Raw genomic sequence first — 60,948 nt, 5'->3', positions numbered from 1 at the left:
CGGATCATTGGCTAGCTTGTCGGCCTCACAGTGGGGAACCTGGGTTGAAATCCAGGTCGGTCCACCTGTGTGGTGTTTGCATGTTCTCCCCAGGCCTGCGTGGGTTTTCTCCCACATTCCAAAGACATGCATGATTGGACACTCTAAATTGCCTCTGGGTATAAGTGTGAGCGTGAATGGTTGTTTGTCTCCTTGTGTCCTGCGATTGGCTGGCCACCAACTCAGGGTGTCCCTCTGGCCTGAAGTCAGCTGGGATGGGCTTCAGCACCCCCTGCAACCCGAGTGAGGATGAAGTGGTTCAGAAAATGAGATGAGATGAGATAAATTATTCGAGTAACTCACACATTTTATGTAATGTTTTTTGTTTTAATTAGAAATCAATCACATTCATTATGTGCTGTGAAAAACATACAGTTACGGAAGGGAAAAACATTAAAAAACAAGTCATGACAAGAGATTACAAGTCTGTTGAGGTATGAATCGGACTGAGAGTAATACAAAGGAACTGATAAAATTGAAATCAGAATTGGCAGGTAACAATTATTGACAAGGTTGTCATAAACACTTACAGAAGACATGAGGTTCCGTTACTCTTCGCGACACAGTGGAGAGTAATAAAATATCCTGAAGCACATTGTTAGAGATGTTCATTCACTCTATACACCGTTTGCTTTTATAGAAGTACAATTATCTACCTGTCACAGACGCCTCCAAATATGGAGTCTTAGGCTAACAAATCTCTAGTCAATAAATTCCTTGAATTACTAATACCGATTTGTTATACAATATTCTGGTAAAGCCTCTATATGCTCAGTAAATATGAAGATAATGGTATAAAAGATTTGAATCATCAGTAAGAAAAACTTCTTAAATCCTAGTAGAGTATCAGTCCTGCTTGAGCATCAAGCACCCATCATATTGCACCATTTCACACTGATGGTTAAAAAACACAAATGTGTTGAAGGCTTAACGCCCTGAGACTGCGCTGTCACAACAGTGCCAGGAGCCTCAGCTTTGTCCAAAGTGTCCTGCAAAGCTGAGAAACAAATGGGTGATGATGAAAGAAAGGTCTTCCCAACTTTCAGATCCACATTTTTTCTTCAAACGCACACCCAGCATTTCCCACAATGTACTGCTCCGTGTTAAGAGTCTGTGTTGCGGTGCTGGCGGTTTGGTATCGAGGCAAAATGTGGATAAAATCCACGGACACTCTTCGACCTCCATCACCACTCAGTAGGTTTGTCCCAATGCAGAGAATACTGGATTACAACACATTACAGATGTGTTCCACTTTTCCTCCAACTCATGTTGTAGGTCACAGGAAAACAAAGGAAACAGAACAAAATCTCTTGACGTTTATCGCAGGAGATAAATAAAAGAGTAAAATTGAGAACAAAAGTAATGATATCCAAATAAATACAAAATTCTTAGCCTAAATTCATTTAAAAAAAATTCCAGGTGTGAGAATCATGAGAAAGGATTAAAATATAACCAAAGAAAATCTGTGCCTAGCAAACACCAAGTATAAACCATTTTGCTTTTGCTCTCTTTTGTTTTGGGTAGGGAATTTGGCCGGGATAGGAACAGCCAGGAGTTCTTAATATTATTCCTCCCAAAAGGCAGGAACGATAAACTACATAATATTGTTTTGTTTGTCTCTAAAGTTCAACTGAAGGACAAAAGAAACATCATTAACAACATCATCGGAACTCCAGGTTTCAAGAACCCCGCAGCGAACAATAATAGAACCACAGCGAGTTCTAGCCCATTTCAACCGCAGAACTTTCCACCAGCTCATTGACAATAACGAACTACCCCACCCAATCTTCCACCCTTAGGTGAGGATTTTTGAAGACATAGATTCTCGGACGTACTTTCTGACTTCCTAACTTTTTGGGTTTCCCCTCTTTACCAATACAGGATCAAAAGCCCAACAGGTAACCGAGGTAAAATAAAGCGGCCTTGCTTGCTAGCTCTTTGTCCTCAGACCTCTGTCTGCAGGTCAATGATGTCCTGACCCACCATGGGGATGGGGGTGCTGGTCTTCTCCCATTCCACAGAATGCAACTCCAGTGGTGAGGCAGCAAGAGGCTCCAAGTCTTTGCGAACCCATGCAGGGGGAGACTGCTGCGGTAAGCCTCGAACTCCTTCCCAAGGCCTCTCCAAAGGAGCCTGCTGTTTGTCCTGATCAGAACAAAGGAGCGACACTTAGCGGTGGGGTGGTGTCACTCATCATCAGTGAGCATTGTCTGGCCTAATCAAATTGAAATGAGCTTCATTTCATCAGAGGCGATTGGCAAATAATGAGGAAATTATTCCTCCTAGAGGCAAGTGTAATACTGTGTGTCCTGACTATACGTGGTTAATTTGGAAATGGTGAGGTTATATTAAAAACACTCACGCTGTGGTTCGTTTTGTCACTTCCTGCTGATGATACGCTCCATCTCACAGACTGTAGGGAGCAAGGAAGAAAATGCATCCTTAATTCAAATGACCTCTTTTAACCAGGACTTAGTACATATTTTTGCTGATTTAGGGTCATTTTAATTTTGATTTTTTTTGTACCAAATGAACTTTTTAAGGATAATATTCATCTTGCCTCTGATATAATACTTTTGATCGCTGTTCTCATATTATATGAACTTTGAAATCATTTTCGTGTGATGATGTGTATGGGAATATTGCATTTTTTTCTGGACTATAAGTCACACTTTAAAAAAATGTTTTGCTGGGACTGGGACTTATGCTTGAGTGAGACTTTTGTGTTTTATGGAAGATGAAGAATTGAATGGGTAGTATTGAATGATAGTTTTTTTGAAGTAAATTCGAGTTATGTGGTTTAGATATAGTTATCTGAAGAACTGTTAACATGCAAGAAATGGCTTTTTTTGCTAGTTTTTCTGTGCTGTTGCGACTTATATGTACTCTGGTGTGACTTATAGTCTGAAAAATATGGTAGAGTAGTTAAGACGTTACCTTGCCGTCAGAGGCGGGCGACTCTCTGTCTTTATCAGCATGATGTAACTTCCTGTTCAGGTCCTGGAACATGTTCTGGTGACGCTTTTTTGTGTGCATTATTTTCTACAAGATAAATGTATAAAAAAAAAAAAAAGATGAATACTGGATCATAATCCTCAAGATGATATCTGAGTACATTCAATCTGATTGATAGTTACCTCAAAATCTAGCTCAGCATACCGGGACTTTTGTCTCTGCAAGGGAAGATAAAAAAAGAAGAAGGTAAGTTTGGTTAAATGTCATAAACATTTGATAAGACTCCAAACATATTATTATGATTCAATTTCTACCTCCAAGGAACTCATGGACAAGGTGGAGATGGTCTCGCTTTTGGACATCATAGAGTTCATTGACTCAAAGGTGTTCTCCAGGCTGCTGTGAGTAATGTGAGACTCGCTGGACATATTGTGGATGTTTTGGATGGGCGAGTCCCTCTCGGAATAGGATACGCTGACTTGATCGCAGGGAATCGACTTGATGGCGAAGGCTGCTTGAGGCTCGGCGAAGGGGCCACTCAGGTGCATGAGTCTGGCCTGTGGCAGCTGTTCCACATTGATATTGTATTTCGCCGGGTCATCTTTGGGCTTGGATCTGAGAGTGGATGTAGTGTTGGGCATGAGCACGTAACCACTGCCGTCAGAGACTCCGCCTTCCGCCTGAACGCGAGCAAGATCGACATCCAACTGCTGGAAGAGTTCTCCCTCACACACGTAGACGGGTTTTCCGCATGAGGGGTCAACTCCCCCCGTCAGGCGGCTCTTCTCCCTCTTGAGGGTGAGAGTGTGGCTGGAATATTCAGGAACTGCCTGCATGTGGGTTTTGTTGGTTGGCAGCGTGTGGAAGTTGGGACCCATGGGAAGAGGCATTTGAGGGGGGGACATCTTCTCTTCTGATGAGCCGCTCAAACCTTTTAAGAAAAATGAGAATAATAATGAACCAGAGCAAGTGAAAGGAATGCATAATGAACTGCAAATGGAACCTTGTTAGGGCGTAAAATTGGATGTAAATGTTTATGCTCACCCTGTCTGCTTGTATCTCCATCCTTTTCATTATCTGACTGCTGAAAACCGAAAACACATTACATCAACACATACTCATTTAAGAAGAAAACTCTGTGCACTCAAAATATTAATAAAACAAAGGAATATACCGTGAGCTGATTGTGACCGCTGTGATGTGAGTTTCCAGAATCTCCATTGCCGTCATCTTTGCGGTCCACTACTCTGCACTTAACAGCTTCTTGAACCTAGAGATGAAAAATTCAGGAAATTGAATTAAAATCACAGCTCAGAAAAAAGCACATAAGCCAAACTAATTGGAGCTATTCTATCAAGTGTCCCTTACCTCTCTACGAAGGATGCAGTGGACCATAACAATGATGAAACCTTCCAGGGAGTCAAAAACGGCAAAGAGAATTTGGAAGAGGGCGGAGCGACGATCTGTGATAGCCAATACGGCAGACATCCATGTGAGGGCCAAGAGCGGTAAAACCACGCAGGAGCTCCATAGTGATGCCCTGTAAGGGTGGACAGTGAGAGGCATTTTGGTTAGTCAGTTCAGGAAACTCTGTCGACAAATACTCATGTCTGTTTAAAATCAGAGGTCACAAGCAAGATATTTGTTGGGGTTGAAGTCACGTTTAACTAAAGCCGACACTTGATTGATTACTAAGGTCTGTCCTTTAAGTTTTGTCCTAATTTATGTCCTTCACGGACTTAGGGCCTTGACATTATCAATATAGCTATAATGGCACTGATGTGGGGAATAAGCACAAACCGTAATGTAAGATCAATAGAACTTACCCAGCTCTCTCCTTGAGCTTCACATCGGTAATTCCATCCTTAGATACCAGCTTGTTAAAGACCAGAATACCAATGACCATGTTCACCTGTTAGGGAAGAATGAAAGGGTCAGTGATATAAGGAGGAATATGTGAAATAAAATGCATATTTGGATGGGATAGGACTTAAAAAACTGGATTAAATGCATACCAGAACAACAGCAGCAGCCGGGCCAACAAAGGAGTAGAGGAGACCACCCTCAAGAGAGAGCCAACAGCTACAGAAAAAGAGTTAAAAATTGAAATTAACCAAATGTTCAAAAGTACATGTAAGTAGAAAGTCTTACATGTCTTTTAGTTAGCAAGATAAGGCTTGTCAAAAGTAGTAAGGGTCATTCCAGAATTGGAGGACATTTTGGGTTCGAAATATTAATTTTCGTGAATAATAGGTAACATACAATGAAAGGATTGATAGTTTTTTTTGGCATTACCATGGTAACAAGGTTGCAAATATGTATTGCTAGCATTTTGTCAGGGTATATGTACTTTTACTGCTGGAAGGAGGTCAATTTCATGTACCAGTTATTGGTGGGTGGAACAAAAGGAAAATACATTTAAAGGGGTATTTCTGACTTATTTACTAACCTAAAAATGTGATTTTTTTCTTCTCTTAATCTAAAAAAAATGGTCCCATGACATGTAAATGTACTCAACGACTGCAAATTTGGGAATTTTATTATGTGGTCTATTTAAAATTTAAAACGTGTAATGGAAAATCTAGATCCAATTCTAGAATGACCCTATAAACAAGAAGAAAGAAACTTACTAGTTGACGGTACCATATCCTTTGGCTTTTGTGAAGCCCACAGACACGGCCACCACCAATGCAGGTAATCCTATCAAGACAAACAATATCCCAAAAAGGGTTAGAATCTAAAATGCAAACAAGCAACTAAAAATCACCCAGCAAGGAGAAAAAAAAGAGCAGAAGGAAAAAACAGAAAGATAGGTGTGCTTACCCCAACCCAAGCACAAGAAGCGCTTGCGAATTATGCGGTTGCGCAGACGACCAGTGACAGCCATATAGGACTGCCAAGCTTCCGTCAGCACCCAGCAGAAAGAAGAGAGGAAAAAGAAGTGCAGGAAAGCGGCTACCAGTGTGCAAACCACCTTAAGAAGGCCAAAGAGGAAGAGGGAGATACTTGTTACTAAAGCAGCGAAGGTTTAACTAGCCTTAAATCAAGAATAGAGCAGAACCCCCACCTTATTGCGAGCTTGAGTTTGTCCTATGAGAATAAGGGCGTTGGAGCAAATAATGGACAGGCAGAAGTTGATGAGGATAACAGAGCGCTCAGAGCGGATATATCTGAGGTTAGTTGGCAAACGAGAGAGGAGAATAACGTGAGTTTGGTTGCAAAGAAAAGAGCCCATTGCCTTTTTAAATTCACTCATAAGGGTGACTTACTTCCAGACTGAGACATAGATGATAATGAGTAGGAGAAGGGTGAGCGAGGACACCCCACAGCCAACTATGAGAGTCACGGATGGGAGAAGTGCCTTGTCCATGATCTGTAGAGAGGAGACACACAAAAAAACAGACCCTCAAAGAGCTGCGAAACCAGCAATACGAACATCACATGCACACAAGTAAAGCATGCGGATGTGCGTTATCCGGAGCAGCAGATGACTCCCTGGGGGGAAACGCTCAATGGTACAGTCGGGCAAGGTGACGTCAAGGTGAACATGTTATAAAGATGAATTAAACAAATGGATAGACTCAATTAATTTCTGGAGAGTCAAAAATAGGGTACTCGGACGTTTCGTCGAAAGATGTTTGGTCCCCGGACGTTTGGTAGAACGGACGTCTGGTAGAACGGACGTTTGGTAGAACGGACGTTTGGTAGAACGGACGTTTGGTCGCCGGGTTCGCGAGTCCCGAGGTTTGAGTCATGAGACTTTCATTTGTTTAACCCTATTCACTCAATGTTAAATAATAGTCATTAAATCCCTATTCACCCAATGTTAAAATCTATCAATTGCATGCGAACCCGTTCTACCAAACGTCCGTTCTACCAAATGTCCGTTCTACCAAACGTCCGTTCCACCAAACGTCCGTTCTACCAAACGTCCGTTCCACCAAACGTCCGGTCGACCAATCATCTGGGGACCAAACGTCCGGTCGACCAATCGTCCGGGGACCAAACGTCCGGGGACCAAACGTCTTTCGACGAAACGTCCGGTCACGCATTTATCTCCCCGCCACTGCAAAGAGGAGATCCTTCAGATAGAAGAATCCGTTTTTTTTAAACTGACAGACAACTCAAGCTTCGACATCCTTTTTCTGCAATGGTTTTATGCCAAGCTTCAACCCGGCGGGTGTGAACAGGTGGACCATTAACACCAGTGCATTAATCTGTCACCACCTGCCCTTTTCTGTTCTGTGACAGCAGCTTATCCCCGTCACTGCCAGCGGCGTTAACAGTTCAATGGGTAAAACTGCTCCCCAATTGTTTCCTTTGCCACGTTGATGCTGCATACACAAATTTTCTTTCAGAAGGATGCCAGAACGTTTGTAAAGTATTACACTTTGCAGCTTTTTGGACTGTGTTCCCAATTTATACGCATCATTGAACTAAACTATCTGGGAGAATTCTCAACTGTGACACATGCAAGATGGGAGACAGAAATGTGCTCAAGTGTAAAAGAGGAAATGAAACAGGGGAAGAAGTATACATTGCTTTGGCCTTCATTGGATTTGTATAGGGCATAAATTTCAAGCGCTGTTCTTTTCTAATACACTGGTCACTTGTGTCTATGAATTTGAATGGATGGTACATAGCAGCATTGTAGGATCTCAAGTTCTATTATGTGGTCTTCATAATTCTTTTCACTCGAATGAAGAATGTTCTAAGAAAACAGATGGAATCTTGAGTCAGGTAATACAAAAAAAAACCTGAATGCGATTCAATCTGATCTGTCCTCTTGCTCCCCAACCTCTCTAACTAGGTTGCACTATATGAGTCTGACTCTGACCTAAATATGAAGCATGTCTTATGTCTGCCCTTGCTTGCATCACATGTCCCTCTTGGAAGAGAAACAAGAGACATTGGACTTTTTGACCACAGGCTTGTCAAGGGCGTTCCTTGTCAGACCAACATTGCTATCATATCGTATTAAAGCTTCTCAAATGAGAGCACATCAAAAGAGTGAGCTAACGCATTGCAATTTCTTTCTGTATCCCCTCATCTTTACTCTTTCTCTCGCTGCCCCCTGCTGATAATCTCAAAAGGCAAAATTATTGAAAATGTCCATAGTGCACATTAAAGGTTGGCGACTGTGGGTGGTAGGGGGGAAAGAAAGAGAACTGTCAATGCATAACCAGACATCTGTCCCTCATTGGTTCACATCTTTGGCATTTTCAGACACACTGAGGCGAGAAGAGGAAGTGCGGAGGGTGGGTGAGGGCAGAGGAAGGTGATAATTGAGACTTTAGAGATAATGGCTGATGGAGTGATGATGTGAGAGACTGCCTGTTTCGACATGTTAAGGTCAAGAAGTGGTGGGAGTGTGAGCAGCAGATTCAGATTCAAATGCCATATGTAAACAGATAAATGGACCTAAAACACTGCAGTCAACAGCTCTAAACCAGTCTCACGGCTAGTATTTAGATTAAGATGCAATAGATGTTTTTGTTGTTTTTGCTGTCAGAAGCAATAACTGTTGTATGGGAAAGATGCCAGATTACATCCTATGTTAGGGAGTGGGGGGTCTTTGTAGAGAAGGGGGACTGTGTTTTTTTCAGGCCCCCAGCTTCTCAGTTATGAAAAATCCCCTAGGCCGAGTTAGCGCTGCAGAAGCCGTTACCATGGCAACTGGCTAGAGCAGCTTCTGGGGCAAGACAGTCTACAGGGGAAATAACACTGTTTATTTGTGCATGAAATATGCTATAAGACATTCACGCACAAATCATTGTGCATGAATATCTGCATTAATTGCGTGTGAAAAAAATAATTATAATAAAAAAGATCAAATAAATTAGTTATTTATAGTTACTTAACAGAAGGCTCTTAATCTAAATGATATTAAAGGTAAATTACGCTTTCTTACATAAAAAAATCATAGTGTAGTGAAAGACTGCTGAACCCCAATTCTATTAAACATGTATTGAAGCATATACATTTGCTTATTCCACCTCCCCTCCCCACACACACACACATCAATACATGTCAGTTTTCATCCCTTTCCTAATGAAATCCATCATTGATGCCTTTCCTTCACGGAGACAAAGAGCCGTAGTGCAAATGACCCCAAGAGCACATGCTGCATCGCATTCAAGCACAGCAAAAAAACCCAAAAAAAAACGTTGACGTTACAAGACAAAGACAAAAGCTTTCCTAAGACTTACCGAGTCGAAGTTGATGCGTGCTAAAATGGCGAAGGTGGAGAGGCTGTCACACACACATTTGGTTCTGAATGAATGAACGGGCACGGCTCTGCAGCTCCGAGCAGACCACGATCCAAGCAGGGAGGATCTGCACAAGGGAAGAGAGCAAAGACACCCACCGGTGTGAGAGGAGAGAAAATAAAAGGAGAGGCTGCTTTGAGGGCTGACACAGCTTATTAAAAATGCTGCTTGTTTATGTGCTTTGAGGCAATGATTCAAAGGCACAGAAACATTTTACAAACATCCAATGTAATTGAAACAATAATATTAAAAAAATATATCCATTGGAGAGAACATTGGCTATAGGGGTAATTTACATCTACTGTGTATGACTGGAGCTGGCACAAATCATTAAAAATATGTCATTTTTATGTGTTTTCAGGTGGCGATTCAAAAATACAGAAAAAATCACTGCATTTTAAAAAACAATATGCAAGAGATTCCGTTGTTACATAATTTGATACACATTTGCATATATTAGCAATATTTTTCGCATGTTTGCATTTGATTTAATTTAATTAAAATGCCTCTGTTAAACACCTTCATCTGTTTTAACTATCTTTTTATCGATTCATAATTTTATTGGCAAAAACACTGCCTGCAAATGCTAAGATTTTTATTATTAGCCCCCTAAAACATTTCCTTTTTTTGGAATAATTTAAGTAGACTTGAACCAATAATAAAAAGGTCACTTTTTCCATTTAGGGCAGGTGCTTGAGCACCACCTAAAGGTAACTGTGCACATGTCTAATACAAAGCTGTATTCTTTTTCTTCTGTCGAAAATCAAAGACAGAATTCAGATGTGATTGACTAAGATGTACAAATTGATATTTCATTTGTAAAGTGGTTTTGAATGGCATTTCACTGCAAACGACTTTGCGTATAGGTGATTTAAAATCAGCTAACAGCATGAATGTATCATTCAAGCAATGGGGCATCATACTTAAGAGATAAAACCTAATACAAACGAAGTAGTATTGAAAAAACTGTGTTTGCATAGTTTAACGGGTGTGCAGCAAAACTAATCTTCGGTTACGAGGGTGTTGCCGTGGAAGTATAATAGTTATGTGTTAGTTTGTTAATAGATGACGAATTCGAAGAAATAAAACATTTATCCAATCCAATATCCTGTTTTTGGTGTTTTTTCAGAGGGTTGGAACGAATTAATTTGTTCTTAGTTCATTTCAATGGGAAACGTTCATTCGAGTTACGAAAAGATCGACATACGAGCTCAGTCCCGGAACGAATTAAGCTCGTACGTAGAGGTACCACTGTAAAAACATCTGTTTTGAATCATGTTCCCCCCCCTCCTTAATTAGAACTATGTTATCCGTGCATTTATGATCTATTTACAAGTTGACATTGTACTGAACCAGCTCTGCTTTACACTAAACTACACATTTCCAAGCATCTGGTATATGATAGGCCAGCATGTTGTGGCACTTGTCTGGCATCTGTGTCATCAAAAAGGATGAAAAAACATTATCACTCCCCCTGTGGTGTGTCTCAAGGTGGATGAATGTTCTTTGCAGTGACAGATGCATGACTAAAAGAAGGCTAGAAACAGTGACATTGCCACCCGCCAGAGAAAATAGATGTCTGAGTAATCATTTGGATGCACGCGAAATAAGATACAGAGCAGAACTCAACACTTACGTTTCACTTTCATCCCATGAGAGGCACGTCTCATTAATTGTACCCTAAAAAGAGAGAAACATACACAACATTGTTAATAAAAAAGGGAACATGTAATATGAAGTACTATATTTTAAATGTGTGAGAAGCCACGTTTGCCATCTGCTTGCCCACATTTTTGACACATGGATGTAAAAACAGCTCATCAGTTGCAGAAGCTTGTAGGCCCAATTATGTGATTCCTCATCAACCAGCTGGTTAGCCTGTGATTGTGGCAGACTTCAGCGGGCCGAATTTTTTGGCAAATGTCACTCTTTCGACGCAAATATCATCAAAATGTCAAGCTTCATGTGTGCCGCGGTGAACAAACACCCAGAGGCAAAGTGGCTATATTTCTGAGGCTCTATTAGTTTGTGCGAAGGTCATGAACTTACATTGTGGAGATGTGGAAATTCAATCTCGACCGGAGAAGACAAAAGTTCAGGAGTTGGCTTGACGATCACTGTCACTACTTTTGAATTGAGCAGAGTGGAATTGCTGCAGAAAGACAAAAAATACAGTTAAATTATGATAAGTGACAAATTTAAGTTTTCAGATACGTATATTACAAATGAATCCAAGTATAAAACCTCATATTAGCCATCAGAATGTTTAGCTATACCCTGAAATATTAATTATTTTTTTCTCTAAAAGATTTTTCACCGCAAATTTCCCAGAATTGCAAAAGTAATTAAACAGTATTATTTTTGAGAATTTTAGACTGAATGTAATGTAAAATATTAATTGGAAGTAGTAGTGTGGTTGCCATCTTGTGCCTACAATAAGAATTACATGTAAAATCAAGCATGTGAGTAAAAAGCCTGCATATTTAAAGCCCCTTAAAAAAATATATGAATAAATTAATTGGAAAAAAATGAATAAAAATTACATGAGAAATGAGTGTAAAAGTATGCATTACCTTTGAAAAGAAAGAAATGTAGAAAGGTTTCTGTAGAGGACAATGCCAGTCACAACTGCATCTTTGCCTTCTGAAATGAAGCAAATGGTTGCTTAGATACCAATTTGATTGAACTTTGGCTTAACTGCTTAAATGATTTATATATCCATATATAAATATATTTTTTGTTGTGCATCTTACCAGTTGGCTCAATGGCGAAAGCATCTCTGGAGACAGATATTTTCTCCTCAGCTGTCCTCACCCAGTCTAACATGCCCCTCCAGCCCTTAGCAGGGAAAGTGAAGTTTGTGGTCGTTGTCGACGGCCTCTTGTGGATGCTCAGCACTGAGAAGAAAAAAAAAAAACATGTCCAACTTCATCAGTATTCAGATGAAGATTCACAAGGAACAACTGCCAAGAATGTTTTGGTTCTCGACATCACCAGAAGTGTCAGAGCTCGAAAGTCACACAAAGTGATTCACAGTGTGAGGTTTACAGTTCCTAAAGTCATATGTGTAATGCCTGATGCAGACAAACTTTCAGATCACAACTAATTAGTTTGATGGCTGGCTGTAACAAACTGCCAAAGAGATGTTTTGGTGCACTAGGACAAATCACCCTGATAAGAAATATAGTGGTTAAGTTTAGAGCTCACCTAAATTCTCAGTGACTTCATAAACGTCCTGGAAGCCGCTCATTTGCATCCCAATCATGTTCACGGACTCCTCGACGAGAAGGAAGAATTCCCTAACATTGGATCCCATCTGAAAGAGTAAAGGAAAGTTTGTCATTACAAATAAAAGGCAAGGGCCACATTTATACAATCAAGTATTTATAAACAAAAGGAAAAAATGACATTGTAGGAGCTAATCGAGACTTTTCAAGCATTGATTTTCTTTTCTCCTCAGTGTTTTTTTTCTGTATTTTCTCTTAGGAGAAGTACATTTACTCATGAATCTGTAGTACTTTGGATGGATTGTTTAAAATATAAAGTATACGCCAGGGGTAGGGAACCTATGGCTCGGGAGCCACATGTGGCTCTTTTGATGGGTGCATATGGCTCTGAGCTAAAATATGGAAACCGGTGGTGAGAGAACAGAGTCCCGAACGCACCAATAGGAACGTCACGTTGGCACTGTGGCATTGATTTTTTTTTTCATTAGTCTTCTGCATTCATTCTCTCATTGACATTCATTGATTAGCAACAGCTTAACAATGTTGTCAAAATAATTGAGAGACTTTTTGCACTCTAAAAGTTGTAAAATGACAAAAAAAAATGCACATTTTCATGTGTTTTGACTTTTAAATTGTGATTATGGCTCTCAAGGAATAATATTTGGTCAAAAAGGTTCCCGACCCCTGGTATAGGCTATAAAATGTCTTCCACTTTTATAAAACACAAGAGAACTGAAACCTGAGAGCCCTGATCTAATATAAAATGTTTTCTTTGCCAGAGTTCGCCCAGTGCAGTGAAAGGCTTACTCGCTGCTAGGCAACTACTGAACTTCCTTAACGCCATAAATGGACCGGGCGGTTGATTCATGCTGGTATTTCTACAGAATTTCCCCGCCATCGCACTTAGCAGAGGGGAGGGCTGTCCCTGACTTGCGTGTTGCTGACGCACAAACCAGAGCGATGTGGGCGCAAGGTGTGCGTTTCGAACAAATATGTGCCGTCTGTGTCCCCTCTTAACTAGCACGTCTTTGAAAGATGGCGTGGAGAGTCACAGATTGCCGAGTGGGCGCCATGTATTTCCCTGAGTCAATCTCTCTCATCCATGCTCACCTACAAAAGTGTTTACTGTCACCCGACATTGCGATTTGTCATGAAATTCTTATGGAACACAAATATCTAGGCATTTCTGTGGACCTGGAACAACTACATTGCTTGATATGAAAGCAAGAAGAAGTTGTAAAAAATGAGGAAAGTAAAATTTCAAGTCCCACAACTGAACTAAGTAATTAGTTTTGCTTTCTAATTAGTTCAGACATTCACGAGAACTCTCTAAATGTACATAACATCCCCACCCAAAAATGAATGTTAAAACACTCCACGTACCAGCTGTGTCTCTTCCCATTTGTCATGGTGTTCCTCTTTCAACAGGTTGCTGATGGTTTGGACGTAGTTCTGGGGGAATTGGGAGAGGTATTAAAAATGAAAATATACAGTACTTGTCATACATCAAGTCAGTTTTTCTGAAAGTTTTTTTTCAGCAGTGTCAAATTTCCATTCATTCATTATCCATACCACTTATCCTCACAAGTGTCACGGATGGTGGAGCCTATCCCAGCTAACTACGGGCACCAGGTGGGGAATGGCGTTAATTGGTGGTGTGTCAAAGTGGTGGCCCGGGGGCCAAATCTGGCCCGCCGCATCATTTTGTGTGGCCCGGGAAAGTAAATCATGAGTGCCGACTTTCTGTTTTAGGATCCAATTAAAATGAGGAGTATAGATGTATATTAAATTTCCTGATTTTCCCCTTTTTAAATCAATAATTGTAATTTTTTAATCATTTTTTTCTGTGTTTTTAGTTCAAAAATCATTTTGTAAAATCTAAAAATATTTCTAAAAAAAAGCTAAAATAAACAATGTTTTAGATCTATAAAAAACTGAATATTCAGGGCTTTTAATCCATTTATATAAAAAAATATCTAATTATATCTAAAATGGTCCGGCCCACGTGAAATCAAGTTGACGTTAAAGCGGCCCGCGAACCAACTCGAGTCTGACACCCTTGATTTAGAGTGTCCAACCCGCCGCATACCATGCATGTTTTTGGGATGTATGTTAAAACAAATGTTCAAAGCTGTTGGATTTATTAATCATTATTCCAACAAAAGCTAAATATTTAGTTAGCCGCCTTGTGGTGTAGAGGTTCACTCGCTTGACTTCAGTGCAGGCAGGCGCGGGCTCAATTCCCGCTGGTGGTGGTATGATTGGGAGTGCGGATGGTCGTTTGTCTATCTGTGTGCCCTACAACTGACTGGCGACCAGTCTAGGGTGTGGTCTACCTTTCCCCCAATGTCAGCTGGGTTGGGCTCCAGCAACCCCCGCAACCCTTTCGAGGATGGGTGGTATGGATGATGGTTGGTTAAATATTTAGCTTACCTCTATGTCGGCATTGCTTAGCCTCAGCTTGTTGGCCTTGTACACTTCAGAGACGTTCTTCAGGATTTCCATGACAGCCATGAGATCCCCACTGTAAGTTGCGCCTTCATCAGTTGAGAACCTCAGACGTGAAATCACCTCAGCGATGCCATCTATGGCTTGCCCCGCTTGTGCTTTAGTGTTGTAGTCCCTTGCCTACAGGGAGGAAAGTGGAAATGTTCTTAAGAATTCACCTTTTAGGTCGATCCCTTTTTACGTTGAAGCTCCTTTTTTGGAACCTACCAAGATCTGAATGTTCTCATAGTTTTTGGAGACACACTTGATGTAAGTTGGGCTCTCCCAGGTGGCGAGGCCAACAGCATTAAGACTGCACCGGCGAAGAATTAGACCTGAAAGCATTAGGTGTAAGGTAAGCTTAATATACAAAGATATAAATCAGGGGTCGGGAACCTTTTTGACGAAGAGAGCCACAAACAATTCCTATTTTCCAATGTTATTCCTTGTGAGCCATACTACAAATTTAAAAGTCAAAATACATACATGTAAATGAGTGCCTTTTCATTTTTTTTTTGTAATTTCACCACTTTTAAAGTGAAAAAAAAAAGAATATTTTTAAAAAAGATTCTTATACTGTTGATGAGAGGGTGCATTCCAGAAGAGTCTACTACAAAAAAATGAAGATTAAAGCAGTTCTAGATGTAATATCTCAGTTCTGTCACCAGCAATTTCCATATTTTAGCTCACAGGTTAGCAAATAGCCAGATGCACCCATCAAAAGAGCCACATGTGGCTCCCGAGCCATAGGTTCCCTACCCCTGATATAAATATATACAACCATCTGCTGTCAATTCACCTGCAGTATCAGCAGGACATGAGATGGCAGCCATGTCTCCAGCTGGAGTTTTCTTCCACACAACATCACCAGCGCTCTCTTCTGGGCAAATCTCATGGGGCTCTAAAGGATTGCAAAAATGATGTCGTTTTATTAAATAATCTTCAACTGAATGTTTTTTTCCTCCATGTATGAACAATACTAACCAGGGCATCTCTTCTCATTGCAGCGTTTCTGCTCTCCTCTTTCACCAGGGCAAGGCTCCCCACCAAAGAAAGGGCCTTCACAAACTCTTTGTCTCTGCTGGATGCCTCCACCACAAGTCTTGCTGCAGCTGCCCCATGAGCTCCAAGCATGCCAACAACCGCCAACTAAACACAGACATAACAAGCTCTATGAATACCAACTGGCACTGATGGGGGAAAAAACTCTATTATACAACCAAAGGCAACAAAACTACACTTATTTGGATTTAGTAACATTGGAAAGCTTTAAATCCCCTCTAGTTTTCTGTTTAATTTAGTCGGTAAGAGAAATTCAGGTCCTAACTTTTGGTAAATCTAAAGCTACAATTTTCATTTATCATTTTTCTTATATTTACCAGGGCACTCTTTCAGGAAGCAGTTGATGGATTCTTTCCAACTCCCTTGACACTCTGATCCCCCGTAGGATGGGCCATTGCATTCTCGTGTTCTTTGCATGGTACCATTGGAGCAAGAAGCAGAACATGGACTCCAAACAGACCACTCGTTCCAGTGTCCATCCACTAGAGGGAAGCAGAGAAACGTATTTCATAAGAGGAAGCCCATAAATGGAGTTGTTGCAAAAGCACTGCTGCTTCCACCACCTCACCAATTTTAGTGATTTGCTTTTAAATGCACTGCTTTCAATCCTAAATGTACAATGCAAAAGGAAGTTTGGAAGGTCAAATAAACAACTAACCAGGGCATACAGCAATGTTACAGAGCTTGTTTTGTCTTGATGGGCCTTTGCAAGGCTCTCCTCCATTCTGGGGCAGCCTGCACGTGCGAGTGCGGTCACGGTAACCACGACCACATGTGGATGAACACAAGCTCCACGGCGTCCATTCATCCCAGGCACCATCGACTGCAAGCAAAATAAACAAATTGTGATGCAACTGCAAAAATATTATAAAACACACTCATTTCACTGAACTATACGCTACCTGGACAGACAGCAGTATTGTTACAAGGTCTATTTTCTCGTAGGGGTCCGGTGCATTGTGTACTGAAGGATGAAGTCGCGCAAACACGGGTGCGGCTTTGCCAACCTTCACCGCATGTCACTGAACAGGCACTCCAAGGGGACCACTCATCAGTTTTAGTATTTGCTGAAAAAAAGAAAATCAAGTGTTTTTTATGGTTGAAAACTCAGTAAAACTAGGATAAAGTAAGTCAAATCTAAAACATACCGATTTGGGTTGCAACTCCTCCAAGGCCAGAATCATCGGCATGGTCTCTCCTCATACCAATAATGGCCCGTAGACCTTGACTTTTGCTTCGATCTTTACCTGAAGAAAAAAAACAGACAATTATTGCAGTGAAAATTGTCTACTTATAGACAAATTCCCCTTCTTAATGATTGGAAAGCGTGGGATTACCGATGCAGGCCCGTGGGTTGCATGTCCGCCCTTCTTCGACGGTCCCCTCACAAACAGCATCATCGGGTTGACAGGCTCGACTGCGCACCTGGACGCCACCCCCGCATTCCTGACTGCAAACTGACCAACGACTCCAACCAGCCCAGCCTTCTGTATCAGACATAGTCATAAAATACATTAATTAAATATTATGCTACATAGTATAGGTTAAAATGATAAAAAAGAGCAAGAAAGTACAAAAATGTACTATATTTTCTGGACTAGGTATCAGACTATTTTTCATGGTTTGGTTGGGCCTGCGACTTCTGCTCAGATGTGACTTGACAGAGTTGTTCAGAAGCAATGTTCCCTCTAAGATGCGCACGTGCGCAATTGCGCACTACTCTCGTCTTCTCTGCGCACAGCAAATCATATGGAGCGCACAAAATAAAATCCCTTTTTTTTTTAGCTGTGAGGCCAACGCGCGAACCACTCATCCGCCGGGCCGCCCATTCATAGATATTAATCATTACATTTTATTATTATTAAATCATTTATGTGTAGTAGACATACACCTGCTTATGGCAGGTGTGATACTGGTGTGTGCCCATAGCGAGCAATGATGATGTTGCTCACACTGGTACTCAGTGTGATCAGGGAGGTTGTCTTTCTGCTCAGACAAACCAAAAATTAGAGGGAACATTGTTCAGAAGTGAGAACGAAAGTTTGGTAAACACCTTTTGTTGTGTTGTTTCGGATATACTTATCTGAATAACTGGTAATATGTTACGAGCTTCTTATTTAGCCCTTTTTGTCTCCATTTTATTGTTATTACTATCAAGTATGATGTTTGTTCGTGGTTTCTGATAATACAAGCCTCTCTTCTCCCCCAAAATCAAATCTGATTTATACTCCAATGTGCTGCATATTATTGATTTCAATATGTATATCCTCAGACAGGCAGTGTATACATTGTCTTTTTGGACAGTTTTTTGTCTGAGCACTCAAAGCTGCTAGTTGTTCAGTCTGAAATTGCTTTAAACCACTGCAGGGCTCGACAGCAGCGTTGCTATGCCAACCGCGAGTGTGCTTCGATTTTCACCGCCAGCTGACTGTGAGTTCTTTGTGCTCCTTTCTATCCTTTCTCCAACATAAACACAGCTACAGACTCCTAACCCAAGCAGTGAAGTTCACACGCTTGACTTGCACCACAACAAAAAGTTAATCATACGTGTGATTCAGGTAGTTCGTCCAATTAGGCTTAAAGATCCACTTCTGTAATACATTCAATTTGCTCCTTATTAGTTTGTGGCAGCAGAGTGCACATCCCTTGCTGTCTCCCCCCCGCCCTGTCTTCTGGAGTCAACTTGCCAGAATTAAAAGTTTTAAGATACAAATTAAAAGGTCACTCTTTGATAAGGTGGACTGAGAGTCGGCAGAACATAAGCTCCTTCAAACTTGGAGTTTTCTTTGTGTGTCAAACTTACTGATGATCTCAGCATTTTGTCCATTGTCTCTTGGCACTGGAGAGCATTTCTCAACGTAGACACCACCTCTGTAGCAGCTTCCCGGCTTCCTTTTGGGGGTCTCCCAACACTGGCAAGGGGTGTTCATGATGCCACAGGGGTACTCGTGGGTACTACTGGACAGGCACTTCTCTAGCCACTGGCACAGCATCTGGCAGGCGGGCATACTCGGATTCCTTTTCCCAACAACAAGAAACTCAGACTTGAACTCGCTGACGTTTTCGCCCTGTGCGTGGTCCTTCTCCAGATGATTGCTTGAGGCCACCTTGCGGATTTGTAAGAACTGCTTGCTGGATTCGATGTAGGTGATGGTAGTTGAGGCATCACACAACCTGACTACTTCGTCATAGCTCTCCATGCCCAAGTAAGTACGGGATGTCTCGATGAAGGAGTCGAACTGGAAGGTTCTGATTTGCCTTGGTGTGCAGGATTCAGTTGGCTTGGTGATTTTCATGTAGACAGTGTAGCGACGAGGGTCTGGGTTTTGCAGGGTCCAGGAGCACGGTGCAGACGGAAGGTTAGTCGTGGAGGAGAAAACGCCGAAGAAGCGACTTTGTTCCAGAGTTGCGCAGGTGTCAGAAGCCGGGCCGGATGGAGTGCATGATGTCAAAGTAAAGAAAAGTAGGACAAAAGCCACATGTGGCCCGAAAAGAGCTGACGACGCCATCGGGTCAGCTTTGCTCGAGAATCTTAATCTCATTGGCTTCTTCTTCAGCAGGTTTTAATGCTTCAGACAGCCTATGTTGTCAATTTGGGACCTGCAGAGCGGAAATATAGTTTCATTGTAAGTCTTTCACGTCAACTCTAACAAAAAAATAGTAAATCCTGAGAACCTGACAACTGCTTATGTTCATGTGTAAAATTTTTAAGTACAGATGGAATGAACGGAACTGGCTAGCTCTCTGTCAGATAATTGCGATGAGGCAGAAAGTACAATCCCTTCACAGAAGGCTGGTATCGCCAAGCTCTTAGTTTCTCCTCCCACACACTGAACCGAACTGTGAAGCAAATGCGTCAGTCTGACGTCCATAGAAGCATTACCACTTACTCTTTTTTTTTATTTGCAAAGTGTAGAGCTCCTATTACATGGTAAACAAGAGAAATGATTAACATGTGTAAGAGCCTGATTGCATCCCCTGAATACAACTAATACCAAAGCACACCTGAAATCTCTGAGTCATAATGCAAATGTATTTTGTTGAGTGAGCTTTTAAAACAATTAACTGACAAACCTGAGAAATGCGTGCTCCTTACAACGATACTATTTTGTCATGAGTATGCTGCAGCCTGTATTAAGTCATTCAAGGTGCTGAAAGTATGGAGTCAATTTCTACATCTCCACTTGACCTGCTCTCACTGAACAGACTGGAGACACTAGCTCGTTGCTCAGCAACATACATCGCTTGTGTTTACTGCAATTTCCCTCTCTTATTCTTTGGACGAGCCAGATAAAGACCCCTTAAAAATATGAAATAGGTTCATAATCCATGTAGCCTATGGTTGGTATGAGGAGAGCTAATGTCTCTGAATACAAAACATGATGGCAAAAACACTAGAATTGTATATATGGATAATTGAACTCGACAGCAAATAAGGCTTACTTTATAAATATATTGTTAAAAATGTGCAATCTTGAAGAGCCATTCAAACAGACATGCACTTTTCAGGCTTCCTTTCCTCACATCTGTTTCACTGTCCCCATGTCGCGACAACGTGAGCAGCATAGCAAAGATATATCCCCCCTTCGCCTTCTTGCACCCGCCCCTTTAACAACCGGAAGCTCCATGAATGTGCCTCGGATAAAGCATGCTGAGAAAACAAGGAGAGACAGCTGTTGTCTACGCACATTGCCCACTTTCCTCCTGACCTTTCTCTTCCTTTTCTCTTCTGTCTGACCATTTGTCTCTGTAAGGAAGGGAGGGAGCAAGTGGGAGACGATTGTTATGGAGATGAACTTCTAAAAATTGGGGGATAAAACTGCACTGCTGCAAATAAGGTCACTCTGAATTCAGATTTTTTTGCTCACATACTCCTTTGTCTTGTATAGTTGATGTATACTTTGCATACCTGACGAGACCCCCACAGAAAACTCAAATAAAATATAACCTTGATTCCTGAATTCTGTGTTTGCCGCAGGTGGATGTGGGACATAAACAAGCATTCACTTTCTTTTGACCTCGTACTGGTCTTTGTGAAGTCTCTCCTTCTTATGAAAGATGACATTTTAAAGCCATTATAGGTCAACTGTCACAGTCCAATTGTTCACGTTTTGAGACCCCCCCAAACAAAATGACAACAAGCTTCCAACACCTCAGGAATGAGAAAGGCTACCAGGAAAATTACAGTTCACTTTTGGGTACTTATTTCCACAGAAGTTTACTGCAGAGGTGGCTGAGAATTGACATGACGTTTCAGCACCATGGATAGCAAACCTAAAGTTTCAACCCGGATTGGAAGCTGCAGAACAACTGTGAAACTATCACAGTCACAGAAAGTCTCATCACAATTCATCTCATTTTCTGAACTGCTTTATCCTCATTAGGGTCGCGGGGGGTGCTGGAGCCTATCCCAGCTGACTCCGGGCCAGAGGCGAGGACACCGATCGCAGGGCACGAGGAGACGGACAACCATGCACACTCACACCCATACCTAGGGCCACTTTAGAGAGTCCAATCAGCCTACCATGCATGTTTTTGGAATGGAAGAGGAAACCGGAGTACCCGGAGGAAACCCACACAGGCACATGCAAACTCCACATAGGTGGACCAACCTGGATTTGAACCCAGGACCCCAGAGCTGGGAGCCCAACACGCTATCAAAGAAAGTCACAATACAAAATCTATATTAATTCGATGTCTGCCAATGACGACAATAGACGCCCTTTCCATTTGACCCAACTCAGATGGATTGAGTGTCTATCACCGTCAATTGCACTGAAACGATCGACCATTATCATATGAAAGAAATGAAGTAGTATATTTTCTTACCTTGTCTCTGAACTTCGAACGTGCGGTCTTGGGAACTGCGGAGTTCGTTCTGGCCAAAACTTTTTTCTTCTTCTCAATGTTAGATTAAAAAAAGATGCGCCAGGTCCACTCCAGACCCAAGAGGGTCAGCCCCAAAAGTCCGTGATGCCCACAAGCAAAAAATTTTTTTCTTCAAAAGGCGACTCTTACAAACTCCAAAGAGTTTACTACCAACTTTGTTTAGCAGCTATACCCAGAGAAACTGGCGTAATAGCGCTCGTTGTGATGAATCTAGACGAATGCTGCGGTGGTGCTCCAGTTGACAGTCCGGAGAACCAAACGGCGAGAAATCTCGCTTTTTCCGAGCTCCAGAATCAAAGTTGGTACTTCTACTCCCGGCTTCGGAGTCTTCTTGCTTGTGGCACTGAAAGTGGGTTCAGACTCAGTGTAGCGTGTGGCCTTCTCTTCGTAGTATATATCCAACCCCGCCCCCCCGCCCCTTGCAGTCACAGTCGATGCGTGGATGATGTGAATGAGACAGCACCAAAACGCAAAAGGAGGGGAAGGAGGAATGTGCGTGGGCTAAGTGTTTATGTGCGCGCCTGCAAGTGTGATGAGAGTGACCGTGTTTGGAGCCGCGAGGAGTGCAGGGAGGGAGGGAATGCGACGATGAGCACGGAGGGAGGGAGTCGTGTGCGCATAGATACAGGCGATTATGAACACTAAACTACGCAGATATCAACGCAGGGCCAAAGGTACCGGAAGGAGGATGGGCGCAATCGGCAAGCGAAGGGATGGAGCTTTTTGGACTGAAGCCAAAATGAGTTTCTCGCATGAAAACACATCTGGGAACGAGGAGGTTGTTTAAATCATTGTTTTCCAGCTTTGGTAAAAGAAAAAGAGGGCAAAATAAAATGCATTCATTTTTCATGCTGCTTATCCTCAGAAGGGTCGTCGGAGGTGCTGGAGCATATCACTAGGCAACGATTGGCACCAAGCTTGAATTTTACAATTTCTCGCCCCTGATTCACAATTTAATAGGGAGTACTAATTTGTTATTTTGAAGGGAAAATCTTAAGAAAAATCATGGCATATGGAATTTCTGAGATATTGTATGAATCAAAAGCATATTATTAGGGTAAATATCATGAAGAAGTTAGTCATTCTTCCAGTAATGGTTGTTTTCTTACTGCAAAACAGAAAATAACCAACACGTAGTAAATGTTAATTTACAGACATCTACTGGTGAAAAAGAGTATAGCAATGCTGTAAGTCTTGTGCGTATATAGGAGGTGCCCTTTTTTCAGTCATCATTTTTTTGTTATAAATATGGCTTATATGCGAGAAAATACGGTAACCAGCCTGCCCTGCATGTGTTTAGGGTGTGGGAGGACACCGGAGTAATTGCATGGACATGGGCTCGAAACGATCGAAAACTGTGAGGCCAACACACTAACCACTTAACACACCAAACTGCCAGCAAAATAAAATGGCCACCTACTATTATGCACACTGAAATCGTGGTTATCTTGATTTAAACCTTTCAGGGACGTTGGTTACTGCTGTGGGCTCATTCACTGCCAGCTCAGGCCAGACAGTTCGGTTGTGGTAATCAGAAAAAGCGGGACATTGATTGGGAAAACATTCATTCGATCGGCTCTACTAGTTACAATGGATTGGACGTGTATTGTTGTCAGTGGCAGTTAAAGAGTTAAGCAATGGAACTCATCCAAATTTTCTACCAGACTTTAAACAAAATGTTTATGGTGATGAACTGTTGAAATAGCCAGTCCGGCGGAGGGGTGATTAGCGTGTCGGCCTCACAGTGAGAGACCTAGGTTCAAATCCAGGTCGGTGGAATTTGCATGTTCTCCCCGGGCCTGCGTGGGTTTTCTCCATGTAATCCAGTTTCCTCCCGCTTTCCAAAGACATGTATGGTAGGCTGATTGGACTCTCTAAATTGCCCCTGGGTACGAGTGTGAGAGTGAATGGTTGTCTGTCTCCTTGTGCTCTTCGATAGGCTAGCCACCGATTCAGGGTGCCACCTGCCTGGCGCCTTAAGTTAGCTGGGATAACCTCCAACACCCTCAGCGACCCTCACGAGGATAACCGGTTCAGAAAATGAACTGTTGAAATACATCATACACACACGGGGACATAGTGAATAGGTGTTCCGTCTTCTTTGGGGGGATGTAGGCGAGCCTGGGTGTTTCTCTGAGCATGAAAAGGAATAACCTAATGTGGGTGTCTGCCTGTTACAGTACTGTTGGCTCGGTTTCAAAAGAGAGAGAGCGAGAGAGAGAGAGAGAGAGAGAGAAAGAGGGCTTGCTTGCAGCTCAACATGCATCAGGAAGTCTAAAACAGAAGCATTAGTCATTGTTCCTTTCCAGTACTTTCCCACAGATTGCCTAAGAAGAAGATGGGGGTGGAGTGTCATTTTGTCATAGAACTGTGGGATCTACCTTATACTATATTTGTAAATTATGTGTGATGTACTGTATGTTAAAACCTGGGGTGAAGGGCACCACGCTGAATTTGTGGTTGGCACGTCTATCTGACCGGGACCGGATGTTTGGTCGCCCGGACGTTTGGTCGCCCGGGTGAATATAATTTTGAGAGCTGGTTTCAACAGTAGATATTTAGATATTAAACTCTCTCTCTCATGAATATAATTTTGAGAGCTGGTTTCAACAGTAAACTCTCTGTCATGTTGTCAAACGTCCGGCGACCAAACGTCTGGCGACCAAACGTCCGGGCGACCAAACGTCCGGGCGACCAAACGTCCGGGCGACCAAACGTCCGGGCGACCAAACGTCCGGCGACCAAACGTCCGGCGACCAAACGTCCGGGCGACCAAACGTCCGGGCGACCAAACGTCCGGGCGACCAAACGTCCGGCGACCAAACGTCCGGGCGACCAAACGTCCGGGCGACCAAACGTCCGGCGACCAAACGTCCGAGTACCCTATCTAACAGCCAAGAACCTCTGATTTAGAATCTTGGTTTCGGTGGAGTTCACTTGGGTTTCTCGCACATTCCAAAACCAAGCATTTTAAATTACATTTATTCATTGATAGGTTCACCAATAGGCATTCCCAAAAAGCACGCACAAATAAGGAGGAAAAGAGTTTTCTGGAATTTTCACTTGCAAGTAGAACAAACACTTGGAGCCATATCCCAACTCCCTTCTGACCTTACACATATTTTCTGTTGACTTTTACATTCGAGGGCTCTGATTACAAGGTTGGACAAAGGTGCAGTTCCCAGATCAGATTCACAGCACTGCAAGGGATTCTGGATCCTCTGTTTAGAGTAACTAAAGTTAGGAGCAAAGCATTTACTTCGTTGCAAGCAAACATACAATAATATGAAACTAATAATGATGAGCAAAGTAGGTTTAATAGTAAAGCATGGCATTTCTTCATTGAAGAAAATGTATAATAATATTATGAAATAAAATCGTTGACATTCATCTTTAAATCTGCTTAACTTTACGACGGTATTGGGGGTGCTGGAGCCTATCCCAGCCAACTTTAGGAATCAGGCGGGGGACACCCGCAATTGGTTGCCAGTCAATCGCAGGGCACAAGGAGAGGGACAACACACTCATACGTGGGGGCAATTTAGAGTGTTCTACCATGCCTGTTTTTGGGATGTGGGTGGAAACCAGAGTACCCAAAGAAAACCCAGAGACATGCTGACCACTGGTCCACAGGGCCCCCCCTTAATACAACTTGATTTTACTTTATTTTGGATTGTATTGTATTGGATTGGATAACTTTATTCATCCCGTATTCGGGAAATTTCGTTGTCACAGTAGCAAGAGGGTGAGGATGCAGAAATAGGAAAGGCATTTAAGACATAAATAGATAGGTAATAAGTAAGTTAATAAATAAATACATGAATAAATATATAAATAAATAAGTGTGTTTCTGAAATAAATAAATAAATCTGATAGCTAACTCATGACTAAAGGTGATCTGAATCATCTTTTGCCGGTAATATGCGTTTTGTAAACTATTCGAAGATGATGTATTGGAGAAACACACATGCATAGGTTTAAAAATTAGGAGTCTGACATGTTGTTTTAATGATGTTTGTGCTTTACATGTGCGCTACATTTACAGGCAAGATGCTACAGGGTATTCCACTTCCTTAAAGTAATTCCACCATATTTACAGAGCTCATGCACATTTAAATGATCCTGTTTTGAGGGACTGGTCTGTTGAGATAATGGGAAATGAGACACAATTCACGCATCCCTGTTTACGGCAGTGACCTGAGACAGCTTTATTTCCACGAAAATGAAGGCGCCATTCTCATGTTTTGGTCTTTGTTTTCGCACGGGCACGTTAACTCAAAGCACAAAAACAGGGCAGCCTGTACTCAATAATGTACAAAAATGGTCCTTCCAGATTGAGCAGTGAAAGTGTAAGAAGTGGCCACCAAGATAACACTGTTGATTCTACACTTTTGGTTTCCAAAGCCTGACTTAAATATTACTTTTGTCTGCATTAGCACTTACAAATCCTGATTTACTTGCACTTTGACTGAGATATTGATGCTTTTATGGGGCCCCTGCTGCCAACTATGGCTATTATACACACTCATATAATAACCATTTTGTGAAGAATGTCCTGTGGAGGCCAAAACTTTTTTGCTGGCCAGCATAAAATATATATTTTTGTTTGTTTATGTAACTGTCTGCATCTGCCCACGCCTCACTCTTTTGAGATGTGACAACCAAAGGGTAATAAAAGTTTAAGTTGTTTTTAATGGATTATCCTTCTTGACTCACACTATATAATTGTAGAAACTTTTTATATAGACATGGATACATAGTAGAATCATTGTATTGGAACTGACTTTACTGTTGTTAGAAAGGTAAACTACACAACTAAAGAGGCTGTTTAAACATTTAAAAATTTAATAATTACCCACAAATTAATGCCTTTAGAAGAGCATAGATATAATTACCTGTGCAGATAGATTTGCACCACATAGTATAAATTATTTGGATCAAAAAGCCAGACTTCGGTGTTATACAATGGGTTTTAGTAAGCATTTGCTCAGCTTGTGTATAGCTGAACCCAGATCAACATAGCGGATAAGTGCATGAGCTCTGTAAATATGGTGGACTTTATAGCACTGGGATACCCTGTAGCATATTGCCTGTTGATATAGCACACATCTAAAGCACAAACATCATTAAAACAACATGTCCGACTCCAACTTCATCATTTCGGTACACGGTCGATTGGTCGCCGGTCTTTTGGTCGCCGATCTTTTGGTCGCCGGTCTTTTGGTCGCCCGGAAGGTTATTGATAATTACCATTTAAATCGTTGCTCGAATTCCCTAAATACAAACTGCGAATTACTATTTAGTCATACTTAATGCCCTATTAATTATTAGGCTAAAAAATGCTCAAAATTTCCCGGATTTTTATTGTTTTTTTGTTGGAGAACTTGTTAAGACACTGACTGATGTCCCTTCCTAAGGGGACAACTCATGTACATACAAACTCTTATACACTCACACGTCCGCTCAGTGAAACTGCTCAGGGGCATTGTTGGCTTTTATTGATGCGTAGACCGTGTTGTTTTACCTTGTTTTGTCGCCGGTCTTTTGGTCGCCGGTCTTTTGGTCGTCGGTCTTTTGGTCGCCGGTCTTTTGGTCCCCCGTTGTCGCGGTCCGGGCGACCAAAAGACTGCGACCAAAAGACCGTCGACCAAAAGACAGCGACCAAAAGACAGCGACCAAAAGACCGGCGACCAATCGACCGCACACGATCATTTCTAAACCTATGCATGTGTTTTCCTCCAATTCATCTTCGAATAGTTCACAAAATGCACATAACCAGCAAGAAATGATTCAGATCAGCTTTAGTGATGAGTTAGGCATCAGATTTACACAACAAAATAAATCAAAATCAAGTTTTATGAAGGGGGGCGCATTGGACCAGTCTCTGGGTTTTCTTCGGGTACTCTGGTTTCCACCAACATCCCAAAAGCCGGCATGGTAGGCTGGTTGAATACTTTAAATTGCCCCCTGGTATGACTGTGTCCTCCCTCTATTTGACCCCTGTGATTGACTGGCCATCAAATACGGGTGTCTCCCGCTTGGTGCCCATAGTTGGGACCACTGCATGCAGCTGAATCATTCAGTGGGATCAGAAAGTGTCTCAAAACGTTTGACCGCAGGTCTGTTCATGCTCATGTTTGCCTGCAGTCACTCGCTGGATTTGAAACAGTTCAGTTGACTGTTTCAAATCTTGGTTGGAAAAGCGTGAGGGGCGGGGTGCTGAAGCATATCCCAGGTGACTTTAGCCGGAAGGTGGACTAGTACCGCCTAAATCCATTACAGACAATTAATCGAATTCACACCGCTATTGAGTGCGAATCGATCCCACTCTGCCCGCACCTTAAATCAGGCAATCATCAGTCTTCATCACAATCAGACACTGGTTGTAAAAACATGGGTCACAGAATGAAAAAAATCTCATGTGATTTTTTTTTCCTACCATGAACAGTTCTAAATGGAGAACAAAAAAATGCTACTTAAAGAGAAAAATATTCTGACCTGGCTATTTTACATTTAAAATATCCTTTTTCATTCACACATTTTTGAAGACAATAGCATTTTAATGGCAATTATTTAGGCAACAAACAGTTACATTAAAATTTTGTACAATAGACTGTATACTCACTTCATATGATAGCAGAAATAATAATAAAAAAATAAAATACTAAAATTCCTGTAAAGGATTGGTACCTGGGATACAAAAGAAGCAATCAAATTTGGTGAAGATTTGAATAGAAGTGTAGATACATTCATTCATTTTCCATGCTGCTTATCCTCACAAGGGTCGCGAGGGGTGCTGGAGCATATTCCAGCCGTCTATGGGCATCAGGGATGGTTATAGGTTCATTAATAGATATACTTCAGTAAAAGGACATCGGAGACATAATCCAGCGTTAACTTGAAAGTGACAATCAATCCTGACTCGTCCCCGTCACGGATCATTCTAAAGAAAGCCATCCTCTTTTGTCCATTTAGTTGCATTAAAATCAAAACAATTAAGGTTATCTTATTCAAAACAATTGCATAAGCTAACCGAGTAACACAATTAAGGTCAAAAAACAACTGCAACAACAATTGCATATCAGGTCTTCAAAACAACAATTAAGGTTGGAAACCAAAAACAACTGCGTAAGAATTTACACAAGCAAGCAAAACAATTTCCATACTAGGTGAAACGAGCAACACTATTTTAAAACAATATGCGAGTATTTTCGGAAGTCGATTCGATTATTGCCATCTGGTACGGAATCCAAGCCAAAGCAATTTAAGAGTCCTTCACAGATCTTCATTGCAAACCCAGATCAACAGTCCTCGGAGTCCGGTACTGGGTGAGCTGTCAGGTCAATAGTCCTCACAATAGGGCAAAGCAATTAAACGTCCTCGGGGCCAGCTGCAGGGGGAAGTATCCTTCGGTAACAGTTATACTGACCGTTTGTCTGCTTATAATGATTGATATTTCACATATACATATAATGATTAATATTCCACACATACATATAATGATTAATATTTCACATATACATATAATGATTAATATTCCACACATACATATAATGATTAATATTTCTTGTACACACATATAATAGTACCCAAAATAACTCCAACAGGTACACTAATACATTTGCCTATCTTGACATTAAAAACCCTTTCAGTGAAATTTAGTATGTCTTGTGTCAAATTGCAGTTGATGAATAAATATCCTTTAGGCCTCTATTTTTACAATATTGTCCAGTTCTAAAATTTCTGCATGTATTTTTTCTGTATAGAAATCTGGTTAAAGTGCATTAAGCACGAGTGGTTCCAGACGTGAGAAAATGTCAGCCCTATATGATAGTACTTACTTTCTTTTTGAGTGAGAGTCAGATTGTAATTTGAAATTACTCAACATGAGCTTTTGTCAAGCATCAATAAAAAAAACAGTCATAATTTAACATTTTTGGACAGATAACTCATAACATTTATTTAACACTCGCACTCATGAATAAAGCAAATCATCCCATGCTTTTCAAAACTGTGTTATGGCAATTGGGCAGTTGTAGGAAACCTGGCAGCTGGATTATATATTTTTTGCAACTACGTCTCCCTTCAAATCCACACCTAGATGATTGATTTGGAGCTATTGTCCCTTTCATGTGCACAAAAACTTTTGTAAAAACACAGCAGAGCAGATAATAAAAATCAGTCTGACCATATTTAATGTCTCTCAGGTCTCATTTAGGGATCGTAAACCATTCTGATCTGTTTTACTCTCATTGCTGTCTACTGAACACCTTGGGGAGTCTGTGCAGTTATTTTGGTAATCAATAAAAAAAGTAGGGAAAGCACAAGGTTGTTTTATATCCTGGAAATGAGGAATCTTATGAAGATTCTGCGCGGATCCTTCTGACAAATTAGATCTTGGTCCTGTGTTTGATTAGAATTTCCGTGTGCGGTCGATTGGTCGCCGGTCTTTTGGTCGCCGTCTTTTGGTCGCCGGTCTTTCGGTCGCCCCGACCGTGAGAACGGGCGACCAATAGACCGACGACCAAAAGACCGACGACCAAAAGACCGGCGACAAAACAAGGTAAAACAACACGGTCTACGCATCAATAAAAGCCAACAATGGCCATGAGCAGTTTCACTGAGCTGACGTGTGAATGTATAAGAGTTTGTATGTACATGCGTTGTCCCTTTAAGAAGCTACGTCAGTCAGGGTCTTAACAAGTTCTCCAACAAAAAACAATAAAAGTCCGGGAAATTTAAAGCTTTTCTTTAGCCTAATAATTACTGGGGCATTAAGTATGACTAAATAGTAATTCGCAGTTTGTATTTAGGGAATTTGAGCAACGATTTAAATGGTAATTATCACTTACCTTTCGGGCGACCAAAAGACCGGCGACCAAAAGATCGGCGACCAAAAGACCGGCGACCAAAAGACCGGCAACCAATCGACCGTGTACTGTCTAGCCCGGAGTCAGCTGTGATTGGCTCCAGCAACCACACACCCCTGCAACCCTAATGAGGATAAAGCAGTTCAGAAAATTAGATGAGATGAGACGAGATTTTCAAAACAATGAGACCGTTTCTAACTGCATTCTGTGCACATTGTTCTTGGCGAAATTCTGGTACACGGTCAATTGGTCGCCGGTCTTTTGGTCACCGGTCTCATTAGGGTTGGGGGGGGGGGGCTTGCTGTAGCCTATCACAGCTGACTCCGGACTAGACGCGGGGGACACCCTGAATCGGTGGCCAGCCAATCACAGGGCACAAGGAGACGGAAAACCATGCACACTAACACCCATACCTAGGGGCAATTTAGAGGGTCCAATCAGCCTATCATGCATGTTTTTGGAATGTGGGAGGAAACCGGAGTACCCGGAGGAAACCCACGCAGGCCCGGGGAGAACATGCAAACTCCACACAGGTGCACGTGACCTGGATTTGAACCCAGGACCCCAGAGCTGTGAGGCCGATGCGCTAACCACTCACGCCACACCGAGCCGCCTGTTTTGAGAATGTAAATAAAAAACATTACAAACTAATGAAAAAGGTGGTTTGAATTGAGTTAAAGTAATAGATTTGCACAGTGACTCACTGCCCTTTGTGTTCACACTCGCTGACAACATGTGCCCTGAGACGAAAAGGATGCTAGAGCAGGAAAGACATACATGGTGCTACCTGATGATGACTACTGCAGTAAATCCCAAACAGACTGCAGCAGGAGCGGCGAAACCACAACAAAGCTTCGTTGGGCTAACCTTGATATTATGACTCAGATGTTCCTATTAGATTCTCCATGAAAACTTCTTATTCTGCTCATACTGTTTTAAACAGGCAAGCAAAAAAGAATACAAAAAAATTGGTATTAAAAGAACTCCAAAATAAAACGCATTTAAAAAAAAACTTTGGCTCAAATGATAATTGAAATTAAATGAATCATTTTATATTGACCATCTTTTTATAACGTAATCCATCCATCCTTTCGGCTTCTCCTAATGCATATCTTATAATATATAACGTAATTCATCTGGAGTAAAATAAGTTTAAAACATTTAAGTCATCTTTTTTATATTCCAGAATTTTTCAAAGTGTGGCTAATGTGAGAATTAGATGCGTGACTCATTGAAGTATGAAACTTTCTGGAACTCCTACATAAATGGGACATATGAATGAGTAATGTTACACTTTAAATGTGATCTTTCTTAGTGGACATGGCAGCTGATCGTTGCCAGCCAAATGAGAGCATTTTTTCAAGGAACTAATTCTATCAAAAAAAATGTCATGTACAAATGTATAAAGCGATATTTCCAAAATAACTTCTGCACAGTATGCAACATGTGCCTCATGTCCTTCAAGCGATTCATTAGTCAAACATATAACACCAAAGTGGTTCCACCAGGCTGGATTATAATACACAGCATGAATGGATTGGATTGGATTGGATAACTTTATTCATTCCGTATTTGGGAAATTTCGTTGTCACAGTAGCAAGAGGGTGAGGATGCAAAAATAGGAAAGGCATTTTAGACATAAATAGATAGGTAATAAGTAAGTTAATAAATAAATACATGAATAAATATATAAATAAATAAGCGTGTCGTTGAAGTATACATATATATATACACATACGTGTACATACACCTATACATATATCATATCACATCATATCATATCCATACACACATATAAGCACATATATACATACACACATACACACATATAAGCACATATATACATACATACACAGATGTACATGCATGCATACGGTAGGTCTTAACACTCAGCCATTTTTTTTTGTAAAAGAGCCTGACAGCTGATGGGAGGAAGGATCTGCGGAAGCGCTCCTTCCTGCAATGAGGGTGCCGCAGTCTATTGCTAAAAGAGCTTCGGAGGGACTCCACAGACTTATGCAGGGGGTGGGTGGTGCTGTTCATGATGGACATCATCCTGGTCAGCATCCTCCGCTCTCCATCATCTTAAACCACCTGTACAAATTCTTCTCCATCACATGGATATTGGAAAAATGGAATACTGGGATTACAACTGGGACAAGCTACATCAATGCTTGGTAACCTTTTTGACAGGGAGAGCCATAAACAATTCAAATGTTATTCCTTGAAAATCATACTGGGAATTTGAAAGTAAAAATAATGAAAATGTGTGCAATGTTGCTAATCGATGATATCAATGAGCGTATGCACATACAAGGGAGTCTGATGAAAATAAAATATTAAAGCGATATATGTATATAGGTAGTGTTGGAGCCAATGCGACACTCCTATTCATGCGTCCGGGGCTCTGACTCTTTTCACGTTTTTGATTAAAGGTCAGCGGACAGCCACATGAACCCATCAAAAGAGCCATATGTGGCTCGTGGGTCACAAGTTGCCTACCACTACACTCCTGAGGAGGAATAGCGATATTAAAGAGGAAAAAAGAATACACCATAATTTAAGACAATAAGTCATGTCATATTTTTTTCTGTGACTTACACTCAGGTGCGACATTTACTGTCTAAATCTGACTTAATATTGTTATACATTAATTCATTCATTCATCTTCCATACCACGCATCCTCGAAAGGGTTGCGGGGGTTGCTGGAACCCAGCTGACTTGGGGCGAAAGGCAGACTAAACCCTAAACTCATCGCCAGTCAGCCATAGGATACATAGAGAGACAAACGACTACATGCATTCACAATTATACCGCCGCCATCTCTGGGAATCGAGCCCGTGCCTACACGCGCCGGAGTGGGGCGAGTGAACCTCTACACCACGACGCAGCTCTCATTCATTTTTCAACACCAGTTATTGTGGGTAGCTGGAGCCTCAACAAGGAGAACTTAGGCAAAAGGCAGACTACTGGACTGGTCGCCTGCCAGTCATAGGGCACACAGAGACAGACAGTCATTCGCACTCACAAACACACTGCCACCAAGTGGGATTCGATCCCACCTTTCTTGGTACCAAGTCCGTCACTGGACGTTTCGTCGAAAGACGTTTGGTCCCCGGACGTTTGGTCCCCGGACGTTTGGTCGACCGGACGTTTGGTCGAACGGATGTTTGGTAGAACGGACGTTTGGTAGAACGGGTTCGCATGCAATTGATAGATTTTAACTTTGGGTGAATAGGGATTTAATGACTATTATTTAACATTGAGTGAATAGGGTTAGGGTTAAACAAATGAAAGTCTCGTGACTCAAACCTCGGGACTCGCTAACCCGTTCTACCAAACGTCCGTTCTACCAAACGTCCGTTCTACCAAACATCCGGTCGACCAAACGTCCGGGGACCAAACGTCTTTTGACGAAACGTCCGAGTACCCCAAAGTCAGGCGAAAGAACCAAGTTACAGGTTGTCCCATTAGGTTAGATTAGATTAGATTAAACTTTATTTATCCCGTACTCGGGACATTCAGTTTATTGCAGTAGCAAGAAGGTGAAAACACAGACACAGAAAAAGACATTGCAGATCTAATAGAATATATAATGAATAAATAAGTAAATAAATAAATAAATAATCCCCATATAAATGAAAAACAGTCATAATACATTCTATGCATATTCTGTTCTAACGTGCATTTCTTTTTCTTCATAGGAGTCTCAATGACGATAATTATCTGAAGATGTTGCAAGAAATTTTCACATTCTTGCTAGACAATGACAATGGAGCCTATCACGGCTAACTTTGGGAACCAGCCGAGGGAACACCCTGAATTGGTGGCCAGCCAATCATAGGGCATAAGCAGATAGACAACCATTCATGCTCACACTCATACCTAGGGGCAACCAGCTAACCCTGCATGTTTTTGGGATTTGGGAGAAGATCAGAGTACCCGGAGAAAACTTACACAGGCCTGGAGAGAACATGCAAACTCCACACAGTGAGGACCAACCAGGATTGAACCCTTGACTCTGAGACCGACGCGCTAACCACTCGGACGCTGGGCTGCGTGGGCAGTAATATAGAGCATAATATCTAAATAAAAATGTTATCTCAAGAAATGTTTTTTTCTATGTATGGATATTCTCCCGTGTAGTAGTTCTTTTACCTCTTGGGAGGACTCTAAGTAAAATTGCTACCTCAATTTGTGATCGGGTCATAATGAAATTTGGTAGGTATATTCTAGGTATGTATACAGATCAATTTCTAATCATATTAAGTAACTTGTTTTTCACATTGCCACCACAAGAAGGATGTGTCCCAATGGGGAGAGTCCCATTCTTCCGGATTTGGCAGCATTATCTGAAAAGTTGTTAGTAATGTTATCTTACAAGATGCCTATTTTGCCTGCTTCCCTATATTTAATTTTTACTAGCATAATATGGTATAAATAATCTTTCTTCCTAGTCTCCGGAAAAAAAAAGATATTTTCCCCCAAAATAGGATTTAAACTCTAGTGCAAGCTCTTTTACCTTTTTATCATGCAAAATTCATACTAAAATCAAGCAAGATTCCTAGTCTGAAATATACTGCACATATTTTGAAGGCCCCGCAACCCTATTGAGGATGCGCGGTATAGAAGATGAATGAAAGAATGAATATTTTGAAGGTGTGATTAGTATACACACGCACATTTAAATCAATATCATTTCTGAGATATGCTTTTAGAATGTGAGAGGAAACCACGGTAAACCCCACAGAGGCAGAACATGCACTCTCCACGTAGGAATCCCATAGTTTGAGATTAAACTCAAGATTTCAGAACTCTGAGGCATAACGCTACCCAAATAAACCGTGACCAGACGTTTGGTCCCCGGACGTTTGGTCCCCGGACGTTTGGTCGACCGGACGTTTGGTCGACCGGACGTTTGTTCGACCGGACGTTTGGTCGACCAGTCGTTTGGTAGAACAGACGTTTGGTAGAACGGACGTTTGGTCGCCGGGTTCGCTCACTGTCAAATTATGACAGAGAGTGTACTATTGATATTTTGATATTAGATATTTAGATATTAAACTCTCTCTCTCTCTCATGATTATAATTTTGAGAGCTGGTTTTAACAGTAACAACCCGGCGACCAAACGTCCGTTCTACCAAACGTCCGTTCTACCAAACGTCCGTTCTACCAAACGTCCGGTCGACCAAACGTCCGGTCGACCAAACGTCCGGTCGACCAAACGTCCGGGGACCAAACATCTTTCGACGAAACGTCCGAGTACCCAAATAAACACAGTAAATGCATGTTTTTTTAACCTGTACTGTGAAACTGTGACTGGAGATATCACCAATAACAAGTGATGACATACTATGGCCACATTATATTATGCATCTGAATATTTAAGAAACCAGCAATGACTGTATGCCAAATAATGCATGAAACATGGTGCCCACATCACAGATTTAGTGTTTCTCGCCCCAAGAGATTAAATAGTTATAAAATCCTTTGCCACTGCAAACTGTCAGTCGGGCTAGACCTCTGTGTAAACGTGAAGATGTCAATCACAAAGCGCTTGAGCTTTCTCGAATGCTTTGTACAATTTGTCTTTTTTTTCTCCACTGCTTCGCTCGGTTTTCCCCTCTTTCTTTGTCTTGTACACATGGAAGGCCAGAGAGTGTGGGAGTCTAAAGGATGACTCATCTGTTGCACACCTCATTGCTGTCCAACCATATATGGGCTGCCCGGAAATCTCCTTTTCTGTGCTTGTGGTGTGGAGAGGAGCAGGCAAGTCAGAGACAGCGTGAATAGATTTTTCTAGTATCGTCTTTGCAAGATGTCAGAATCTCAGTACATTAAATGGACGACTACGAATTACATTTTGCTGGAGATTGCTCATTTATGTGCTAATGCAAAGGGAGCATCTGCAGCTTGCAGATCAGTGTAACTTGAAATAAACAGTCACAGAGGTATTTTGCTATTTGAATTGAATTGAATGCCTTTATTGTCATTATACAAGTCTAATGAGATTTCAAGATTCACCATGAAGTGCACAAATAAATAATCAATAAATAATATAGAAATAATAAATAAATAAGTAGTCAGGTACAGAAAATGACTAAAGTAGTTAGCAGCCTATGGAGTTTTAGTGCAAGTACAACATAAGACATTGGTCGAGATTAGGTCCTCCTAGGGGCTCTTGGTAAGAAACTGTCCTTGAGTATGTTTGTTTTGGCTGTTATGCCCCTGTAGCACCTGTCAAAGGGCAGCACATTGAAGAGGTGGAAGCCGGGATGTGTATTGTATTTATCATCCCGTATTCGGGAAATTTCGTTGTCACAGTAGCAAGAGGGTGAGGATGCAGAAATAGGAAAGGCATTTTAGACATAAATAGATAGGTAATAAGTAAGTTAATAAATAAATACATGAATAAATATATAAATAAATAAGCGTGTTGCTGATATATATATATATATATATATATATCAACACGCTTATTTATTTATATATTTATTCATGTATATATATATATATATATATACATACACATAGATGTACATGCATGCATACGGTAGGTCTTAACACTCAGCCATTTTTTGTTAAAGAGCCTGACAGCTGATGGGAGGAAGGATTTGCGGAAGCGCTCCTTCCTGCAATGAGGGTGCCGCAGTCTATTGCTAAAAGAGCTTTGGAGGGACTCTACAGACCCATGCTCTTCCTAGGCACCGACTTTTGTAGATAGTGGACAGGGGAGGTAGGGGACAATTGATGATCTTTTGGGCAGGTTGTTATTTAGTTGCTCCTTCCTGAATAATCTCAGAAAATGTAGCCTTTGCTGCGCCTTCTTGACCAGTGCTGAGGTATTTGCTGCCCAAATGAGGTGAGCAGAGATATGGACCCCACAGGCTATACACATGTTGATATACACCAGGGCAGGAGCGGCCTTGTTCCATTGGAAGTCCAGAATGAGTCCTCTGGTTTTGCATTTCGCATTGGGAACTGTGTGTAAGTGCCAAATATAAATGTAATCAAAGCTAATTGGAGAAGTAAAAATTGGCTCTGAAAATTCAAACATGCAAAAAAAACAGGTATGAAATTCAAGGGCAAGGCCTGCTTCTTTAAAGATCAAGTTTCTTGCTAAAATATCAAAATTTATATACCAGATTGTCATAACTTTCAAAATTGTTGAAATTTTGCAACTATTTCTATAAGTAATTCTTTTATTTTTCCTTAATAAAACATATTGGGCGGGCAGTGGACGAGTGGTGAGAGCATTGACCTCACAGTTTCTGGGTCAAGGGTTTGATCCCATGTCGGTCCTCACTGTGTGGAGTTTGCATGTTCCAACTCAGGCTCGCGTGGGTTTTCTCCAGGTACTCCGGTTTCTTACCACATCCCCAAAACATGCATGGTAGGCTGGTTGTACACTCTAAATTGCCCCTAGAATATATGTGTGAGTGTTTGTTTTTCTGATTGGCTGGCCACCAATTCAGGGTGTTTCCCGCCTGGTGGCCATAGTTGACTCGGATAGACTTCAGCACCTGCCGCGACCCTTGTAAGGATAAGCGGTATGAAAAATGGGTACACGGTCGATTGGTCGCCGGTCTTTTGGTCGCCGGTCTTTTGGTCGCCGATCTTTTGGTCGCCGGTCTTTTGGTCGCCCGGAAGGTTATTGATAATTACCATTTAAATCGTTGCTCAAATTCCCTAAATACAAACTGCAAATTACTATTTAGTCATACTTAATGCCCTATTAATTATTAGGCTAAAGAAAAGCTCCAAATTCCCAGACTTTTATTGTTTTTTGTTGGAGAACTTGTTAAGACCCTGACTGACGTAGCTTCTTAAAGGGACAACGCATGTACATACAAACTCTTATACACTCACACGTCGGCTCAGTGAAACTGCTCATGGCCATTGTTGGCTTTTATTGATGCGTAGACCGTGTTTTTGTACCTTGTTTTGTCGCCGCTCTTTTGGTCGTTGGTCTTTTGGTCGCCGGTCTTTTGGTCACCCGTTGTCGCGGTCCGGGCGACCAAAAGACCGCGACCAAAAGACCGGCGAACAAAAGACCGGCGACCAAAAGACCGCGACCAAAAGACCGGCGACCAATCGACCGCACACGGAAATATGAATGAATGAAAAACATAATGCACAAAGAAGCTTGTGATTTTAACAAACGGACCCTTAAATTTTAGTAACAGGAAAAAGGATAGTACTTCTTAATTTTAAAAAAGGCTCATAAAATATGAATGTGGATTGATGAGGTGATTAGCAGGAAATTGTTCCAAATCTGCAACGCTTGCATTGAGAGCGTGAAACAATGTAGTATTATTCAATTTGTGCATATCTAATACTAGGAGGAAAACATACAACCCTGCCTTGAAACACAGGAATAAACAATGATTTTTTCATCCTTTCTTTATACACTATGTGGATGTTACATATGAAAAATTCCCACACGCACAGAGCAGTGGAAATAATATGTGAACACTCCACTTCAGATTTATCTTCAATAATCAAAGCACTTTGATTTGTCTTTATACTGTTTCCTGTGCCCACTCTACAGAAGGTTGAGTCACAGTGGTGCATTGTAAAAATGCCTATCATTTCCCTGGGGGTTCTGTATGCTCTGTACTGCATGGAAAAAGCTGCTCTTGCATTGAAATATCCATAATAATAAAGCAATTATCATTGAGCAGTAAAGTAATTTTGACTTATTGTTAACTGCAAACTTAAGAAAATCCTAATAAATTTTCCTTTCTTTTACAATGAGTTTGCATGTTCACCCCGGGCTTGCGTGGGTTTTCTCTGAGTAGTCCGGTTTTATTCCACGTCCCAAAAACATGCAGGGTAGGCTGGTTGAACACTCTAAATTGCCCCTAGGTATGAGTGTCTATGTGAATAGTTGTCTGTCTCCTTATGCCCTGCGATTGGCTGGCCACCAATTCAGGGTTTCCCCCGCTTGGTGCCCATTGTTGGCTTGGATAGCAACCCTTGTAAGGATAAGCAGACCGGAAAATGAGTAAATGAAAAACATATAGAAAAAAAGGCTTGTGATTTTAGCAAATTGACATTTAAATTATAGTAACAGAAAAAACGATAATTATGAATTAAAAAAGCTCATGACATTTGAATGTACATTTATTAGGGGATGAGCAGGCAATTATTGCAAATCTGCAACGCTTGCCTTGAGAGGATATATATATATATATATATATATATATATATATATATGTATATATATATATATATATATATATATATATATATATATATATATATATATATATATATATATATATATATACGTGTGCGGTCGATTGGTCGCTGGTCTTTTGGTCGCGGTCTTTTGGTCGCCCGGACACTGAGCCGACGTGTGAGTGTATAAGAGTTTGTATGTACATGCGTTGTCCCTTTAAGAAGCTACGTCAGTCAGGGTCTTAACAAGTTCTCCAACAAAAAACAATAAAAGTCCGGGAAATTTGGCGCTTTTCTTTAGCCTAATAATTACTATGGCATTAAGTATGACTAAATAGTAATTAACAGTTTGTATTTAGGGAATTTGAGCAACGATTTAAATGGTAATTATCAATAACCTTCCGGGCGACCAAAAGATCGGCGACCAAAAGACCGGCGACCAATCGACCGTGTACCATATATATATATATATATATATATATATATATATATATATATATATATATATATATATATATAAATATATATATATATATATATATATATATATATAAATATATATATATATATATATAAATATATATATATATATATATATATATACCGTAAAACCTCTATTTGAATGGCATGCCACTCTATTTTTCGACTAACTGGTCAGAATTTTGAGAAGATGCGGTAAATTTTATGGATGAAAAGAGAAACCAGGTAACATATACATTTTTATTTAACAAAAGGCACAAATACAAGGCGATTACTGGTAAGTAATTACAAATTCGCTGGTGAAAATCAAGTGACACGTCGCTGTTGTAGCTGTCCTCGTCATTCACATCACCTTCCGCATCAGCGTCGAGTGTCTGAGTGGGTACACGTTTGGTCGCCGGACGTTTGGTCGCCGGACGTTTGACAACATGACAGAGAGTTTTCCGATGAAACCAACTCTCAAAATTATATTCATGAGAGAGAGAGTTTAATATCTAAATATCTACTGTTGAAACCAGCTCTCAAAATTATATTCATGAGAGAGAGAGTTTAATATCTAAATATCTACTGTTGAAACCAGCTCTCAAAATTCACCCGGGCGACCAAACGACCGGCGACCAAACGTCCGGCGACCAAACGTCCGGCGACCAAACGTCCAGCGACCAAACGTCCGGTCACGGTCTGAGTGAGTTCACCTTCATCGTCACCAGCATTGGCTCGCGCTTGCTGGAGAAGTTGCAAACCAGTCTGAATCGGACCGTCTGACCTGAAACAATGGGGCAATTGGCAATCCTTCGGTTGGTGCTCGCATGTTGCCGAATTTGGTGTAGCTCTTCTCGCCGTGCAACATCCATTTCTCGTAGAACTGTCGGACTTTGGCCTTGAATGGGGCGTTCCAGTAGACCTCGAGGGCCTGTATAAATTTGGTGCAGCCTCCTGGAATCACGGCCAAATCAATATGGAGCTTCTTCAATTGCTTCTTGGTGGCATCACTAATGTGACAACAGTATGCGTGACCGGACGTTTGGTCGCCGGACGTTTGGCCGCCCGGGTGAATATAATTTTGAGAGCTGGTTTCAACAGTAGATATTTAGATATTAAACTCTCTCTCTCTCATGAATATAATTTTGAGAGCTGGTTTCAACAGTAAACTCTCTGTCATGTTGTCAAATGTCCGGGCGACCAAACGTCCGGCGACCAAACGTCCGGCGACCAAACGTCCGGCGACCAAACGTCCGAGTACCAACAGTATGAACCCCAGGCAAGAAGGCGCTTGCCATCTGAGCACCTTCTCAGGTTGAGAAAAACCTCAATTTCACTGGCATGCCGCTCTGTTTCAAACTTTTCCCGTAATGACGTTCAATTAGAGGTGCCGTTCAATTAGAGCACTGCCGGCTTTTTAGAAAATGGAAGCCTTTTAGTTGCACCTTATATTGTGGAAAAGTGTGGTACAAAAAGGTACACCCACAAGAGTGATAAGCACATTCTGGAAAGGACGGTCAAGGTTTTCAAGGAGTACATAAAGATTCTGAGCCACGACTCATAGACAAATATATTATGTGATATTCTTGAGACATGCGATTCTTAATCAATAAACTCTTTCTGGATTTTTTCATCATATTTATTCATTAATTTTCTGTGCTGCTTTTCTTCACAAGGGTCATGGGGGTGCTGATATCATATCATATCGCATCACATCCCAAAGCATTACATCGTATCACATCACATCACATTATATCATATCATATTACCATTCATCTTCCGTACCGCTTAGCCTCACCGGGGGTGCTGCAGCCGAACCCAGCCAACCACGGGCAGCAGATCGGCGACACCTCAAATGGGTTACCAGCCAATCACATGGCACAATCAAACGGACAACCACTTACGCTCACAATCACGCTGCCACCTAATTTGAATTGAAGCTAGACTGCCCGCACCTACGTCAAGCGGAAGAACCACTGCACCATTGGGTGGCTCATATTATTCCATATATGATCAATGTTCCCTCTAATTTTTTGTTTGTCTGGGCAGAAAGACAACCTCCCTGAGCACACTGAGTACCAGTATGAGCAACATCATCATTGCTCGCTATGGGCACACACCAGTATCACACCTGCCATAAGCAGATGCATGTCTACTACACATAAATGATTTAGTAATAATAAAATGTAATGATTAATATCTATGAATGGGCGGGCCAGCGGATGAGTGGTTCGCACGTCGGCCTCAGAGCTAAAAAAAAAATTGGGATTTTATTTTGTGCGCTCCATATGATTTGCTGTGCGCAGAGAAGACGAGAGTAGTGCGCAATTGCGCAGCTTAGAGGGAACATTGTATATGATCATAAATTCTTAACTCACTACAGCTAATGACGATGAAAGGCATCTAATCCATTTTAATTGGGAGGTGGGAAAAGTGAATCAAAATTAGATTAAGTGTCTTTTGCTGTCAAGGGAAGTGAATGAAATAATACAGGTGTCATATCACTGTCGATACGGCTGACTAGCGACCAGTCTAGGGTGTAGTCTGCCTTTCGCCCAAAGTCAGCTTGGTTAGGCTCCAGCAACCCCCGCAACCCTTTCGAGGATGTGCGGTATGGAAGAGGAATGAATGAATGAATCAATGTCGAATGAGGTCATTTGCATATCAAGCTTTTTTTGCTTTTTTTCCTAGTTTGGAAAAACCGGAATCCTTTTAAAGCAATTTTAGCCACTAAGATAATTTTCTTCATGTTTCCATTGTAGCCCTCAAAAACAGCAAAAAAGTTATTTCCTCTCGGGTTTATTTTGATTCTTTGAGTGTTTCCAATCAGTGGAAGCGGCAGCCTACTTTCTCTTAAACGAAAGCAAATTACTCCAAACACATTTAGGTGTTGGAATATATTTAGATTTGTTGTTATGATTTATGGTAAGGATACAACATTTTTTTTAAGGGAGGGGATCTTGCATAAACAATTGTTCTAATTCACAGAAAATAAACAGAGAAAAAAACTAGAACTGATTTAGGAAAAGGTAGTTTTAGGCCTTTTACGTAACTTGAGTTGAACTTATAAATATGTTGACCTAAAGTTTCCACAGTTAATCTCAAAATGGATTAAACTGCACTAAAACGCAACATTTTGGTATTCTTTAAGTAGCTTGTGACAGCCTTTTTTTAATTGAATTGAAATTTTGTTATTCTGAATACTTGTAACTATACCCTCAAGGGTGAACTCAACTCTCTGCTCTATTGCTCCCAAAAAAAACGTATATATAAGGCTTAACTTAACTTGGTGCTCGGTGAACAATCTCACACTGAACACCACAAAAACTAAAGAAATAATCTTGCACTTTCGCAAACACAGCACAGATCTGGCCCCACTCCTCATAAATGGAGTATGTGTAGACAGGGTCCAGTCCTTTAAATTCCTGGTGGTCCACGTCACGGATAAGCTCTCCTGGTCTACCAACACCACGGCAGTAGTGAAGAAGGCCCAGAAACTACTCCATTTCCTCAGGGTACTCAGGAGGAACAACTTGGACACCAAGCTTCTGGTAACCTTCTATAGAACCACTGTGGAGAGCATCCTGGCATACTGCATCACAGTGTTGTATGCTGGAAGCATGGCAGCAGACAAAAAGGCCATGCAGAAAGTGATTAACACTGCCCAGAAGATCGCCGGCTGCTCTCTGCCCTCACTGGAAGACATTGCCAGCCCTCGTTACCTCAGCAGAGTCAGGAACATCATCGGGGACCCATACCACCCTGGTCACAATCTGTTCCAGCTGCTGCCCTCTGGCAGACGCTATAGGTCCCACAAAGTACGGACAAATAGGCTTAAGGACAGTTTTTTCCCCACATCCATTAGAACTCTAAAGTTGTGGTAAAACAACACACAATCCCTTCTGTGTAATAACTTCGGGGTGAGGTAATGAAAAGATGTTTTGGGTGGTGATCTGCCTCCCACTGGCTGACTGAAGGTAAGTGAAAGACAGTGAGAGGTAAGTGATCCGCTCGGGGGGCTGATGCGATGTATCCATAACGGCAGAATGCCAAATTATGTGAGTCCGAAACTATCACTTATTAGGTCTTTTGCCAAGAAAACGCACCTTATGGAGAAGCACTACCAATTTCGTCATACGCAGTTTCTGGGTGTGATGACAATTAGGCTTTTGTTGTTGATGATAACGACAGAGCCTATGTCCGATTATTATTATTATTAACTCACCCAAGTAATATAGAAAGTAGATTGTCGAAAACATCTACTGCTTAATTTCATTTTTTAAAGGTATTTTTTTAGAGGGGTTTCTTGGTGCCAAATGTAACTGATAATATGCATATATTAGTGCCGAAAATAAATACATGTCATTGGAAGTGTTGTTCAGACACCCCATTACGACATTGTCTGGCCCACAAGGTGGTGTGTGATGATGAAGCACCACAGTGGGGAGTTAAATTATGAATTAGATCTCACTTCCTCCCACATTAGCCTGGGAACAGACCCAAGGAAACGTCCCTGTCCAACCCTGCTTTGCCACTGTTAACGTCACAACGCACCCACAGTGTCATTAATTTGTGCTGTGGATGACAAATTTGTCCACTGACCATAAGAGTCTAATAAAGTATCTTGCAGGGCCAAAATTAGAGGCGTAGCGTGAGCCCACTTGAAATAAAGGTGCCACCAAATTTGAGTCACCCATTGGTGATACATTATCTCAGGACTTCCCACTTATAGAGATGTAATTAAAATGGACGTCATCAATGTTATTCTTTGCCTCTGCCCCCTTATCATATGCGACACCTTAAACTAAGGGTGTCAGACTCGGGTTGGTTCGCGGGCCGCGTTAACGTCAACTCGCTTTCATGTGGGCCGGACCATTTTAGATATAATATTTAGATTTCTTTTTTTATAAATGGATTAAAAGAACTGGATTAAAAGCCCTGAATATTCAGTTTTTATAGATCTAAAACTATGTTTATTTTAGCTTTTTATATATATATTTAGATTTTACAAAATGATTTTTGAACTAAAAACACAGAAAAAAATGATACAAAAATACAATTATTGATTTAAAAGGGGGAAAATCAGGAAATTTAATATACATCTATACTCTTCATTTTAATTTGATCCTAGAACAGAAAGTCAGCACTCATGATTTACTTTCCCGGGCCACACAAAATGATGCGGCGGGCCAGATTTGACCCCCGGGCCGCCACTTTGACACATGTGACTTAAACATTCTGAGTCCCGCAAAGGAGATCTATTTACCGCACATTAACCACCGAATTAAGGTAGAACACAAGCAGATAAACATGAAAGATAGATCGAAAGATGAAATATGAAGGCAAGCCACAAGAAATTAACACCCAGGCGGTAGCTCAAACTCACTTTTACTTATCAAATAAATAATAATAAAGCAATAAAAGCAACCATCTTTCCTTAGATACAGTACACCAGGAGCAAAAGGTAAAAAAAACAAAAAAACCTCTGTCAGTTACGATGTGTAATGTTCTTTCTTTTCATATGCTTTAATTGTAGGTCCAACTCATATTGCCAAGTATACTCGTGACATTCTGCAGCCCATTTTTGCTTTTGGCTAATAGGTGTGTTTATTTCTGAATGGCAATTATGATTCAGTGCAAATGGCGGGCTTTCGCTTGTAAGGTTTTTTTCTTCTTCTTCAAAGTGCTACATTTGGAATACCACCTCATTTACCTACTGGCAGTAAAGAGATATTGTTATCGTTACTTCTCTGAAAAAGGAATAAAATTACTTTACTAGCTTCTAAATTATATTATTTATCATAAAAAAAATATATGGCCAGGGCAGCCAGTGGTTTGTGCGGCGGACTCACACTGGGGTCGACGGTTCGATCTCAAGTTGATCCTCACTGTGTGGAAATGTGTGGGTTATCTCTGGTTACTCCGGTTTCCCCCCATATCCCATAAGTCAATCATGTTTGCTCTCAGTAAGTCCCTTGTCCATTCATAAGTAAAGATAAAGACGTTTTAATTTGGATCACGTAACCTGGGTAATGCTGGTGACGCTTGAACAATGGCTACAGGGCCGTTTTAGGTTGGAAACTGTAAGGTCCCACGCTAGAGCAAAAACAAAGTTTCGTTATGTAACATAACGCCGTGACCTGACGTTTGGTCGAAAGATGTTTGGTCCCCGGACGTTTGGTCGACCGGACGTTTGGTCGACCGGACGTTTGGTCAACCGGACGTTTGGTCGACCGGACGTTTGGTAGAACAGACGTTTGGTAGAACGGACTTTGGTCGCCGGGTTCGCTCGCTGTCAAATTATGACAGACTTTACTGTTGATATTTTGATATTAGATATTTAGATATTAAACTCACTCTCTCATGATTATAATTTTGAGCTGGTTTCAACTGTAACAACCCGGCGACCAAACGTCCGTTCTACCAAACGTCCGTTCTACCAAACGTCCATTCTACCAAACGTCCGTTCTACCAAACATCCGTTCTACCAAACATCCGGGGACCAAACGTCTTTCGACAAAACGTCCGAGTACCACATAACGCATGTAACGCCGTTAGTTCCAACACTGCATATTGTTGATGCAGCATTAGCATCAATGAAGGAGCCGGTACTTTGCTTATTGGAAGACAACTACTCTGTCAAGAAGAAAGAAGATCCAAGGCTGTCTCCACAAAACTTTCAATTGCTTCAGAAACAAATCAGTCTCCAAAAACTAATATAGTCAGTAATAGGAAAGTTAAGAACACCTCTTGTGACAAAGTTGAATAGATCCTGAAAAGAAGCTAATTTCTTTATTGCTTTCACAAATCTAAGAGAGCAAATTCTGACTTTTGTTTGTCTACCTATTTGTGCTCTGTAATTGGTTGGGATCAGCCAAATGTACACACTGCCTTTGTGCTGGGAAAGATTTTAGAAATGAAACAGAAGGACACAAAATGTATAGTTGAATGGCTAGAGAGTTCTTCCTTATGGCATTGCTGATAGCACACTCTATCCCTAAATGCAGTGTCAGCTTCTCTTGGTAATACCCCGTAGATTTTTTTTATGGTTTCATCAGCATATTTAAAAAGCTGGTCAGCAAAAGGAAGAAATAGGTGCTTTAAAAATTATTGGTCAACAGCTGTGTTTGACAGTGGATACTAAAAAAACATTGTGACATGACACCTGCTGATATAATATGATACAACAAGCCTCATTCGACATGGCAATTTTACAATTCAACGAATTTGTTTGACCCTTTTATTGACATATGGTTAATGTGATGCATATTAATTCATTTTTCTGGACCGCTTATCCTCAAAAAGGTCGTGGGGGTGCTGGAGCCTATCCCAGCTGACTTTTTGCAACACTTGGGGAAACTGAATTGATCTGAAAATCGAAACCCTTATTGCTACCTGGGTTCTTTTCCTTTGAAGCCATGTAAGAAGCTACTAGCGTTTGTGTTTCAGATGTTTTATGGTGAAAAAAATAGTCCAATACCTGGATAAAACTGCCCCAAATGACCATTGTAAATGTTTTCCTGGACTGGCCTCAGCACATTTTCTTTCATGCCTCGTGATGTTGCCAATGACCCAAATATTGCAGGACTCAATGTAATAGTCAAACTATTATGACAAAGAGACCACCTTTCTCTTGGAGTCATATCTGGGCCAAAACATGGTGTACTATCAAATAAGCTACTCGGCAGTTGCCCTTGATGACCTGAATACAGTCAAAGTCTTGTGAACTTTTCCAACATGTCCAATCAGCCTAACATGCATGTTTTTGGAATATGGGAGGAAATCAGAGCACCCGGAGAAAACCGGGTTTTACCCGGGTACTCCGGTTTCCTCCCTCATTCCAAAAACATGGATGGTTGGCTGATTAGACAATCTAAATTGCCCCAGAGTATGAGTGTCAGCGTGAATGGGTGTTTGTCTCCTCGTGCCCTGCGATTGGCTGGCCATCAATTCAGGGATATATATATATATATATATATATATATATATATATATATATATATATATATATATATATATATATATATATATATAATATAAATATATATATATATATATATATATATATATATATATATATATATATATATATAAATATAAATATATATATATATATATATATATATATATATATATATATATATCCCTGAATTGATGGCCAGCCAATCGCAGGCCAAGTGTATATTGCAGTACTTTAATTGAATCCTTCTTATGATAGTGTCACAAGACACATAATCCACACATGGCCATCAATTCAGGGATATAATTGATGGCCAGCCAATCGCAGGGCACGAGGAGACAAACTATACTATACTATACTATACTATATATATATATATATATATATATATATATATATATATATATATATATATATATATATATATATATATATACTTTGTGAAGACATTGACAAAGTGACACCGTGACGGAATATTGTGCTGCATTCCGATATGCTGCAAGTGTGCTGCTCCAGCTGCTTGTTTGTTTTTACAGATTTACATCTTAAAAAACGATCTAGACTCCTAAACATCTTGGCCTTGTAAGTTCTGGTCATGTCATAATAATTAGATGTCATGTGTGGATTATGTGTCTTGTGACACTATCATAAGATTGATTCAAATAAAGTACTATATAATTTATATATTAATATATATTATATTATATATAATATATTTTGTTATTGTGTTAAGATCACTGTTTGACACAATATACCGAGAGTTTTGGGAGTTCGGACGGAGAGTGGTGCAACACTTTCAAATTTGACTTGTTTATCTTTTGACTCAAATCCATCTTTGAATTGCAATACTATTACTTGGAAAATATTCATTCGTTTTCTGTACTGCTTATCCTCACAAGGGTCGAGGTGGGTGCTGGGTCCTAACCAACTACGGGCAGTAGGGAGGGGACACCCTGAATTGGTAGCCAGCCAATCGCAGGGCACAAGTAGACAAACAACCATTCAGGCACATACTCTTATCTATTGGCAATTTAGAGTGTCCAGCTAGCCTACCATCAATGTTTTTGGGTTGTGGGAGGAAACCCGACTACCCAGAGAGAACATGCAACCTCCATACAGGAAGGCCAGAGCCCACCGGGGATTGAACCCTTGAACACAGAAGTGTGAGGCGGACATGCTAACCACTCTAAAACCATGCCATCTTGCAAAATATTACAAAGGCCAATTATTATTCATAGTTTAATCAGATTTGCGTGAGCAATTTGACCATGTCTGGAAATATCACCATTACATATTCACTGCAGATCTCCAATGATTCATTGATTTTTCTTATGATCATTACCACCCCAAATTTATGAATATTTATCTTGAGGTGTATTCCAGTTCTTTGCGTCATTCGAAGCACACCGGGGCTTCTCTGTAAGTCTCCCTTCCGTCTGCGCCACCAAAAACAACAACATGCAATCAGTAGGTTGATAGTAGAAAAAAGACTATATGGATACAGGACAGCAGGCAACACACTGTTCAAGAAAACAAGAATACATTTATTTACAGTTTATCAATACAGAGAAAACATTTTAAAAGTATTAAAATTTGGCTGTGGATAAAAAAAAAATATGTAAAAGGTATACAAAACAATGACACCCTTCCAGGGACCATCATGAATCCCCTTTGACGTCAATGTGAAGCCCTGCTGTAGTGAGATGTTAGAAATAACCAACAGAAGGGCTTGCTCATGATTCACGCACCACGACCTCTGTCACTGCCCACTGATGTCTGTTTTCTTTGATCCTTGTGCTTCATTCGAATGTCTCGTTCAATTGTCGTTTGGTTGTTCTAACACACCCTACAGTCAGAGAGCCATGTATGTGTCATCTTATTTGATGATTTATATGAAACCAAACCATTAAATAATTGACAGCAAATTCAAATTATTTTAACTCTGAGACTTTAATGGTCTCTTGGAACAAACACCGCAAAATTTAAATGTTATTTGTATTCTATTTATATGATACACCTGTTTTGATCAGGTACACTTATCGCACTGCTCTTTTCATGTATCTAATGATATGTTTGTATATATCATCTCATCTTCTGAACCGCTTTATCCTCACTAGGGTTGCAGCGGGTGATGGAGCCTATATATATATTGCAAGTCTACAATATCTAAATAGGCTGTTGTTGTTTTTTTATACAAAATTAGACTAAAAACTATATATATATATATACATATATATATATATATATATATATATATATATATATATATATATGTATATATATATATATATATATATATAGTTTTTAGTCTAATTTTGTATTAAAAAAACAACAACAGCCTATTTAGATATTGTAGACTTGCAGCCTACAATATGCAGACTTTGTGGAAATGTTACTTGTTTTATTCAGTGCTGCAAGTCTACAATATCTAAATAGGCTGTTGTTGTTGTTTTATACAAAATTAGACTAAAAACTATATATATATATATATATATATATATATATATATATATATATATATATATATATAGTCTACAAGTCTACAATATCTAAATAGGCTGTTGTTGTTTTTTTATACAAAATTAGACTAAAAACTATATATATATATATATATATATATATATATAGTTTTTAGTCTAATTTTGTATTAAAACAACAACAACAGCCTATTTAGATATTGTAGACTTGCAGCACTGAATAAAACAAATAACATTTCCACAAACTTAAGACACAATTTATGATTAATAGTATAGATGCGTTAATGCTAGCAAATGCGATCAATTTTACTGAAGGGCTTGAACTAATAAAGACTAATCTTCTCCTCATCGTTAATGTACTGATAATGCCTAACAGTGATATATTTATAGCGAAACCTAATGAGATTTTGTTTAGATATATTTACTAGTGGGGTGCAGCGGCCAAGTTGGTTGCGCGTTGGCCTCAAAGTTCTAGGTTCGAGGTCCTTACTGTGTGGGAATTTGCATGGTCTCCCCCGAGCTTGCATGGGTTACCTCCCACATCCCAAAAACATTCAGGGTAGGCTGGTTGAACACTCTAAATTGTCCCTAGGTATGAATGAGTGTTAATGGTTTTCCACCACTTTGCTCCCTGCGATTGGCTGGCTACGGATTCATGGTGACCCCTGCTTGGAGCCCATAGTTAGCTGGGATAGGGTCCAGCCCCCTAGCAACCCTTGTGAGGATAAGTGATTCAGAAAATGAATGTATGTTTACTAGTATTCAACATGGTTAGTGCTTTGTTAGGGCTTACCTGAACATGTGAAGAGCTTCTCATGTGGAATATGTGCTTTGAATGGTAACCAGGTTATCCCTATTCCCTTATCACTATGACAACACTTAGCATCTGCGTTGGAACGCGTCATCAAGTCCCTGAGCTGCAGAGCAATATTTTGTTTACCCGGTAATTGAAAGAAAAACCTGCCATTTCAGTTTGACTCATGTTGTGATCTTTGTGTTCAAAAACGGGAAGTGACGTGAAGAGTCTTGTTCGGGGGAGGCCACATTACATTCACTTTAGCGCCAGTGCATGGGCCATCTATCAATTAATGCCTTTTACAATAATTGTTCACTGGAAAAACAATGCAATTTAATTACACACACTACAAAAGAATAAATAATCCTGTGTTTACACAGAAGATGTTCACTTTTTATTGAAAACATCAGTCAGACAATGCTTATTGCAATGGAAGTTTATAGAATGGGTTGAACAAATCATAATTTAAACTACTGTAACTTAATCTGTGGGATGAAGATTGACACAAATGTGATCCTACTAGCCACTGAATCATTTCAAATTAGATCATTCTAAAAATCATTCTTAAATAGAATTGGCAGTCATGAATCATGATATGAATCGAAACACTGTCAAAATTATTTGCTAGAGCCTACAAGCAAATACACTGATAACTGAATGATTGTCATTTGAAGCAGATTAAAAGGTCAAAATTTGGAAATCTAATTGAAATTGTGTTAGTGGAATAAAAACAAAGAGATACATTTTTCATTAAATCTACGATAAATCAGTACCAAAGGGTTCGTTAACCTTTTTGATTTGGAGATTCCAAAAATCCTCATATTTGTATGTGATTCATAGTAAACATTATTATATGCTTTTCAAAAATGGGGAAATCACTGAAAATATCTTTATATTCTAGTTTCTTCAAAGTAGCCACCCTTTGCTTTTTTTAAAATTAACAAACTCTTTGGATTCTTGATGAGTTTCAAGAAGTATGTGTGTGAAGGATAATTGCTTTTTTTTGTTCACCTTAGGGCAGAGGTCAGGAACCGATGGCTCGCGAGCCAATTGTGGCTCTTTTGATGGCTACATCTGGATCGCAGACAGATCTCTAATTATAAAAAAAAGTTTTGTTAGACTCCTTTGTGCATGCGCAAGGTAGGAGGTAGCCAATAGGATGGTAACTCTATTACGCCAATTTCAATATAAAATACAGGATGGTACAAAATACTGACATTTTAACAATGCTTGCATTTTTGAGACTTTCCGTTTTGTAGCTTGAATTTCTTTTGTATCCAGTGACAACATTTTTCCCATGAGGGGTTTTATAAATGTATATTGTGTATATAGAGACGTTCATAATAGAAATCCCATTATAGTTATGATTGTTGTTGGAGACAGAGTAGAGTCGACTTTGGTCACATGACATCCACGTCAATGTGATAAGTTTGGTTGACATCTAAGGGTATTACAAGCCTCCTCGTGGTGTGGAGGTTCACTTGCCTGACTTTAGTAGGCAGTAAGATTATCAGTGCAGATGGTTGTTTGTTTTTCTGTGTGCCCTGTGAATGGCTGGCGACCAGTCTAAGGTGCAGTCTGCCTTTCGTCAGCTGGGTTAGGCTCCGGCAACCTCCCCAAACCTTTTGAGGATGAGTGGTATGGAAGTTGAATGATTGAATCAAAGGGTACTTGGACGATTCGCCGAAAGACGTTTGGGCGACGGACGTTTGGGCGTCGATCCGGGGGGCGGGGCGAGCGCGCAAATCCTGCAGCGGCGAAACGTCCGTCGCCCAAACGTCCGGTCGACCAAACGTCCGTTCGGCGAACTGTCCGCCGCCCAAACGTCTGTTGCCCAAACGTCTTTCGGCGAATCGTCCGGTCACGGAATCAAAGGGTATGGCTGGACAAAAAGGCTAATAGGTGAATGAAAATTTAAAACATTTATTTTTATATTTGATATTCTCTGAATTCAATATTGTCTTGTGTTTAGATTGGGGGTAGTACATCAGAATCTCAGGAAAAAAACGTGTATTTAGCAAACAAATATTGCTATTTGATTCATTCGTTTTTTGAACCGTCTTGTTAAAAAAGAAAGAATAAAAAGACAAACTGACATTTGTGTAAGCCTTTTTAGATTACTTATATAGAGTGGTATATATATTTTAAAAAATGAAGAGGAGTTGTTAAATTGATTCTTCATCAAACTCAACCTTAAGTTTTCCATTTCCCCACTAATGTGGGCTCTACCTTTGATTTAGATGTATAATTACACACTGGGAGTTCATGTGACAAGCATCTCATATGATCAGAGGTTTAAAAAGCTTTCTGAACCAAAATGTATCATGGAGAGTTCTTGATATCTTTGGTTCCTTAACCATCATTGTTGTTCATTATAATTCTTGGCCTTCCTTGTTAAGGAAGTCAACTCTATGGCGCCACATGGACAAAATAGAATTCGAGGAAAGTGCCACTCAGCTAATCCTAGTAGGTTGAAAGAAAAGGAAAACAAACAAACAAACAAAAATCTAAAAAAAATCCAGCTCTAAGCATCAATAGAAACTGGCTGAACCTAAATAGCTACCACGTTTGAAGACAATAAGAAAGGGGTAGGACTTAAATGTTGATGTCTACAAGAATAAGAGGGAAATAAAAAATAATAACAACAAATGCTTGAGTTGCCACCACCCTGTAAAAAGTTAAACAAGTCTCTAGATCTTGCCCAATTAACTTCGTGCATAAGATGGTTGCAGATGCAGCAGCTGTTCAAGGTGATCAGGGGGCTTTTATTATGATTCATTGAGCCATGTTACCCTATTGTAAATGCACGGAGAATTGGGTAGAAAATGCAGTAGATTCCTTTTATTTTTCTGCGCGTGGGACATTTTCCAATTTGTTTTAGCGGTATTCATTTGTAGTGTCGTCACGAGGAAAAAAAACATTTAAGTCAAATTAAAAATGTAAAAACCTGTAGTTAATCCTTTTGATCCATCCTTATGGAGCTGAATGGTTTTGAGACTTACTGTTTTTTAGCTGCATTTTCCCAGAAAGCTTTAATTAAAATGTGGGATGTAGAAATTGGACTTAATTCACATTATTATCATTTTAGTTATTTTAAATAACTGCTGAAGCAATTTCCAAGCTATGAACTATATTGCCTGTAGGTCAGAGTTCCAGTGGCGGGCCATCAGGGCCTTCAAAGCCTTCTCTTGTATTTAATCACTAAATGCTGCTAGGAAGTGGATTTTACCCCATTTTAGTGCAATTTTTGCCGTTTCGCCATTGACGTCCATCGCTGTCTTTTCCCAGGGAAATCACCCCCCTGGCCCGGTTGTAATGTCTGAAAAGCTCAAGTATTTGTATTTAATCAATAAATGCTGCTAGGAAGTGGATTTTACCCCATTTTAGTGCAATTTTTGCCGTTTCGCGTATGGACGTATATGGACGTATCGACGTTCATCGCTGTTGTTTCCCCGGGGAAATGATACTCCGGGCCTGGTTCTGATGTCTAAAAAGTTCCAGTATTTGTATTTAATCAATAAATGCTGTTTTCGGCTGGATTTTACCCCATTTTCGGGCAATGTTTGCCGGTACGCCATTGACGTTCATCGCTGTCTTTTCCCAGGAAAATCACCCCCCTGGCCTGGTTGTAATGTCTGAAAAGCTCCAGTATTTGTATTTAATCATTAAATGCTGCAAGAAAGTGGATTTTAAACCATTTTTGTGCATTGATTTATTGATTATTTTTTTGTGTCGCAGCTGTAGCTGCAGTCGAGGTTTTATAGCCATAAAATAGTTTTTGAGGGTGGGATTGATTCGTTGAAGGCGCTACGAGAAAATGCACCGACCGCCACTGCAGAGTTTCCAAGCCTTTGAAGCAATCAGTGAATCTTATGTTTACATATATCAGGTCATACCGCTACTTATGTATGCCTCTAGGTACTAAATTTTCAGGTTATGATTTTTTTATATGCAAATGAGTTACTCGAGATACGAAAAAGATCCAAGTCATAAAAGCCCCCAAAAAGTAAATGCATTTCCTTATCCGTTTTTTTATTTTAAAATATTGTCAGGGATGCATTGATTCTCACTTTAGAACACCACTACCCTATACTGGGCTCTCATTTCATCGCTGTCATTCTATCTCATATAATTACAAGGAAGGCATTGAATTCAATTAAATTGGCTGTCTCACAACAACCACTATCCAAGTTTCAAGATTCTCTCTGACATACCTGTCCACCTCGGCGAAATGCTCCCCTTTTTTAATGATTGCAATTCCCTTTATTAAGCGATTAAAAACCGTACAAATGCAATGCAGCACATATTTTGACACACGCGCACAGTTCATCTGCTCATGCACTCCATCCACCTGGCAGTAAGGAAGCTTAATTCACTTTCCACTGTGATTCTGTGCCAATCCCTTCCCTCAGTAACAATTTTTGAAGTTAAGTGGTACCTCTACTTACAAAATGTATTGGTTCCAGAAGAGGTTTTGTAACTTTGTAATTTTTCGTTGCTTCCGGGAACATCATGTAACTACCCTGTAGCCACTGGGAAGCCAGCTAGGTGTTGGGTGACAGAGCAACGCTATCGTGCCAATTTCAAAATAAAATACAGGATGTATATTTATGTTTCAAGTGATGTTTGATTTTATCTGATGTTTTGTAACTTGGATTGTTTTTTGAATTTTGGAAAAAAAGGTTTTCCATTAAAGCTTTTTGTAACCTTCACATTTTGTATGTAGAAGCATTCCTAAGTAGAGGTACCAGTGTATATATGTGACATGCTAGAGTGTTTGATTTATTGGCGATCGCGTGCTGAGGATGTGCGGCTGGTTTGGATTGGATCGGTGTTCGATTGTTGATGCCTTGATCCACATGGCAAGTGTGTGGCATGTTAAAGAGTATCGGTATTCGATTATTGATGCCTTGGAGCACATAGCTTGAAACACAGGAGATTTCCCTCATAACAGTAAAGTTGGATTGAGAAACAACAACGGATCACTGTTCTAATTATTTCTCCCTGTGTTTTAAGGTATGCTGGTTGTTGTAGAGGCCGGTTGAATTTGTGGTTTGCAATATACACTGTTCAGCGTGTGAGAAAGGAGATAATGTTTGGTAATGTTTACTTACTTTTGAATTGCGAGCGTGAATGTGCGAGTCTCGGGTCATGCACATGGCAATAACATTCAGCACGCTACATTCGGCCGCCACTATCCTGTACAGTGTCTATGACAGTCATAGCAAGGAAGATATATATACAGTGGTACCTCGTCATACGACCGCTCGTCATACAAAATTCTCGTCTTACGGCGGAAATTTCGATCGATTAATTCGCCCGTCACGCGATCAAAATTTCGTGATGCGACCAAGCCAGGTGGCCATGGCACTGTCTTTTTTGCATATCTTTCGTGTATAACAATATCTACGACCACGGAACGATTAATTCAGACGAGTTTCTCCTAAGACCAGGAAACGCACAACGCGCATGTGCGGGCAAAAAGAGGGCTTTCTGGGTAATGAAGTATACTCGTGCACACAACACCCATAGGCAATGGCAACCTTTCTCAGAATAAAACTTCATTACCCACAATCAATACGTGGGTAAGCTCAACTATTGTATTTCCTGTTATTCTTTCTAAGGAAAGAAGCTCCCGCGATCGTTCTTTAAAGACTATTTCTCGTTGGCAAGTGGTCGTGCGTTATCCTGTTGTGAGGACATTTGTGTGCATCATTTTGGGAATATTTTGAAGGCAATACAACAGCAAACAGTCCATCGATAGCGAACGTGAGGGTGGAGGCGTGGCAAACCGCCAACCCGGAAAACGAAGGTAACAAAAGATTACAACAAAATTAGAATTCAGTTTTGTGTAAAGTTACATTAAACGTATGTTTGAGTGTCTGTATATATTAATCCAAGTTGATTTAAATTTGTTTGTTCCGTTTACGAGTGCGTTGTCGTGGAAAAAAAACGAACCCCACCCCCCCAAACGTCTCTGTCTCCCGTCGGCGAAATCTGGAGGGCTGGAACGAATTAATTTGTTTTCCATTCATTTCAATGGGAAACGTCCGCTCGAGTTACGAGAATCTCGTCATACGATCTCAGTCTCGGAACGGATTACGATCGTATGTCGAGGTACCACTGTATATATATATATATATATATATATATATATATATATATATATATATATATATATATATATATATATATATATATATATATATATATGGGTGTAATTGTATATTATGGGTTTTTGTGTTGATAAACATAACAGTAAATTTGGATTGAGAAACAACAACGTATCACTGTTCTGATTATTTCTCCCTGTGTTTTAAGATTAAATGCAGGGTGCAACATATACAACATCCGCTAACAAACGACTGTAAAAAAAATTCATTTATAAAATGTTGACCTGTCAAGCAAAGACAACATCCAAACATTTCCCACAGCTCGTGTCCTCACTACATCACAGGGATGTTGGTATCTATAATGCTGACTTAAAGGGATGCAGATGAAAAACCTAGACTGGTCACCAGCTAAATCTATTAACACACATGAATTTGTTCAAGCATTTGTCAAGACAAATGGGAATACTGACTTTACTAATTTGAGACTTTGACATCTGGTTACTCCCACAAGACAAGCACCCCACATGGTTTGCAGAGGCGAGCACCGTATACATTAACACCTTTGTCTACCTCAGACTCACTTAAATCTCACACATTGGGTTCTCCTCAATCTGACAAGTGGATGACTGCAAATACTGTCATCCACTTTGTCAGCTGCTGACGTCCTTGACTCCATGTTCTGTCAAACATTATTTATTCAAACAGGGTTTCTTAACATCTATCCACAAAGTTTTCACAAAAAAATGCATTTTTGTTAACAAGTAAAGCTTCATTAGAGTGGTCTTATTTGGTGGAGTTTAACAGTAATCAGAACAATGCTACAGAATAACAAGGCAGTTTGAATACAACGCAAAATGGAGGTTTTTGGACTGGGGGAGATGATCTTCAGGTTGTTTGAAGTTGTGCTAAAAGACAATGAAACAATAGAGGAATTTAAACTTCACTTTAAAGGGAGAGACAACACAATATATTATTTTTTTTGATGTGTGAAGTAAAGAAAATGTAAATATAACTCGGGTTGTAGCAGAAATTTCTAAATGCTAGTCATTTTTGGGGAATTTAATGCAAGTATCACACATTGCCCACCCAGCCTCAGGTCGTCTATAATAACTCTTACACCAAGCGGACTAAAGATAAAAAAAGTTGAGGCAAAGATAGGCGAAGTCGACTTTCTCTCTCACGAGTGCAGCCCTAGCTGGCTTTTATATTTTCTTATGCAAATGAGCAAGTTATATTAAAATATATTCCTGAAGGCGTACCATATTACAGAGATTAACACTGATTACATGCATGTCATCATTTTGTATTATATGTTTAAAAAAGTCCAGAAATAAAGGGAGAGCCCAGTGTCACTATGTCACAGTGTTCAGTCTATACCTGTAAAAACAGGACATTAATGGATAAGGGTTTAGGGCTTAGGAAATGGTGTACAATGTCAGAAGGCCCTAGGGGGGAAACAGACTTGGTCTGTCTTTACGATGGAGGAAAGAGAAAGACAGAGACAGATTGAACAGGTACACTTATGAAGATAGAGTGCCTTTTATACAAGGCTTGGTCTTTCCCTTTGACTTTAGCCAAGTGTATAGCAATTATTCATCTTCCATACTGCACATCCTTGTAAGGGTTGCCGTAGCTTATCCCAGCCGACTTTGGGCGAAAGCCAGACTACAACCTAGACTGGTCGCCACTCAAAGGTACTGTAAGAAAAACATGTTAAACTGCTGCAATTTTTTATAATCTGTCCAATTGGTAGCTAAAATGCCATAATGCAACTAACTATAAGAAGAATTTGGATGGCAATCATGATGTTTAGACTGTGGCGGTCCGTGTATTTTCTCTTAGCGCCTTCAACGGGTAAAATCCACTTTCTAGCAGCATTTAATGACTAAATACAAATACTGGAGCTTTTTAGACATCAGAACCGGGCCCGGAGTATCATTTCCCCGGGAAAAAGACAGCGATGAACGTCGATACGTCCATATACGTCCATACGCGAAACGGCAAAAATTGCACTAAAATGGGGTAAAATCCACTTCCTAGCAGCATTTAGTGATTAAATACAAACACTGGAGCTTTTCAGATATCAGAACTTGGCCCACATTGAAAGATTATTTAGGAATATAGCCATATTTTACTCACCAAAAATCATTTTTAACTGTACACAATATCCATCCTCCTTTCTTCCTTCCTTCTTTTATATCGCCATCGAAGCTAATGCTGAAAGTCGAGCCTGTCCTGTCGTATTTCTGGCATAGTCCGTCTTGAAAATGGCTTTAAATCAACACAACAATATATTTGCTTGTGCAGCCCGCTCTAAATACAGTTTAGTAGCTCTGGCTAATGACTAGCCTCATAGTTGATGAAAGCGATGACATATCCATGCGCCTGCGACAATTCGTTGTGGTGTTGCCAACTCGAAATCTGATTAGTTAAAGCAACAGTCTTATCGACGCTTGTTTAAAGCGGCAGAGCCCGCAGAACTGATTGTGAAGGCCTTGAGGCAGCTTTCTAACCCTGGCAACAAATAATGGCTGAAATGTGATTGGTTAAATGCTTCAATATGAAAACACACATCTGGAAGCAGTGCAACCCGGGGGAAAAGCAATGAAAGGAAGCTAACAGACAATTTGGAATTATTTAATAAGTATTGATTGACAAAATATATGATTCAGATATTTCTTAGGCCAGCAGTTAAGGCCTTGAAGGCCCTGACGGCCCGCCACTGTTTAGTACAGGTTCCACCCCCCCCACTCAGATGCTTAGCCATGTACAAGGAAAGCACTAGTAGTATGAGGAGGGATTGATGTTTTCCCGCAAGTTTGAAAATACTTCACTAAGCCAAAAAGTAGATTCGCTGCAGTCTCATCAGGAAACTAATGCTGTGCTACCCCTTTAAGGATTATACAGCTTATATCTAACGTTTCACCATGTTTACTGTTCTTGTTGGTGGGCATCAACTAAACATTAGGAGGATTTTCTTTCCTCCTGGTAGCCCATTTAGCCTGCCATGAAAATCCATCAATTTTTTCCTTGTGTTTGTTATTATTTTGTCGGAAAGAGTTGGAGCCTATCCCAGCTGCTTCTGCTTGAGAGGATGGATATCAAATATGACCTACATTTATGTAACATTACATGGCGATGCAATTTTTTTTGGCTA

At 40.4% G+C, this 60,948-nt stretch overlaps 1 protein-coding gene across 2 annotated transcripts; it reads right to left on the bottom strand.

Annotated features, from left to right (window-relative positions):
* Positions 1 to 366: 366 nt before the first annotated feature.
* LOC144067276 (adhesion G protein-coupled receptor B1-like) lies at positions 367 to 22,300 on the bottom strand. 2 transcript variants are annotated; one of them, XM_077590887.1, is made up of 32 exons: positions 21,869 to 22,300; positions 18,843 to 19,639; positions 17,377 to 17,526; positions 17,188 to 17,286; positions 16,942 to 17,106; positions 16,698 to 16,862; positions 16,357 to 16,521; positions 15,962 to 16,126; positions 15,777 to 15,878; positions 15,206 to 15,312; positions 14,924 to 15,118; positions 13,874 to 13,942; positions 12,471 to 12,579; positions 12,017 to 12,160; positions 11,837 to 11,906; positions 11,313 to 11,415; positions 10,900 to 10,943; positions 9,204 to 9,330; positions 6,264 to 6,367; positions 6,062 to 6,164; positions 5,818 to 5,968; positions 5,625 to 5,694; positions 5,010 to 5,076; positions 4,821 to 4,906; positions 4,363 to 4,534; positions 4,169 to 4,264; positions 4,039 to 4,078; positions 3,309 to 3,925; positions 3,177 to 3,212; positions 2,977 to 3,081; positions 2,402 to 2,452; positions 367 to 2,184 (listed from the first exon to the last, which is right to left on the bottom strand). In XM_077590887.1, the coding sequence occupies exons 2-32, from the start codon at positions 19,579 to 19,581 to the stop codon at positions 1,984 to 1,986; spliced, it is 4,617 nt and encodes a 1,538-aa protein (XP_077447013.1). In that variant the 5' UTR covers positions 19,582 to 19,639; positions 21,869 to 22,300; the 3' UTR covers positions 367 to 1,983. The 2 variants fall into 2 exon arrangements, with proteins under 2 accessions (XP_077447013.1, XP_077447014.1); XM_077590888.1 differs by having other exon boundaries at positions 4,039 to 4,075.
* Between the last annotated feature and the right edge of the window lie 38,648 nt (positions 22,301 to 60,948).

This window comes from Stigmatopora argus, chromosome 21 (assembly GCF_051989625.1).
Source record: "Stigmatopora argus isolate UIUO_Sarg chromosome 21, RoL_Sarg_1.0, whole genome shotgun sequence".
Lineage (NCBI taxonomy): Eukaryota > Metazoa > Chordata > Actinopteri > Syngnathiformes > Syngnathidae > Stigmatopora > Stigmatopora argus.
This window is presented reverse-complemented; position numbering and strand designations above follow the sequence as displayed.

What these genes read in the sequence shown, in the direction of transcription:
- LOC144067276 (XM_077590887.1), bottom strand. Translation starts at nt 19,581, where the DNA reads ATGAGATTAAGATTCTCGAGCAAAGCTGACCCGATGGCGTCGTCAGCT. An exon ending in GCGGTCACAATCAGCTCACG is followed by an intron (nt 4,079 to 4,168) that starts GTATATTCCTTT and finishes TTCGGTTTTCAG; the next exon opens with CAGTCAGATAATGAAAAGGA. An exon ending in TGTCCATGAGTTCCTTGGAG is followed by an intron (nt 3,213 to 3,308) that starts GTAGAAATTGAA and finishes CTTCCCTTGCAG; the next exon opens with AGACAAAAGTCCCGGTATGC.